Genomic DNA, 72,089 nt, shown 5'->3' with positions numbered 1-72,089 from the left:
TTTTTGTTTTTGAGGTCACTCTCTTTTTAATGAGCTTTCATTGGGTATCCAGATTTCTAAGGGACCTTCTTCCAGTTCCCACCACTTCCACTGGATGTCAACAGTCTTTAGAAATTGGTTGAGATTTTTCCTTTGTGTAATGAAGAAGTAACACTGTTCAGAACGAGGCTAGAGTGAAGAGGACTCTTTGTCAGAGGCGCGTGACCTGAAAGCTAGCTACAGTTTGTTTTCCTCCTGTATTGAACACAGATCATCCCGTCTTCAATTGTATCGATAATTTATGGTATGAAATACCTAAAGTTGTATTACGAAAGTAGTTTGAATTTTTTTGGCTAGGTTTACAGTTAACCTTTGAGATATTTTGTAGTCACCGGTGGAACCGGTGTTTTTCTGGATCAAACGCGCCAAATAAATTGACATTTTGGATATATAACGACGGAATTAATCGAACAAAAGGACCATTTGTGATGTTTATGGGACATATTGGAGTGCCAACAAAAGAAGCTTGTCAAAGGTAAGGCATGAATTATATCTTTATTTCTACGTTTTGTGTTGTGCCTGGAGGGTTGAAATATGCTCGTCAGTGTTTCTTTACTATGGTGCTATCCTCAGATAATAGCATTGTTTGCTTTCGCCGAAAGGCCTTTTTGAAATCTGACATGTTGGCTGGATTCACAACAAGTGTAGCTTTAATTTGCTATCTTGCATGTGTGATTTCATGAAAGTTTGATTTTTATAGTAATTTATTTGAATTTGGCGCTCTGCATTTTCACTGGCTTTTGGCCAGGTCCACATATTCCAGAGAAGATAACAAACCTTCTTAGCATCTAATGTTCAGTACCTCTTGTTCTCCTGCTTTCTTTTCTCCAAACCACGTCACTTCACCAAGCTGACAGGTGTGAATATTGAGATATACTTTACATAACTCTAGAGGTGTGTTCAAGCCATTAGCCATTAGCCTAGTGTAACATACTGTTATTTCCCTGAAGCATGAATATAGTCAAGTGTTTCAGTCTCTCCAAATTGGAACATTGTTAAAGTGTGTCCACGTCAGCCTTTTACGACTATTACACAACATTACTGCCATAAAATCCAGCTTTTAAAAATTCAAGTGTAGAGAGAGAGAGAGAGAGAGAGAGAGAGATGCAGGTGGGGGACATTAAGGGCTCAATTCAATTCGTTTTGCTGAGGTTCAGCACTATATTTAAAGATAAATTCCGTCTGAGCCGACATATGTAGTATTTATCGTCAATCAGCCTCTGCGAACTCGGGAACATTCCCTTCAAAATTATATCACGCTATAGCGCTGAACTTGAGCAATACATATTGAATCAATACCCTTAGAAAGATAGAGAGGGAAGGAGAGAGAAGAACAAACATTTTCAGCAAAAGAGAGGGAGAAGGAGAGAGAGAGAGGAGGACATCTAAACAGAAGAGATAGCGAGAGAGAGAGAGAGAGAAAGGTAGGAATATTTACAGAAATGAGAGAAGAAGGGAGAAGAGAACAATTTATATAGAAAAGGAGAGAGGGGTAAACCTGAGAGTGCATCAGGGCCAGGAGAGATAAATGTCTGTCTCGTTAGGCTGATTGGGAGAGTGAGAGTCCATTTGCTTGGAGTGCTGGATCTGACGTTAGTAATGCACCCTGGAGCGGCCCACAGACATCACACATGGGGATGGAGGCAGGAGACTAATGGACACTATGCATCTATTCCAAACGTGTTTTGTTTGTGTAACATTATAGAAAATTACATACTATTTACTGTTTGTAAAGGTAATGGGGAAGGTAATGGGAAAAAAGGTTCATACTTAAGACTATGTTTAATTTTTGACATCATGCTGTAGATATTGAAATCCTTATGTGGATTACACCTGCATCTACTCTGGAAGATTTGACAGGTGTAAGAGTATGGCAAATATAAACCTAATGATAAGATACCATGCGCTCTGACAGAACATATTTATTCTTTAAACTTTATGTTGGAGAAACAAATCAACACCTTAAACCTATTAAGGATCGGCCCCTTTTTTCCAATTTTCGCATAAAATGACATACACAAATATATCAGCCTGCAGCTCAGGCCTTGAATCAAGGATACGCATTGTCTTGGTACAATTTGAAAGGAAACGCATTGCAGTTTGTGTAAATGTGAAATAAATGTAGGAGAATTTAACACATTAGATATGGTAAAAGATAATACAAAGAACAAAAACTTTGTTGTTGTTGTACAATCATCTGTCTCAGCCTCCAGTATTTATGCTGCAGTAGTTTGTGTCGGGGGGCTAGGGTCAGTTTGTTATATCTGGAGTACTTGTCCTGTCCTATCCGTTGTCCTGTGTGAATTTAAGTATGCCCTCTCTAACTCTCTCTTTCTCTCTTTCTTTCTCTCTCTCGGAGGACCTGAGCCCTAGGACCATGCCTCAGGACTACCTGACATGATGACTCCTTGCTGTCTCCAGTCCACCTGGCCGTGCTGCTGCTCCAGTTTCAACTGTTCTGCCTGTGATTATTATTATTTGACCATGCTGGTCATTTATGAACATTTGAACATCGTGGCCATGTTCTGTTATAATCTCCACCCGGCACAGCCAGAAGAGGACTGGCCACCCCACATAGCCTGGTTACTCTCTAGGTTTCTTCCTAGGTTTTGGCCTTTCTAGGGAGTTTTTCCTAGCCACCGTGCTTCTACAACTGCATTGCTTGCTGTTTGGGGTTTTAGGCTGGGTTTCTGTACAGCACATCGAGATATCAGCTGATGTACGAAAGGCTATATAAATACATTTGATTTGATTTGATTTGAAGAGAGGCCAAAATGTATTATTCCAGCCCAGGTGCAATTTAAATATTGGCCACTAGATGGCAGCAGTGTATGTGCAACTTTTTAATCTGATCCAATGAACCAAAATGTTGTCTTAAGACTGCCCAAATGTGCCTAATTAGTTTATTAATAACTTTTCATGTTCAAAACTGTGCACTCTCCTCAAACAATAGCATGGTATTATTTCACTGTAATAGCTACTGTAAATTGGACAGTGCAGTTATATTAACAATAATTTGAGCTTTCTGACAATATCAGATATGTCTATGTCCTGGAAAATGTTCTTGTTACTTACAACCTCATGCTAATCACATTAGCCCTTCTTTAGCTCAACCATCCCGTAGGGGACCCACCAATCCTGAAGAAGTGTTAACATACTCTCCTCAAATAACAAAACACAATTTCAAACACCTGCTGAAAGACAAGTGTTGACAAGTTGCATCCCAATATCATCTCTTGAACTCTCTTGGAAATTGCTTTCACTGTGACAGGACCAGTGTCTTTGATATAAAACTGGAGCAATACATTTCTAACAGTTATCTGAGTAAAGAAGTCTGAGGGAAAAAGTATGTTACTATGGCAATACATTCTAAAAAGGTAAAAAAAAAAATCTCATTTTTTAGTTTTGTTATACCTTTGTTTCCTATAATGTACCTATCTGAAAGTCCTGTTTCATTCAACATTGAGCTTTTCCCCAGTCATGGTTGAGAAAGAGTAAGAGAACATAGTAGAAAGAGAAAATCAACACATATTTCCAACATTGACCAAAATGGGTTCCATTGAGGATTGAGAAACAGGTTTTTGAAGACTCCCATTATCAGAGTAATGTGTGGATGAGCAAGTGGAATCTCATGCATTTATGCACACACACACAAACATTTCCAAAAGTGCTCTCCCGCACACTCACACAAACTGACAAAAATGTATCCAGCCACACTGACACGGGTAAACACATTTGATACAATGGTTGTGATACAACTGATATTTTGGTGATGCAACAGAGTTTGTCTTCACAAATATTTTTTACACAATCATTGTGCGTTGTCTGTTTTGTCAAATGAGTTGTACATCAGTTGTACAAATTGAGTGTGTACTGGGCCACTGCCTCACTTTAAATGCCCTCCACCTGAGGGGTTACCACATCAAAGGGTGCTTTGAGACCTGACCCTGATGTTAGCATGAAAGGCTGGCCTCTATAGAGCTTTATTTAGTGTTGACCACACGCAAAAGCTTTCAAAGGCCTGGCCTGACTTCACACAGTCCTATAAACTGCCCCAAGAGAGACCCTGTTTTATGGTGTCCGCAGCATCCAGAGAAGTTACATCAAATGAGGAAATACTGTTCAGTGCTGGTGGAATTCAAATTCCCATGAACACGCACACACCCGCACACACAGACACAGACGGAGCCACACACAGACAAACACACACAAAATACACAGTGTACGTTTAATGACAGACCGCCTATCTGAGTTGCCCAAGCATTTATTGCTTTTTCTTTTAAATATAATTTTACATGAAACACAAATAAACACAGAAACCTGAAAACATTACAAAGTGGGGACACTAACCAGAAACATGAAAACATTACAAAGTGGGAACACTAACATTTTACACATAATAATTTACACCAAAAGCTGGCCTGGCATGGACAAATAAGATTGACACAGAAAACAAATGCAGTATAACGCTGTCAAAAATGAATGACATAGTCAATTGTCCAGATTTGACGGTTGCAGGTTACTACACAGACACAGACAGTAATTCTGTCTGAAAAGGACTTCAAAAGTCAACCAAGTAAGAACTGAACCATGTACAAAAGCATCTTATTTTTCCACATCTGTTAGATGTCAGTCAAACTGCATAAATGTGAAGAATGAGCCAATTGTAAACTGGGGATTATTAGGTGACCGTGACGGTTTGAGGGCCAGATTGGGAATTTAGCCAGGACCCCAGTGTTAACACCCCTACTCTTACGATAAGTGCCATGGGATCTTTAATGACCTCAGAGAGTCAGGACACCCGTTTTAACGTCCCATCCGAAAGACGGCACTCTACACAGGGCAGTGTGTAGAGATATTATTATTATTTTTTAATTCTGAGTGATTAAGGTCAAGGTTTGGGAAAGGGTTAAAACACAAAATAAATGCCTAACACTAGGATTTAATGCGTGATGCTTGGAGACATAGCGCAATGTTTTAGATTATCCTCATCGACATCGTTGTGATCCGACCAAATGTACAGGCACTCGCGTTGCCCCTAGTCAATGGTCGGACATTGCCATGAAAATATACTGAACAAAAATATACACACAATATCCAACAATTTCAACAATTTTACTGAGTTACAGTTCACATAAGGAAATCAGTCAATTGAAATAAATGCATTAGGCCCTAATCTATGGATTTCACATGACTGGGCAGGGGCACAGTCATGTTTCAGCTAATGAAACATGGGACCAACATGTTACATGCTGAGTTTGTTTTTTTCCTAGTATAATTTGGCTTGCTTTAACATACCTTCACCATTCCAAAAACGGGTTGACAGTGTGTAATCCACTAGACCCATCAGAGAGCAAGATGGATGATTCAAAACACCCCAAATACAGTCATCTGCCCTTACACCTATCTCAATAACGTCTATCTCAATAACTAAAAATCCTAAAAAATATGGGAAGATGGTGTGAATATTGTCTTTGAAAAATGACTCTATAACACTCATTTGATATAATGTAAAAATGACTTCCAAGATTAAGCACATAGACTTTTATACATAGAATGAACCATTTAATGCACATGATGTGGCAGCATCCTTCGAAAATATGCTATTGGCTTACTATTATTTGGCAGAAATTATACATCAAATCACATTTAGATTTCCATTTAAGAAGTATTCAATCAATTGCACTTAATTCGATTTCAGATAACACTTTCAGAAGTGTGTTTACGTGGGTGGCCGTCGCGCACAGTGAGCGGCCATCCTATCGCCTCTGACCACCGAACATGAGCCATCATTTTCCGTTCATTTCCAGACGATTCTACATATTTCACCCAGGAGGTGATCAACTGCGCACGTCCGACATTTGTGTTGGTCTGTCTTGTCCCTTTGGTTTCCATAGCAGCATGTCCTGGATGAAGAATAGAGTTGTCACTTGATGTATAAATTGTCAGTCTGGCCTTGTGTGCAGGATGACTTTTCAGTCAGGTTTTCCATCAGAATTGAACATGGTCACACCACGACAGACCGTTTCTATATCTTCTCCCTCCGTCCGAGACACACTGGCATTTCTGTGCAAAACTAAGCCACCTCTGAATGAACTATCAGGAAAGCCACTATCATTCAATACCGCCTTAAATCAAGTTCTCATTTAGACTGCATTACATGCATTACTCTGTCAATGCGAATATCAAGAAGGAACAGAGCAAAGAAAAACAGCAATAGATCCTAAACTAAATAAGAAGCATGCATCATCTGACTAAGAACAGTGATAGACAAATACAACAAGGCAGTTTAGTCATGTATTGTAAATGAATGAAGTCCCCTAGGTAATTTAGTTGGTGCCACATGTGGTGCCTCGAAATGTACAAGACAATTATTGAAAAACTAGGCGAAACCAAGGTAGGTTTGTCCATGGCGCCTGCATTTTTCTCATTTTAACACCTATATAAGCAGAGAGACATGGAGTTTATCCTGAATAAATGTTCTCACAGGAACAAGTGACATGTTCACCTTGGCTAGGTCCATTTAAATGTTACATTTCCATTAAGGGTGCCATGTTGATTTTAGAATTTCTAGAATCAGCCGCAGACATTTTAACACCAAGGTCTTATTCTTGCTCCAATTTTCGATTACCAGGAGCCATTTCCCTCAATTACATTGGAGAATTGTGTTCGCGTTTTTATATCTTGGAGGATAAGAACATATTATCATCAAAATGCTGTTTGTAGTTATTGTTGGCTTTGCCGTCTTAGCTCCAACCATATCTACCAATAAAACATTGTTCTTACAAAGGCAGAGGAAGGTTTGTAATTCGAGAAAAAAAATAAACAAAATAGAGAAATATAAAGGTTTTCAAAAGAAAGACAGATTTGTAGACATAACGTTGTTGTGAATGGTTGTTCCTCTTCTGTATGGTCCTCATATGTACAGCCTTCGTGAAGCTGACACGACAAGTGAGAGGCACAATGCTATATTTGCTATTCATATTGTGCGTAGGGATGAAGTTAAGTTTAACACAAATTATACAGAACTATTCAAATGGATATTGGCTTTGTGTAACCGGAACAGAGGATCATGACAAAATGAACAGATTGTGGATAAACAAGGTAAAAATTTAGGCAAGGGAGAGCAGAAAACGAGAGCGAGAGACAGCCAAGTGATGAATTCCCAGTAACACTTTACTTGGAGCCTGCCGTTATAATGCATGATAATGCATTGTAGGGCTCATAATACTTATAAAGCATTACCAAGATTTAAGAGACACCTACGACTGAGCAAAGTCTATTACAAGGTATGTGCGAGTGTATGCATGTGCCCATTGGTGTCAAATAATCCCCCAAGGTCTCCGTGACATCCCGTTAACGAACGTGGACCATAAGCATATCACAGCAGTGTCTCTATTTGCCGTTCATATATTCAGCGCCTCTCTGCTGAGAGAGAAAAGGTCCGGTGGTGGGGGGTAAGGTTAGGACACGGAAAGAGTCCTATTTTAATTTCCTAAAGGTAGAAAAAGTAAGGAAACAGCAGGGGCATTGAAATTGTATGATTGTATAATCCTGCATTGGATTTAGCGCTGATACTGTGTGTGTGTGTGTGTGTGTGTGTGTGTGTGTGTGTGTGTGTGTGTGTGGAAATAAATAAGCATGCCATTGTGTGTTGCCTTCTGTAGACAGTTTCTGTGCATTTCTGATTTCATGGGGTTTCTGCACATTTTGGGTTCCATCAGTTCATTGCTGCATTTGACTGTGTTATGATTATTCTAAGCAGTTCTGCTGAGACGGAGGCTCTCCTAATATGGACGCCGTAAAACAGCATAACTCAAATGGTGTCAGTTCTTTGCCACATTGTGGATTGTTGGAATGCACAGTGTATTACCACACATTAAAAGGAGGATTTAGTCTTTACCATGGCACAGTCAATAATACAGCGAGAGATCAGTACACAGCTATTTGTAAACCATTTTAAGATGAGGAAGCAATGAGATACGCATTGATACGCTCTCCAAAATACAGCTGTTCATCTATAACCCTAAAATGGAAGTTTAGTGCATGTTTAAAGCTGAGCGTGATCAATTTGGCTCTGCCACGGCTGGTGGGTGCGGACATCGCACAAAAGGCATGCAGAAAAAGTACACGGCAGAGAAACTCAAGCATTAAGGGTGACTTGGACTAAAACAACTATTCTGTACCCTTCACGCCCTGATCTGTTTCACCTGTCCTTGTGATTGTCTCCACCCCCTCCAGGTGTCACTTATTTTCCCTGGTGTATTTATCCCTGTGTTGTTCAAGTCAACCAGCGTGTTTTTCCCATGCTCCTGCTTTTCTATTCTTTTTTCTAGTCCTCCCGGGTTTTGACCTTTGCCTGTTTTGCTGGACTCCATTCCCGCCTGCCTGACCATTCTGCCTGCCCTGAGCTGGAGCCTGCCTGCCGTTCTGTACCTCTGGAACTCTGAACTGGTTTTGACCTTTTGCCTGTCCACGACCATTCTCTTCTTGCCAACCCCTTTTGGATTGTTAATAAACATCTTGGACTCTAACCATCTGCCTCCTGTGTCTGCATCTGGGTCTCGCCTTGTTCCCTAATAGTACCATTTGTAGCCAGAACACCATTGAGCTACAGGCCAATCACATAATGCATGGATGGATCTGAAATATTGTAATGCGCAAACAGGTACATTGCTACATATTTTTAGCAGTAGTTTACCTCCTGACCAAAAAATAACAAGGCAAATACTTGCTACAGCAGGTACAACATGGTTTTTCATATGTTCAACGTGATGATGGTAGATATACTCTGTACACTGTGTACGCTGTGGTACCTTCCCTCAATAAAAAGCTTCAACAGCATTTCAGAGGAGGTAATAACTGTCTGTGGGAAACAGCCATACACTACATTTTACACAAGATTTACACGTTTGAAATTGTAACATGTTCCATGTATTTGAAAGGACCTGATAACCTCTTTCCAATACATTTTAAGATTATTTAGGGAGAAAAAAACTGCACTCCAAACAAGCGTTTTACAATTCGGGGCCCCCCGAGTGGCGCAACCGGGGTTGTCCAGGTTAGGGGAGGGTTTGGCCAAGGGGCCTTTACATGGCTCATCACGCCCTCATGATTCCTTGTGGTGGGCTGGGCGCCTGCAGGCTAACTTCAGTCGTCAGTTGAACAGTGTTTCCTCCGACACATTGATGCAGCTACCTTCCAGGTTAAGCAGGTGGGTGTTAAGGAGCGTGCTTAGGCGGGTCATGTTTTGGAGCATGTATGACTCGACCTTCGCCTTTCCCGAGCCCGTTGGGGAGTTGCAGCGATGAGACAAGATCGTAATTGGGAGAAAAAGGGGGTAAAATACAAAACAATGTTTTTTTTACAATTCAATTTGTGTAATTATTGTATTTCCAACTAGTTTTTAACATGTACTGTACATTTCCAGTAGGCTGTACAATTCCGGGAGGCTTGGCCTGGCTACCCATCCACATCTCCGGCCAAATGCCACACCCACTAAAGTTTCTTCTCAACGAAGAGTCTGGATTTTGCCTTCTTAAATGCGAACACATTCAATCCGTTCTGGTTGGCCCCAAAAACCGATGGGTTGGGCCTACACATATATTCACGTCAGCACAAACAACTTCATGGGTCGTAGGTTCAGCGATCGAGCAGCTAAATTAAATTCAGGATGAGTCATCAGGCAACTTCAACACTGAAAGTATATAATATTGAGGATAACTTCCTATTATTGAGTCACAACTCCTTTTGCCCTCAGAACATCCTCAAGTCTTCGGGGCATCTACAAAGTGTTGAAAGCATTCCACAGGGATGCTGGCCCATTTTGACTCCAATGTTTCCCACAGTTGTGTCAAGTTGCCTAGATGTCCTTTGGGTGGTGGACCATTCTTGATACACATGGGTAACTGTTGAGCGTGAAATACCCAGCAGCGTTGCAGTTCTTGACACACTCAATTAAAAGGCACTTAAATCTTTTGTCTCGCCCATTCACATTCTGAATGGCACACATACGCAATGTTTTTTGTACTCAGTGTATGCGGCCTTAGGCTATCTTTTCCTCATTGTGTGATACAGTAACACGAAAACATTTACATTACATATACAGCACTACATAAGATATCAACATTCCATTTTGTATTTGAAATACCTTATATGTTCAGGTAATCAGTCCTATAAATAAACCACACATACAGTGGGTATCATAAGTATTCACCCTGGGATTTTTTTTCACATTTTGTGGCATTAATTGTCATTTGTTTGTCTTTCATCTACACAAAATACTCCATAATGTCAAAGTGAAAAGATGCATCTACAGATGCGTACAAATTAATAAAACAAAATAACATACATTTTCACCCCCTTTCTTTAGGCAAACCTAAATAAGTTCAGCAGTAAAATATATGGACTAACTCTGTATGAAATAATAGGTGTTGGCATTTTTTAATGACTACCCATTCCTCTGGCTCCCATACATACAACATATGTAAGGGCACTTAGTCAAGTACTGAATTTAGCACAGATTCAACTACAAAGACCAGGGAGCTTTTTTAAAGCCTCATAAAGAAGGGCAGTGATGGGTAACAAAAACAAATCTGACATTTAAGCGTTAAGCTTATTATCAAGTTCTCTCAAAGAGTGTAGTGTATAAAGTCAGAACATCTGTTGTCTCTGCCACTGCCTGTCACCAAAGGAGTACCCCAAGGCTCGATCCTAGGCCCCACGCTCTTCTCAATTTACATCAACAACATAGCTCAGGCAGTAGGAAGCTCTCTCATCCATTTATATGCAGATGATACAGTCTTATTCTCAGCTGGCCCCTCCTCGGATTTTGTGTTAAACGGTCTACAACAAAGCTTTCTTAGTGTCCAACAAGCTTTCTCTGCCCTTAACCTTGTTCTGAACACCACTAAAACAAAGGTAATGTGGTTTGGTAAGAAGAATGCCCCTCTCCCCACAGGTATGATTACTACCTCTGAGGGTTTAGAGCTTGAGGAAGTCACCTCATACAAGTACTGTCATGTATTGTCATGTTGTGTCTTGTTTCTGTCCTTTCCCTTCACCCTGTCTCCCTCTGCTGGTCGTTATTAGGTTACCTTTTCTCCCCCTCTTTCCCCCAGCTGTTCCTTGTCTCCTCCTAACTACCTCGTCACCCCTTTTCCCACCTGTTCCCTTTTTCCCTCTGATTAGTCCTCTATATCTCTCTCTGTTTTTGTTTCTGTCTTTGTCGGATTCTTGTTTGTGTTATTCATGCCTGAACCAGACTATCGTCATGTTTGCTGCAACCTTGTCCTGTCCTGTCGGAATCTGCCGGTCCATCTGAGCCTACGTTTGTTTTGTTATTAAAGAAGCTCTGTTTACGTTAATTCGCTTTTGGGTCCTCATTCACGCACCTAACAGAAGAATCCGACCAAGAATGGACCCAGCGACTTCGGATCCTCTCCACTCAGCCGTCGAGATCCAGGGAGCGATGCTAGGCAGACACGAGCAGGAATTGTCTGCTGCTCGACATGCCGTTGAGACCCTGGCCACCCAAGTCTCCAACCTCACAGAACAGGTTCACCATCTCCGCCTCGATCCACCGGCCACTTCCAGGGCTTTCGAATCTCCGGAGCCCAGAATCAATAACCCGCCGTGTTACTCTGGGGAGCCCACTGAATGCCGCTCGTTCCTCACCCAGTGTGATATTGTGTTTTCTCTCCAGCCCAACACTTACTCCAGGAGCACTGCTCGTGTCGCCTACGTCATATCTCTCCTTACTGGACGGGCTCGTGAGTGGGGCACGGCAATCTGGGAGGCAAGGGCTGAGTGTACTAACCAGTATCAGGACTTTAAGGAGGAGATGATACGGGTTTTTGATCGATCTGTTTTTGGGGAGGAGGCTTCCAGGGTCCTGTCTTCCCTATGTCAAGGTAATCGATCCATAACAGACTACTCTATTGAGTTTCGCACTCTTGCTGCCTCCAGTGGCTGGAACGAGCCGGCTTTGCTCGCTCGTTTTCTGGAGGGTCTCCGCGCAGAGGTAAAGGATGAGATTCTCTCCCGGGAGGTTCCTTCCAGCGTGGATTCCTTGATTGAACTCGCTATTCGCATTGAGCGACGGGTTGATCTTCGTCACCGAGCTCGTGGAAAGGAGCTCGCGTTCTCCGTTGCCCCCCTCTCCGCATCACTACCATCTTCCTCTGCCGGCTCGGGAGCTGAGCCTATGCAGCTGGGAGGTATCCGCATCTCGACTAAGGAGAGGGAACGGAGAATCACCAACCGCCTCTGTCTCTATTGCGGTTCTGCTGGTCATTTTGTCACTTCATGTCCAGTAAAAGCCAGAGCTCATCAGTAAGCGGAGGGCTACTGGTGAGCGCTACTACTCCTGTCTCTCCTTCAAGATCCTGCACTACCTTGTCGGTCCATCTACGCTGGACCGGTTCGTCAGCTTCCTGCAGTGCCTTAATAGACTCTGGGGCGGAGGGCTGTTTTATGGACGAGACCTGGGCTCGGGAACATGACATTCCTCTCAGACAGTTAAGGGAGTCCACGGCCTTGTTCGCCCTGGATGGTAGTCCTCTCCCCAGGATTCAGCGTGAGACGCTACCTTTAACCCTCACTGTTTCTGGTAATCATAGCGAAACCATTTCTTTTTTAATTTTTCGTTCACCTTTTACACCTGTTGTTTTGGGCCATCCCTGGCTAGTTTGTCATAATCCTTCTATTAATTGGTCTAGTAATTCTATCCTCTCCTGGAACGTCTCTTGTCATGTGAAATGTTTAATGTCTGCTATCCCTCCTGTTTCCTCTATCTCTTCTTCCTTTCGGCCTCGCTAACGCTCCAGCTGTCTTTCAGGCATTAGTCAATGATGTCCTGAGAGACATGCTGAACATCTTTGTTTTCGTTTACCTTGACGATATCCTGATTTTTTCACCGTCACTCCAGATTCATGTTCAGCACGTTCGACGTGTCCTCCAGCGCCTTTTAGAGAATTGTCTTTTTGTGAAGGCTGAGAAGTGCACTTTTCATGCCCCCTCCGTCACATTTCTCGGTTCTGTTATTTCCGCTGAAGGCATTAAGATGGATCCCGCTAAGGTCCAAGCTGTCATTGATTGGCCCGTCCCTAAGTCACGCGTCGAGCTGCAGCGCTTTCTCGGCTTCGCGAACTTCTATCGTCGTTTCATCCGTAATTTCGGTCAGGTGGCAGCTCCTCTCACAGCCCTTACTTCTGTCAAGACGTGCTTTAAGTGGTCCGTTTCCGCCCAGGGAGCTTTTGATCTCCTCAAGAATCGTTTTACATCCGCACCTATCCTTGTTACACCTGACGTCTCTAGTCAGTTCGTTGTCGAGGTTGACGCGTCAGAGGTGGGCGTGGGAGCCATTCTTTCTCAGCGCTCCCTCTCTGACGACAAGGTCCACCCTTGCGCGTATTTTTCTCATCGCCTGTCGCCGTCGGAACGTAACTATGATGTGGGAAACCGCGAACTGCTCGCCATCCGCTTAGCCCTAGGCGAATGGCGACAGTGGTTGGAGGGGGCGACCGTTCCTTTTGTCGTTTGGACCGACCATAGGAACCTTGAGTACATCCGTTCTGCCAAACGACTTAATGCGCGTCAGGCGCGCTGGGCGCTGTTTTTCGCTCGTTTCGAGTTCGTGATTTCTTATCGTCCGGGCTCTAAGAACACCAAGCCTGATGCTTTATCTCGTCTCTTCAGTTCTTCAGTAGCCTCCACTGACCCCGAGGGGATTCTCCCTGAGGGGCGTGTTGTCGGGTTGACTGTCTGGGGAATTGAGAGGCAGGTAAAGCAAGCTCTCACTCACACTCCGTCGCCGCGCGCTTGTCCTAGGAACCTTCTTTTCGTTCCCGTTCCTACTCGTCTGGCCGTTCTTCAGTGGGCTCACTCTGCCAAGTTAGCCGGCCACCCTGGCGTTCGGGGTACGCTTGCTTCCATTCGCCAGCGTTTTTGGTGGCCCACCCGGGAGCATGACACGCGTCGTTTCGTGGCTGCTTGTTCGGTCTGCGCGCAGACTAAGTCCGGTAACTCCCCTCCTGCCGGCCGTCTCAGGCCGCTTCCCATTCCCTCTCGACCGTGGTCTCACATCGCCTTAGATTTTGTCACCGGACTGCCTTCGTCAGCGGGGAAGACTGTTATTCTTACGGTTGTCGACAGGTTCTCTAAGGCGGCTCATTTTATTCCCCTTGCTAAGCTTCCTTCTGCTAAAGAGACGGCACAAATCATCATCGAGAATGTTTTCAGAATTCATGGCCTTCCGTCAGACGTCGTTTCGGACAGAGGTCCGCAATTCACGTCTCAATTTTGGAGGGAGTTTTGCCGTTTGATTGGGGCTTCCGTCAGTCTCTCTTCCGGCTTTCACCCCCAGTCTAACGGTCAAGCAGAACGGGCCAATCAGACTATTGGTCGCATCTTACGCAGTCTTTCTTTTCGCAACCCTGCGTCTTGGTCAGAACAGCTCCCCTGGGCAGAATACGCCCACAACTCGCTTCCTTCGTCTGCGACCGGGCTATCTCCTTTTCAGAGTAGCCTCGGGTACCAGCCTCCGCTGTTCTCATCTCAGTTCGCCGAGTCCAGCGTCCCCTCCGCTCAGGCTTTTGTCCAACGTTGCGAGCGCACCTGGAAGAGGGTCAGGTCTGCACTTTGCCGTTATAGGGCGCAGACTGTGAGGGCTGCTAATAAGCGTAGAACTAAGAGTCCTAGATATTGTCGCGGTCAGAGAGTTTGGCTCTCCACTCAGAACCTTCCCCTTAAGACCGCTTCTCGCAAGTTGACCCCGCGGTTCATTGGTCCGTTCCGTATTTCTCAGATCATTAATCCTGTCGCAGTTCGACTTCTTCTTCCGCGATATCTTCGTCGCGTCCACCCGGTCTTCCATGTCTCCTGTGTCAAGCCCGTTCTTCGCGCCCCCGCTCGTCTCCCCCCCCCCCCCCCCATCCTTGTCGAGGGCGCACCCATCTACAGGGTCCGTAGGATTTTGGACATGCGTCCTCGGGGCCGTGGTCATCAGTACCTAGTAGATTGGGAGGGGTACGGTCCTGAGGAGAGGAGTTGGGTTCCCTCTCGGGACGTGCTGGACCGTGCGCTGATCGATGATTTCCTCCGTTGCCGCCAGGTTTCCTCCTCGAGTGCGCCAGGAGGCGCTCGGTGAGTGGGGGGGTACTGTCATGTATTGTCATGTTGTGTCTTGTTTCTGTCCTTTCCCTTCACCCTGTCTCCCTCTGCTGGTCGTTATTAGGTTACCTTTTCTCCCCCTCTTTCCCCCAGCTGTTCCTTGTCTCCTCCTAACTACCTCGTCACCCCTTTTCCCACCTGTTCCCTTTTTCCCTCTGATTAGTCCTCTATATCTCTCTCTGTTTTTGTTTCTGTCTTTGTCGGATTCTTGTTTGTGTTATTCATGCCTGAACCAGACTATCGTCATGTTTGCTGCAACCTTGTCCTGTCCTGTCGGAATCTGCCGGTCCATCTGAGCCTACGTTTGTTTTGTTATTAAAGAAGCTCTGTTTACGTTAATTCGCTTTTGGGTCCTCATTCACGCACCTAACAAGTACTTGGGAGTACGGCTAGATGGTACATTGTCCTTCTCTCACCCGTTCTGCCGGTCACATTCTGTTAAAGTCCCCAAAGCACACACATCCCTGGTTCGCTCATCTTTTCAGTTCGCTGCAGCTTGCGACTGGAACGAGCTGCAACAAACAGTTTTATCTCAATCTCTTCATTGAAAGACTCATTCATGGAAACTTACTGAGAGTTGTGGCTCCTTTGCGTGATTTTTTGTTCTCTCTACCTTCTTGACCTTTGTTGTCTGTGCCCAATAATGTTTGTATCATGTTTTGTGCTGCTGCATGTTGTGTTGCTACCATGTTGTGTTGCTACAATGCTCTGTTGCCATGCGTTGCTGCCATACTATGTTGTTGTCTTAGGTATCTCTGTATATAGTGTTGTGTTGTCTCTCTTGTCGTGACATGCATTTTGTCCTATTTTTCATTTTTTCATTTTAATTCCCTTTCTCCATAGGAGGCCTTTTGCCTTTTGGTAGGCCGTCATTGTAAATAAGAATTTGTTCTTGCCTGGTTAAATAAATAAAATAAAACAAAAAAGTGAATAATTATGCTGTTGATGATGTATTAAACCACGCAGAAATATCAAAGGTACAGTCGTCCTTCTGAACTGTTGCATAACAGGAAGAAAACTGCTCAAGGATGTCACCATGGGGACATTGGTGATTTTAAAACAGCTACAGAGTTAAATGGCTGTTATGGGAGATAACTGAGGATGGATCAACAACATTGTAGTGACTCCACAATAATGACCTAAATGACAGCGTGAAAAGAAGAATGCAACATATACAGAATAAAACATCCATATGTATGCAACAAGGCACTAAAGTAATACTGCAAAGAAACACGGCAAAGGAATACACTTTTTGGCCTAAATGCAAAGCCTTATGTTTGGGGTACATCTAACACAACACATCGTTGACGAACTGACGCCTTATTTTCAATGATGGTGTTGGCTGCATTATGGTATACGTACGCTTGATATTGGCAAAGATGAAAATAAATGGATGGAGCTGAGCACAGGCAAAATCCAAGAGGAAAACCTTCTTAAGTCTGCTTTACACCAGATACTGGGAGAGGAATTCACCTTTCAGCGGGACAATAACCTACAACACAAGGCCAAATCTACACTGGAGTTGCTTGCCATGATGACAGTGAATGTCCCTGAGTGGCCAAGTTACAGTTTTGACTTAAATCTGCGTGAAAATGTATGGCAAAACTTTAAATTGCTGTCTAGTCATGATCCCCAAAACCTTGACAGAGCTTGAAGAATTCTGAAAAGAATAATGGGCAAATATTGTACAATCCCGGTGTACAAAGCACTTAGAGACTTACCCAAGATTACTCATAGCTGTAATCGCTGCCAAAGGTGTTTGTAACATGTGTTGACTCAGGGGGCTGAATACTTTATTTACTTTCATTAATCTTTAAAAAATGTTCTGTGAGAGTGTTTTGTGTAGATCGTTGGCAAAGAGGTCAATTAAATCAATTTTAATCCCAGTATGTATCACAATAAAATCTGAAGAAATCCAAGGGGGTTGAATATTTATGATGCCCACTGTAGACCACAGACACTTGACAGTCAATAAAGTATTCCACAAAGAGCATAAACACCTGCAGCTAATCAGATAGGAGCAAACAAGCAAAGAAACGCCCAAGCATTCTGTCGGTTGCCATCCTTAAGTCACAACTACCTGTGTACCCAATGCTACAGCCCCCTGTGTTCCCCCTATACAGGGTCCATATTAGGAAGAAGTCCTGCTGAGACTGAGGCTGTCCTAATGTGGACACTGTACCCCTAGCCCCCTTCACAAATAATCAGTAGGTCCCCGCGGTGCTCACTGTGGTATAGCTGATCTTGGACATGGACGAAGGACCAATAGTCCCTGTCACTGTCATCTCATCATCCCTGCCGCCCCGCCTCCCCCGGCGGCGCCGACAGCAGGGCAGACGGCAGTGGGCAAAGGTGGTGAGCAACGCCTTGCGGAAGCGTGTATTCATAAAACAATAGATAACAGGGTTAACGCACGCCGATGTGTAGCTCAACAGGTGGATGAACGAGATGGGTGCACCTGAGAGGAGCCGGTGGGCTGAGCTGATGTGGAAAGCCTTCCACGTGTTGGCCGTGTACAGGGGCATCCAGCAGAGGAAGAAGAGGACGGCAGTGACAATGAGCATGCGGATCACACGCTTCTTGGCCAAGAGTTTAGCCTCCGAGCTATTGCTTCGAGGGTGCTCAGTGGACACTCTGGGTTTGGGAGGGGCCGGAGTAGGGGGGGTGAGGGTAGACAGCTCCATGGACGGTGGCTTCTTCGGCATCTGGATGTAGCAGCCATCATCGTCTGTGTCGTTGTTGCTGGTGGTCACGGTGGTGTTTACTCCGTTCTTTAGTGCTGTGGAATGTACATGGAAGTCTGTAAGTGGGTCTAAATTGGGTGTAAGTGTGTAGGTGAGTGTATGTGTGTAGGTTGAAGAAAGAGTACATGACTAATAATAGCATAAGCAAAGAGTTGATGACATAAGCCTGCATTGTGGGGAACATGCATCCACAAACAAATAGGCCTTATGAAAAAAAAGTTACTGTATGAATGCAAAACCCTTACCCTGGCCCCAGCCTTATTATTTCCCGTTTTAAAAAACCCTAAACCTAGTCCTTGCTCTCATTGCTTCTATCCAGCACAACCCTATTTCAAAACCCCAATCCCTAACCCAAAACCTTAACTTCACTTGGGTAACTTTCAATTTGTAAGAAACAAATGAGATGTTCAATCAAATCCACAACAGGATGATACATGTGGTGTAGGAGTCTCACCACTGCTCTCTCTGTTTTGGTCCAGCTCAAACTTCATCCCCCGGCACAGCTCTCTGGAGATGAGTCCATAGGCAACGATCATTACCACCCCAGGGATGAAGAACAAGATTAAAAGCAACAGCATGTACCTGAGGAGAAAGGAGAGAGTGAAAATGAGAGAAAGAGGGAAGAAAGAGAGAGAAAGGGGGAGGAAAAGAGGGACAGGAAGCCAGACAGGAAGAGAAAAAAGTGACTTAAAATTGCATAATATTTCTATGGTGGTCATTAACATTTTACCAATTATCTTTACATCATCCGGATGCTATCAACTTGGCCGTATACAAAAAAAAGTACAAATCCACTATTGTTCCTTCTACACACTTTGAGAAATAGTAGAGAGGAAGCCCTTATTTTGTGTTGTGTGAAATTCTAATGGGTGCGTGGGTGTTTTCCTCTGAACATCCTCCATGGATGGTTCCTTTTTCATCTCCCATCAGCCTTTGCAGCAGGTTAGGCTCTCATTCATTCATTAATGCAGCCTCTGATACTCAAAGCTTTTCATCAGTACTCTGTTTGATAGTGGGTCACATATCAGGGGTGGGGGGACAAAAGGTGACAGGAAGCAGGGACATACAGAGAGGAAGTAAATAGAGGTTAGAGGTTTCGGTTCATCTTTTTGTTTAGTCTTTGATCCTGATTCTCTATCGTCAGAGAGGAACATGGAAGGGAGCGAGGAACAGGTGCTACACTAATATTTCTGTTTCACATTATTTGAGGATTCTTCATGGCTGGCATCATTTGTAAGCATAATCATAATTACACACTCTGATTTAATAGCCAATTTGGGGAGTAGCCCGTAATGGACCCACAGTCCCTGTGGCTGTCAGTCCAACACCTTAGCCATTACACCAAGATGCTCAGCCTCAAATAGGTCACCAAAGTACAAAAGTAATAAGTACAAGTTGTGTTTCAATAGCATCTTTTCTGAAGTATATTGTAGTAACTAAAAATGATAGGTATTATATTTTGTGTGCTTGTCGATGACATCTACTGTGTTAAATATCAATACACATTATAATATAAATCTGATTACAATTATTTTACCTGCCACTGTAAAGAGAGTGACCCCTTCCCTTTTTCCACATGTTGTTAGGGTTACGGCCTTATTTTTAAATGGATTAAAAACAAAAAATCCTCATCAATCTACACACAATACTCTATAATATATATAAAAAAATAATATTCAGAGACTCAAAATTGAGCTCAGATGCATCCTGTTTCCATTCATCATCCTTAAGATGTTTCTGCAACTTGAGTGGAGTCCACTTGTGGTAAATTAAATTGACTGGACATGATTTGGAAAGGCACACACCTGTCTATATAAGGTCCCACAGTTGACAGTTTATGTTAGAGCAAAAACCAAGTCATGAGATCAAAGGAATTGTCTGTAGAGCCCCGAGACAGGATTGTGTTGAGGCACAGATCTGTGGAAGAATACCAAAACATTTCTGCAGCTTTGAAGATCCCCAAGAGCACAGTGGCCTCAATCATTCTGAAATGGAAGAAGTTCGGCCACCTGGCCGAACTGAATAATCGGGGAGTAGGGCCTTGGTCAGGGAGGTGACCAAGAAACCGATGGTCACTCTGACAGATCTCCAGAGTTCCTTTGTGGAGATGGGAGAACCTTCCAGAAGGACAACCATCTCTGCAGCACTCCACCAATGAGGCTTTATGGTAGAGTGGCTAGATGGAAGCCACTCCTCAGTAAAAGGCACATGACAGCCCACTTGGAGTTTGCCAAAAGGCACCTAAAGGACTCTCAGACCATCAGAAACAAGATTCTCTGGCTAATGAAACCAAGATTGAAGTCTTTGGCCTGAATGCCACATCTGAAGTAAACCTGGCACCATACCCACGCTGAAGCATGGGGGTGGCAGCATCATGCTGTGGGGATGTTTTTCAGTGGCAGGGATTGGGAGTCTAGTCAGGATCGAGGGAAAGATGTGACGGTTCACCTTCCAACAGGACAGGGACCCTAAGCACACAGCCAAGACAATGCAGAAGTGGCTTCGGGACAAGTCTTGGAATGTCCTTGAGTGGCACAACCAGAGCCCGGACTTGAACCCGATCGATCGAACATCCCTGGAGCGACCTGAAAATAGCTGCATAGCGACTCTCCCCATCCAACATCAGAGCTTGAGAGGATCTCCAGCGAAGAATGGGAGAAACTCCTCATACAGGTGTGCCAAGCATCATTCCCCAAAAGACGAGGCTGAAATCGCTGCCAAAGGTGCTTCAACAAAATACTGAGAAATGGGTCTGAAAACTTATGTAAATGGAATTATGGTTTTTATTTATTTATAGATTTGAAAAAAATGAGGGTTTTGCATTCATACAGTGCTTTGTTAATATGGGGTTTTGTGTAGATTGATGAGGGGAAGAAACATTATTTAATAGATTTTAGAATAAGGTTGTAATGTAACAAAATGTGGAAAAGGTCAAGAGGTCGGAATACTTTCCGAATACACTGTATATCCTCAAAGGACTCTTGCGGTTGTAGTGTAAAATAAAAATAAGTATAGTCTGGGGGTGGGGTGGGAGGTTCTGACAGGCCACAATCAGTGAACAACTAAACTCAGCAAAAAAGAAATGTCCTCTCACTGTCAACTGCGTTTATTTTCAGCAAACTTAACATGTGTAAATATTTGTATGAACATAACGAGATTAAACAACTGAGACATAAACTGAACAAGTTCCACAGACATGCGACTAACAGAAAGGGAATAATGTGTCCCTGAACAAAGGGAGAGTCAAAATCAAAAGTAACAGTCAGTATCTGGTGTGGCCTCCAGCTGCATTAAGTACTGCAGTGCATCTCCTCCTCATGGACTGCACCAGATTTGCCAGTTCTTGCTGTGAGATGTTACCCCACTCTTCCACCAAGGCACCTGCAAGTTCCCAGACATTTCTGGGGGAAATAGCCCTAGCCCTCACCCTCCGATCCAACAGGTCCCAGATGTGCTCAATGGGATTGAGATTCGGGCTCTTCGCTGGCCATGGCAGAACACTGACATTCCTGTCTTGCAGGAAATCATGCACAAAACGAGCAGTATGGCTGGTGGCATTGTCATGCTTGAGGGTCATGTCAGGATGAGCCTGCAGGAAGGGTACCTTCTAAAACTGCTTCCCTAGCCCTGAGTCAATGCGAACTAATCTGTCGTAAAATAGAATTGCTTTGCAATAATGTTGCTGTGGTGCTCCTAAATGTCCGGCTATGACAATTCTGTTCAGTCTTGCAGGGGTAAAAGGGAAGACTTTACTTTTGGGCAAATGTAATGTCAGTGGAAATATATTGAAAATAGCATAAAATGCCTCATTGCTTCCCTGATCAGAAAATCTTTATTTTGAAACAAATATATTCAATATAAGCAATCAAACATAAAAACAAACCAAACAAACCCAAGATACTTTTTTGTACAAGGGACTGGCAATCTATGTTCCATTGATGCCTGCTTACTTTGAAACTACCACACGAGAACTGACAATTAGTGTCAGGAACTTATCTAAGGGACCAGTCAGAAGCCTGTTCTGACCACTGCACTAGAGGTCTCCAGTCAGAAACTCACTCACCACGTCTGTTCTACCCCACCGCTTGGCCAATCCAGGCGACACATGTGTCCCGTAGTTCGGTCGGGTTTGGGGAAGGACTTGAGGTGGCTGAACAATGGGTAGGGCACCATCATGACCAACGACAACACCCAGATGGCAGCGATGACCCGGTAGGCGTGGGAACGAGTCTGCCATGCCCGCGACTTTAGCGGGTTGCAGATGGCACTGTACCTCTCGGTCGCAATGGCGACCAGGCTGAAGGTGGAGATGCTGACGGAGAGCGCTATGGGAATGCAGGGAAGGCGAAGGGGTCAATAAGAGAGAGATTAAAATGACAGTATCAACAGTGATCAGACCTGGGTTCAAATAGTACTTGTTTTATTTTCTTTCTGTCTGGAGTGCCAGTTTATACGTTTATCTCCATTGAGCAAGGCAAGTTCAATTAAGCAGAAAACATATTTGAATGAAAACAAATACAATATTACCAGGTGATACACACCTTCTCTATATTTGAGCAGGCTTGACACATCAGAGAGATGCAAGTATGCCACCAAAAAAGTGAAGACAAATGGTGAAACCTCTTTAGCTTATCATTAAGTAAAGACATGACGTACATTACATTCCAGACAAATAGCCTCACACTGATGGAATCACACCATTGTCGTTCTGTCCTGCTCAGTGTTAGACCTCTGAAGTGCATTATATATTGGTTTCAAACTTGAGTGAAAATCCTTTCGTGAAAATCTTCAACCCAAACTGTGTTTGCCTACATAAATATGTATGAAGCTGCACTGAGGGAGTGGCTCAATCGGTCTGCAGTCAGACAAGGAGTCAGCAGTGAAGATGAATAGCATTAATAAAGGCATACTGTACCTGCACTAAACCGGCAGCCATTACCCAGCACCTGAGACTCGCTCCAATATATTCCACCCACTAATCCTCCCTCCTTAGAAACATCCACAACTTTAATACCAGACCCACCATTAGCACTCTGTCGTGACGTGACTATCATTAATGTGACGACATCTATTTTATCAAATCAATTAACTATGTTTAATTATTACGTCATTAAATGAATCATGTAACAATTAACTCAATTGTAACTTGGGGCACTACGGAAAAAGTTTGTTTAATGAGTTATCGTTTCCCAAATTAACTCAAGAATTTGTCAGGATATACCATTATCATACCAGTCATCCATTAATTATTACCTCATCAGTCTCATTCTAAATGTTGTTGACTGCAAATCTGCACGAACTCTAGTCTAAATTATCATTCAGCGATACACAATTTGGCTTCATTATGTATTTACTAACTAACTAACTAATCATACAGAATTACATAAACACACACAGGATAGATTACAGGTTGATTAGTAACATAATGCAATGAAAAGTCCCTAGTGGACTAACCCAGTATGACGGCTTGTTACATAATGAAAGGGAGGGGCAAGATAAAGAGAGCAGAGTAGGCTGGTGCATACATGTGGAAGCTATGCTCATGAGAATGAATACTTTGCACATGAACGACCGCTCATTCGAAAAACAATTGCAATGTATATATTTACGATTGTATGTCTCGGAAATGTACTGGTCTGATGTAAATTTTGTTAGGAGTCCTTAGTAAGCACTCAAAGGAGTGCCATCCTTTTGGCATAATGTCTGTGCTCACGTCAGCGTGATTACTGACTGGGTAAAACTTTACATTAGAAACAATGATGTAATTTAGAAGGCTAAAATCAAAATGTAATCTTCTCACAAATAGTTTTATATTGAATCATATATGTTTTACAACATTTAGATGTAACTCTGACATATACATTGTGAAAGCTCTTAAAGTTACAGTGTTTCCGTTATAACGTCTTTAATGATGATCACAGAATAATTCATTATCTGACATGATTATTGTTTGGATCTCCACTGACCTTCCCAAAAGTTTGGATTTCAAAACTAATGTTCCATTGTCAAATCTTTTGATGCTAAAGTTTTTAACAAGAGTCTTTCTCTACACACAAATCATTTTGGACTTCTACATACTGCAGGTCCAGAGAGAGAAAGTTTACAACTGGTCGTTAAAGTCATATAACCGGCCCCACTCCCCCTCTTCCTCTCTGGTGGGAGAGAGGGGGGGGGCGCTATCTTTGATTCTCACCCAGGAGCGAGAGTCATGACAACTCATACTCTATTTCACAATCACAGAAATTCTTTGTTTTCGCACTACACTTCTCTGATCAGCAGAAGGCTGCATCCACAGAGGCATTCATTTCATAGGCTATTATAGTTTTTTTTCCATGCACAGTCAGACAGACAGACACACACACACACAATAACACACACAGAAAGACAATTTGACCCTCTTGAGGTTTGGAAACCCCAGCTTTATAGTGAGCACTTGGCAGTATATTTTTCTAAGCACTATATGCAACGTGCGCTCCATGCAAAGATAATAGAATTCTACTCTATCCCTTTGAAGTGAAGATTGTAAAGCTATGTGCTCTGTGCTCAAATGACATTTTAAGTCAGCATACAGTACAATAGTATCGCTTTAATCTCTTACAGGAAATTCATTTACACGTCTGAATTTTTTATTTAACCTTTATTTAACTAGTTAATAAGACCATTTTTTTATTTACAATGATGGCCTACCAAAAGGCAAAATACCTCCTGCAAAACACACATCATGTCAAGAGAGACATAACAACACTTCCTAAAGAGAGACATAAGACAACAACACAGCATGGCAGCAACACATGACAAGATAGCATGATAGCAACACAACATGGCAGCAGCACAAACATGGTACAAACATTGTTGGTCACAGACAACAGCACAAAGTGCAAAAAGGTAGAGACAACAATACATTGTGTGCTAAGCAGCCACAATGTCAGTAAGTGTGTCCATGATTTAGTCTTTGAATGTAGAGATCGAGATAAAACTATCCAGTTTGAGTGGTTTTTGCCGCTCCAGTCCAGTTTGCAGTTCCTGTTGTTCCTGCAGCAAACTGATCACATTCAAGGAGACACACAGAATTGCCTTCAATAAGTCAACTAAATTCAATTAGCTACAGGTAGAAGTTTGACTTAAACTTTAGAGGAAAGGTCTTCTTTTGTTCTATTTCCACCCATGTTTAAGCATCTGCAGGATCTGTATCATCACTTTGTTAGAGACCTGGGTTCAAATAGTAAGCTGTGCTTAAATTGTACTTTCTTGGCACATCGGAACCAATGGAATACTCCCAAAAATGCAAACCCGCGAATCTGGCACTCTAGGCAAGCCCAAGAAAATTATCTAAGTAACACTTTATATTAAGTTGCCCTTACTACTATGTAATTAACACAGTAATAACTGAGTTAACAACATAGTAGATACATATGCTTTAGTCTGTACAGGAGTCATAAAAGTCATAAAAGATGGCGCCGACAGACAGGGTAGTTGCTTCTAGTCCTTAGGAAACTGTGTAGTATTTCGTTTTTTAATGTATTATTTCTTACATTGTTTGCCCAGAAAATCTTAAGTGTTATTACATACAGCCGGGAAGAACTATTGGATATCAGAGCGACGTAAACTTGCCAGTGCTATGACCAGGAATACGAATTTCCCAGAGCGGATCCTTTGTTCATACCACCCAAGGCATTCGAACTGATTCCAGAGTCTCACCAAAACGACGTCGCTGCAGGAGGCACACACACCACCCACCGCTTCTGAGTATTTTACTCGCTAATGTCCAGTCTCTAGATAACAAGGTAGATGAAAATAGGGATAGGGTTGCTTTCCAGAGAGACATCCGGGATTGTAACATACTCTGTTTCATGGAAACAAGGCTCTATGGGGACATGCTGTCGGAGTCAGTAAAGCCACTGGGATTCTTTGTGCGTCACGTTGACAGGAATAAACATCTCTCAGGGAAGAAGAAGGGCGGGGGTGTATGTTTCATGATTAACGACTCATGGTGTAATTGTAACAACATACAGGAACTCAAGTCCTTCTGTTCACCGGACCTAGAATTCCTCACATACAAATGCCGTCCGTATTATCTCCCAAGATAATTCTTGTCCTTTATTGTCACTGCGGTGTAAATCGTCTCCAAGCCAACACCACGATAGCCCTCAAGAAACTCCATTGGACTATGTGCAAACTGGAAACCATATATCCGGAGGCTGTATTTATTGTAGATGGGGATTTTCACAAAGCAAATTTGAGAACAAAGCTACCTAAATTCTATCAGCATATCAATTGTAGTACCTGGGCTGGCAAAAACACTGGATCACTGCTACTCTAACTTCCGCGATGCATCCCCCGCCCTTTGTTCGGCAAATCCGACCACAACTCCATATTGCGTCTTCCCTCCTATAGGCAGAAATTCAAACAGGATGTACCCGTGACAAGGACCATTCAACGCTGGCCTGACCAATCAGAATCCACGCTTCAAGATTGTTTTGATCACGCGGAATGGCACATGTTCCAGGTACCCTCAGAGAATAATATAGATTTATACGCTGATTCAGTGAGTGAGTTTGTAAGGAAGTACATAGAAGATTTTGTACCGTGGATAGATGGCGGCATTCGCTCAAAACTGAAAACGCGAAACACAGCATTTAACCATGGAAAGATGACTGGGAATATGGCTGAAAACAAACAGTGTATTTATTCCCTTCGCAAGGCAATCAAACAAGCGAAACGTCAGTACAGGGACAAAGTGGAGTCACAATTCAACGGACCAGACATGAGACATATGTGGTAGGGTCTACAGGCAATCACGGAATACAAAAAGAAAACCAGCCACGTCACAGAGACCGACGTCTTGCATCCAGACATACTAAACACCTTCTTTGCCTGCTTTGAGGATAATACAGTGCCATTGACGAGGCCCGCTACAAAGGACTACAGGCTTCCCCTCTACTTCTCCATGACCGAAGTGAGTAAGACATTTAAACGTGTTAACCCTCGCAAGGCTGCCGGGCCAGACGACATCCCAAGCTGTGTCCTCAGAGCATGCGCAGACCAGCTGGCTGGTATGTTTATGGACATATTCACAGTCTCCCTATCCCAGTCTGCTGTCTCCACATGCTTCAAGAGTGCCACCATTGTTCCTGTACCCAATAAGGCAACGGTAACTCAACTGAATGACTATCGCCCCGTAGCACTCACTTCTGTCATCACTGTACACTGCCCTAAACCATCTGGACAAGAGGAATACCTATGTAAGAATGCTGTTCATTGACTACAGCTCAGCATTCAACACCATAGTACCCTCCAAGCTCATCATTAAGCTTGAGGCCCTGGGTCTCAACCCGCCCAGTGCGATTGGGTCCTAGACTTCCTGATGGGCCGCCCCCAGGAGTTGAAGGTAGGAAACAACATCTCCACTTCGCTGATCCTCAACACTGAGGGCCCACAAGGGTGCATGCTCAGTCCCCTCCTGTACTTCCTGTTTGCTGATGACTGCATGGCCATGCACGCCTCCAACTCGATCATTATGTTGGCAGACGACACTATAGTAGTAACAACCTCCCACTCAACGTCAACAAAACAATGGAGATGATCGTGGACTTCAGGAAACAGCAGCGGGAGCACCCCACTATCCACATTGACGGGACCGCAGTGTAGCAGGTGGAATGGTCCACCCACACAGACAGTGTGGTGAAGAATTTGCAAATGCGCTTCTTCAACCCAAGAGGCTTACAAAATTTGGCTTGTCAACTATAGCCCTCACAAACTTCTACAGATGCACAAATGAGAGCATGCTGTCGGGCTGTATCACCGCCTGGTACGACAACTGCACCACCCACAACAGCAGGGCTCTCCAGAGGGTGGTGCGGTCTAAACAAGGCATCACCGGGGGAAAACTGCCTGCCCTCCAGGACACCTACAGCACCCAATGTCACAGGAAGGCCAAAAAGATCATCTAGGACAACAACCACCCGAGCCACTGGCTGTTTACCCCGCTGCCATCCAGAAGGTGAGGTCAGTGCAGTTGTATCAAAGCTGGGACCGAGAGACTGAAAAATAGCTTCTATCTCAGGCAATCAAACTGTAGATTAAACAGCTGTCACTATAACAGAGAGGCTGCTGCCTACATACAGACTTGAAATCATTTGACACTCTAGTCACTTTATTAATGCCACTTTAATAATGATGTTAACATAGTATCTTGCACTTCACATTCCAGATGTATATACTGTATTGTATACCATCTATTGCATCTTGTCTATGCCGGTCGGTCATGGCCCATCCATGCATGTATATGTACATATTCAATTCCATCAATTTACTTTGATTTTTATGTATTAGGTAGTTGTTGTGGAATTGTTAGATTACTTTTTAGATATCGCTGGACTGTCGGAACTAGAAGCACAACAATCACGCTACACTCACAATAACATCTGCTAACCATGTGTGTGACCAATAATATATGAATTGACTTGATTTGATTACCAGTCAAAAGTTTTGACACACCTACTCATTACAGGGTTTGTTTATTTGGACTATTTTCTACGTTGTAGAATAGAAGACATCAAAACTATGAAATAACACGTATGGAATAATGTAGTAACCAAAAAAGTGTTAAACAAATCACAATATATGTTATTTCACAATAGTCACCTTTTACCTAGATGACAGCTTTGCACACTCTTGGCATTCTCTCAACCAGTCTCATGAGTTAGTCACCTGGAATGCATTTCTATTAACAGATGTGCATTGTGCATTTATTTCCTTCTTAATGCGTTCGAAACCAATCAGTTGTGTTGTGACGAAGATAGCCCCATTTGGTAAAAGACCATGTCCATAATATGGCAAGAACAGCTCAAATAAGCAAAGAGAAACGACAGTCCATGATTACTTTAAGACATGATGGTTAGTCAATTTGAAAGTGCAGTCCCAAAAACCATCAAGAGCTAAAATGAAACTGGCTCTCATGAGGACCGCCACAAGAAAGGAAGACCCAGAATTACCTCTGCTGCAGAGGACAAGTTCATTAGCTGTACCTCACATTGCAGCCCAAATAAATGCTTCACAGAGTTCAAGTAACAGACACATCTCAACATCAACTGTTCAGTGGAGACTGCATGAATCAGGCCTTCGTGGTCGAATTGCTGCAAAACTGAAGTACACCAATAATAAGAAGAGACCTGCTTTGGCCAATAAACACAATCAATGGACATTAGACTGGTGGAAATCTGTCCTTTGGTCTGATGAGTCCAAATTTGAGATTTTTGGTTCCAACCGCCGTGTCTTTGTGAGACGCATAGTAGTTGAACGGATGATCTCCGCATGTGTGGCACACACCGTGAAGCATGGAGAAGGAGGTGTAATGGTGCTTTGCTGGTGACACTGTCAGTGATTTATTTAGAATTCAAGGCACATTTAAACCAACATAGCTACCTCAGCGATATGCCATCCCAGCTGGTTTACACTTAGTGGGACCATCATTTATTTTTCAACAGGGCAATGACCCAAAACACCTCCAGGTTGTGTAAGGGCTATTATACCAAGAAGGTGAGTGATGGAGTAATGGATCAGATGACCTGGCTTCCACAATCACCTGACCTCAACCCAATTGAGTTGGTTTGGGATGAGTTGGACCGCAGAGTGAAAGAAAAGCAGCCAACAAGTTCTCAGCTAATGTGGGAACTCCTTCAAGACTGTCGGAAAAGCATTCCAGGTGAATCTGGTTGAGAGAATGCCAAGTGTTTAAAGTTGTCTTCATGGCAAAGGGTGGCTACTTTGAAGTATCTAAAATGTCAAATATATTTCGATTTGTTTAACACTTTTTTGGTTACTACATGATTCCATACATGTTATTTCATAGTTTTGATATATTCACTATTATTCTACAATGTAGAAATGAAGAAAGACCCTTGAATGAGTACGTATGTCCAAACGTTTGACTGGTACTGTAATTAGATTGAATAGGGTTGTTGCGGAATCAGTTATTACACAGTTGGAACAAGGAATGCGTAATTACACATTAATTTGCTAAAGGTTATTCCACCAGTGAAACTACTGATAACACATTGTCTTGTTTCACTATGTAAGTAATGTTTTGTAATTACACATTTGAAATTTACCAGTGAATTACCACGTTAATAACTAAAACCAAATATTACTGTGTCATAACTAAAAGGTGCCACTACTATAGAATCCACATGTAATACCAGGGTTGATAAATATGCTAGAACCTGGTAACAACAATTGTAACAAGGCACATCCTGTCATTAACTACCGGCCATTTTCAATTCTCATTCTCAAAGGCTATGCCAAATCAAGTGTGATTTAAGAACAATTTAGTTGCATATGATCTACTTGTAACTACCCAGGAGCAAGCAACTTAATTTAAAGTGAAACCCAGTCGGGTATAACCTTTATATGTAAAATGTAAAACCTTTGGAGACAATAGGCTAACCAGGAGAAATTAGGAGACAGAAGAACATTAGGCTTAACCATTTTAGTAAAATGTTCTTATAATGTAACAATCTTTAACAATCAACTCTGTAATTACAATGTTGTTACAAGGATATACATGTATTTAAAATGATCTTACACAGGAGCAAGCAATTAAGGGGTATTTTAAATTACTTTGCAGTTACAATGTAGCAACCTTTGCAGACAAAAGGCTAACCAAGAGAAATAAGGAGACGGGAGAATATTTTTCAGTTGAACTTTTATTTGATGGATTTGAAAAAGATTCATATTCAAACCATTCAAATTAAATTTTCCATTCCAGACTCAAAACAATAAGGATGTTACAATGTACTAACACAGGGTGGTGCTAAAGCTAGCTAGCATTTCCCCATCATTCACTAATGCAGCTGCTAGCAAAGCACTGCCGCAATCTCAGCACATTTTCCAACTCGGTCAATCAACATTACAAAATAAAATGTATGAAACATTTAGTTAACAATAGTAGTTCACTATTTTGAGAATTTCATTGCACTTTTGCACATTACAAACTTTATAAAGACTAAAGATAAAGAGAGCGAAATAGTATTTGTGACTAGACGGAATACAGCTACAGCTGTGGGTGCAGTGCACGATGACACAGCCACCAGAAGTACGGTGTTTCCTTCAACTCATTGGTGCGGCTGGCTTCCGGGTTAATTGGGCATTGTGTCAAGAAGCGGCGCGGCTTGGTTGGGTTGTGTTTCGGGGGACGCACGGCTCACAACCTTCGCCTCACCCAAGTCCGTACGGGAGTTGCAACGATGAGACAAGGCTGTAACTACCAATTAGATACTACGAAATTGGGGGGGAAACGGGGGGGGGGGGGGGAATGCTGAGCAATTGGGGGAGAAGGGCACTCTGACAGTGCTCCAGAGTTACTCTGTGGAGATGGCAGAACCTTCCAGAAGGACAACCATCTCTGCAGCACTCCACCAATCCAGGCTTTATGGTAGATTGCCCAGACGGAAGCCCTTCCTCAGAAAAAAGGCACGACAGCCAGCTTGGAGTTTGCTAAAAGGTACCTAAAGGACTCAGACCATGAGAAACAAGATTCTCTGGTCTGATGAAACCAAGATTGAACTCTTTGGCCTGAATGCCTAGCGTCACATCTGGAGGAAACCTGGCACCATACCTACGGTGAAGTGTGGAGGTGGCAGCATCATGCTGTGGGAATGTTTTTCAGTGGCAGGGATTGGGAGACTAGTCAGGATTGAGGGAAATATGACTAGAGCAAAGTACAGAGAGATCCTTGATAAAAACCTGCTCCAAAGCGCTCAGGACCTCAGACTGGGATGAAGGTTCACCTTCCAACGGGACAATGCAGGAGTGGCTTCGGGACAAATCTCTGAATGTCCTTGAGTGGCCCAACCAGAGCCCGGACATGAACCAGATTTAATATCTCTGGAGAGACCTGAAAATGTTTAGCGACGTTCCCTATTCAACCTGACAGAGTGTGAGAGGATCTGCAGAGAAGAATGGGGAAAACTCCCCAAATACAGGTGTGCCACACTTGTAGCGTCAAACCAATAAGACCAAAGGATGTAATCGCTGCCAAAGGTGCTTCAACAAAGTACTGAGTAAAGGGTCTGAATACTTATGTAAATGTCACTCACCACCTGGATTCGGTCTAACGTAGCAACAATTTTATTTTTTAAACATTTCATGAAGGTAGACACTCAGAGCTACAAAATGGTATATTATATACTGCATTTGAGGAACAATGGGAAAGTAATTCTGCTTTGAAAGTTTATAAACCTGTAAACTCACTTTTGAGAAAATGGCATTTTAGTATTTCGATGAGAGAGCTCTTCTTTGTCTATACCCATTCAGCATCGATCACACCCTCTTAAGCTTTAGCGCTACCCATCTCATTTCATTCTCGGAGCGTTGAGAGCGCACATGTGACATTCTGGACAATGATTTGTTTATCCCTGGATAACATGAAAACATCCCTTCTGGCAACAATTTCATTATGCTTTTTTGATTTCAAAACTCGATCTTCCAGAAAGTGGAGAGCAACACTTATGCAGCTACATAAAAAAAATGTGTTCGACAAGATTACCAACACAGACTGAGCTCAAATAGACAGAAGCCTTCTATCCGCAGACCAATCCGAACTCATTTCTCAGCATGTCCAGCAACATTTGCAAAAATGTATAAAACCTGTTTTTGTTTTGCCATTATGGGTTATTGTGTGTAGATTGATGATGGGGAAAAAATATTTTTAAATGTAACAAAATGTGGAAAAAGTCAAGGGTCTGAAAACATTCCGAATGCAATGTATGTTAAAATGCATGAGTTCACGCAACATTAAGTTCGACAAACAAAGACAACAAAGAAATGTACAGTAAACTGATAAATGCAACTGAATAAATCAAAAGTTATTTATCACATGTGTAGCGTTGTTTCCACTTCGAGAATGAGAATGGTATAAATGCATATTATATTCAATGAATTACCAACATTTCCATATCCAAACATTCTAAATTTATGGGGAAATTAAGGGAAATGTGTTGGGATTAACACTGATGAATATATATTTCAAGGTGCGTTGATAAACATTGACAAACATTTAACACAATGAAACAAACAGCACGCACTAATTGTCCGGAGTCAGTGCGGAAAAGTAGTGCGTCTTCGCCACACACCCCTCCCGACTCCAACGCCATCATTAAGTTTGCACCATCATCAGTGCGCCTATAGTGCGTCTTCGCAACACACCCTTCCCGTCTTCAACACCATCATTAAGTATGCACCATCATCAGTGCGCCTATAGTGCGTCTTTGCCACACACCACTCCTGACTCCAACACCATCATTAAGTTTGCCGATGACACGACAGTGGTAGGCCTGATCACCGACAACAGTGAGACAGCCTATAGGGAGGAGACCAGACACCTGGCAGTGTGGTGTCAGGACAACAACCTCTCACTCAACATGATCAAGACAAAGGAGATGATTGTGGACTACAGGAAAAGGAGGACCGAGCATGCCCCCATTCTTATCGACGGGGCTGTAGTGGACCATGTTGAGACCATGGTGTCCACATCACCAACCAATTAGAATGGTCCAAACACGTCAAGACAGTCGTGAAGAGGGCACGACAAAGCCTATTCCCCCTCAGGAGACTGAAAAGATTTGGCATGGGTCCTCAAAAAGCTACACCATTGAGAGCATCCTGGTTGCATCACTGCCTGGAATGGCAACTGCTCAGCCTCCGACCACAAGGCACTACAGGGGGCAGTGCATACGGCCCAGTACATCACAGGGGACAAGCTTCCTGCCTTCCAGGACTTCTTTACCAGGCAGTGTCAGAGGAAGGCCCTAAAAATTGCCAAAGACTCCAGCCACACTAGTCATACAATGTTCTCTCTACAACCAGAGTGCCAAGTTTTAGGTCCAAAATGCTTTTTAACAGCTTCTACCCCCCCGCTATTCTGTTTATTACACATGCGAGGTCACAATACCTCTACCTACATGTACAACACCAGTCAAAACTTTGACACACCTACTCATTACAGGGTGTCTTTATTTGGACATTTTTTTTACATTGTATAATAATAGAGAATACATCAAACTATGAAATAACATGTATGGAATCATGTAGTAACCAAAAACCTCTACCTACATGAACAATACCGGTCAAAAGTTTGGACACACCTACTTCAAGGGTTTTTCTTTATTTTTACATTGTGGAATAGTGAATACATCAAAAATATGAAATAACACATATGGAATCGTGTAGCAACCAAAAAATGTTAAAGAAATCTATTTTTTTTAAAGATTTTTCAAAGTAGCCACCCTTTGCCATGATGACAGCTTTGCACACTCTTGACATTCTCTCGACCAGCTTTATGAGGAATGCTTCTCCGACAGGCTTGAAGGAAACCCACATATGCTGAGTATTTGTTGGCTGCTTTTACTTCACTCTGCTATCCAACTCATCCCAAACCATCTCAGTTGGGTTGATGTCGGGTGATTGTGGAGGCCAGGTCATCTGATGCAGCACACCATCACTTTCCTTGGTCAAATAGCTCTTACACAGCCTGGAGGTGTGTTTTGGGTCATTGTCCTGTTGAAAAACTAATGATAGCCCCACTAAGCGCAAACCAGATGGGATGGCATATCGCTGCAGAATGCTGTGGTAGCCATGTTGGTTAAGTGTGCCTTGAATTCTAAATAAATTACAGATAATGTAACCAGAAAATCACCCCCACACCATCACATCTCCTCCTCCATGCTTCACAGTGGGAACTACACATGCGGAGATCGTCCGTTCAACTACTCTGCGTCTCACAAAGGCACAGTGATTTGGACTCATCAGACCATCAGATTTAGACTCATCAGACCGAAGGACAGTTTTCCACCAGTCTAATCCGCATTGATTGTGTTTCTTGGCCAAATCAAATCTCTTCTTCTTATTGGTGTGCTTTAGAAGTGGTTTCTTTGCAGTAATTTGACCATGAAGGACTGAATCACAATCTCCCCTAAACAATTGATGTGTCTGTTACTTGAACTCTGTGAAGCATTTATTTGGGCTGCAATCTGTGGTGCAGTTAACTCTAATGAACTTATCCTCTGCAGCAGAGGTAACTCTAGGTCTTCCTTCCTGTGGCATTCCTCATGAAAGCAAGTTTCATCATGGTGCCCGATTTTTATTGCGTTCTTGAAAGTTTCTGTATTGACTGACCATCATGTCTTAAAGTAATGATGGTCCTTCATCTTTGGATATTTGAGCTGTTCTTGCCATAATAGGGATATCTTCTGTATACCACCCCACATGTGGTGAAATTATGATTAAATTTAATCAAGGTCAGAATAGGGCATATCTGTAGACACAACTCAGCTAGACCTTCATTTATTCGATCTCCACCCCGAACAAATAATGGGTGAATAGCATGCTATTCTCATGCTTGAGTCAGAATACGCATAGAGAGAACTGCATAAAAGGGGAAATACGTTCCATTTATGCACGGTTAAATTGGGTCGGAATTGGCCCCAATGAAAACTATAGATAATGCAGGTTTCTTATTGGAACATTACTTACTCAAATAAATCAATAATGGGCACTATATTTAGTGGTGGAGGTAGGCTTATTCAATAGTCTCCATTAATTAAAGCACTACCTTAAACATTGACCATAGTGGTCAACACCATGTCCACCAAGATTCAATATCAGAATAATATGATTTGTCCAAGTCCCAATGCAATAGAATCAAACAATAAAATTGTTGAACCGATTAAGGACTAGAGTATGAATCATGCATGACCGCCGACTGGGCACCTAATCAGGGAGGACGGGATATATTCACCTGGGTGAAACTAAGGATATAGGCAAGTGATTATTCTAATAATCCTAAAATAAAACAAAGCACGAAGACAGACACTAGTTATAAGGATTACTGTTCATGTATTGTTTTGTCCGGAAACATTAAAACACTCAAACAACTCTTTCTTGCAGAAAACACTATAGTTATCAGAAAAAGAATGCTCAATAAACATAATTAAAAACGCCAACTTCAAGCATGCCTTGATCTTAATGTTTATATCCACGTCCACTACTGTTTCAATTTTTTAAATATATATTATGCCCCAAAAAACAGAGGTTGCCATTCCAATGTAATAGAATTGAAATGGCCTATGAATTATAGGGGATAGGGAGGAGAGTACTTTCATGCACACAGCAGCTTTTTAGGCGGCGGGAGATCACAGCAGCAATTTAGGAGGCGGCCCACCAGAATCTAAGCAAGGGTGTACACTTATTACTATGAAATCATTAACGGGGCACCACTTGCTCGAAGTCAGCAAGAAACTATTAAATAGTTACAAATTATAACTATGGCTAATGTATTATTCTGAAGGCAATTAAGTTCTTAAAATGAAAAGGCAATGCATTCTTCGAGACGGATATTTTATAAAACAAAGAAGATTTATTTAGAAATAACCAGGGTAATTCTCAATTCTGAACTAATATGACAGGCTACAGAATCAGAGTCACAGGGAATGGGGATTAGAGGGTCTAAAATCAAACAGTTATTCTTGATCATTTCAGAATGAAACAAGGCAGCAATATTGTAACGGCATTCTTCCTCCTCATCTGAGGAGGAGTAGCGAGAAGGATCGGAGGACCAATGCGCAGCGTGGTGAGTGTCCATAACGTTTATTTTAAGACATAAATGGAACACTATGAAATACAAAACAATAACTGTGAAAATGAATGAAACGGTACCGTGTGGCAACAAAAACTCACACGGAAACAAACATCCACAACTCAAAAGTGAAACCCAGGATACCTAAGTATGATTCTCAATCAGAGACAACTAACGACACCTGCCTCTGATTGAGAACCATACTAGGCTGAACTCAAAACCCCAACATAGAAAAACACACAGACTGCCCACCCCAACTCACACCCTGACCATACTAAATAAAGACAAAACAAAGGAAATAAAGGTCAAAACGTGACAGATATATAGGAGAAATATATACTGAATAAAAATATAAACGGAACATGCAAAAATTTAGACAATTTTACTCAGTTACAGTTCATATGTGGAAATCAGTCAGTTTAAATAAATAAATTAGGCCCTAATCTATAGATTTAACATGACTGGGAATATAGATATGCATCTGTTGGTTACCGATACCTTAAAATAAATTGCCTCACAATGGGCCTCAGAATCTCGTTGCGGTATTTTTGTGCATCCAAATTGCCAGTTGATAAAGTGCAATCGTGTTCACTGTCCGTAGTTTATGCCTGCCCATGACATAACCCGACCACCACCATTGGGCACTCTGTTCACAATCAGCAAACCGCTTGCCCACACAACCCCATACACATGGCCTGCCGGTTGTCACCCTGCCACATGTGACCGATGGGCTCAATTTGGTCTTATATAGCAACATTCGAAATGGTGTTTTTTACATAGGATAAAAGTAGAGACTCAGAGCTACAAAATTGTATATCATACTCTACAGTTGAGGAACAATGGGAAAGGAATTCTGCTTTGGAAGTTGATAAACTTGTAACCTCACTTTTGAGAAAATGGCCTTTGAATGTTTTGGTACCTACTGGAAAGCACTTCTTTGTCTTCACCCATTCAGCATTGTCCACACCCTCTTAAGCTTTAGTTACACCCATCTCTGTAAGGGTTGATCCGAGCGTTCTAACAACAACAGTCAAGCACCCAATCAGTTAGATTGGCTAATGTTGGCTAGCTACTTCCAGACACAAATGAGAGAACAGCTCACTCTGACTATTTTACTCACCCTAGCAGAGCTGGTTAGGCAGATTTTATATTATCCAGAGCATTGGTGACTGCAATTGTGCTGCTGGCAACAGTTGAGGGTATTTTGCCAACGTTTACTGACACTGTGCTGCTGTCAATAATTGACATTTTTTTTGCCAACGTTTACTGACGCCATATTCAACGGGTGTTGAGTGTTAATAAATTTGTCTGTTATTCTGTGCTCTGGCACACTCAGACGAGGGTGCTCTGAAATCGGAGTACATAGCCAGAGCGAATTTACCAGCTATGTTTATCGACAGCCGTTATGTCACAGTGACATCATGAACATTCTATTGAAATGGATACTTGCATAGTGGAGTCTTTTGTTATGACATGTAGCTAGCTAGCTAAAAAATTAACCATAATCCCAATTCATGACATTACAACCCTGCATGAATCTGCAGGTAGCTAACCAACCAGGTTCAACGTTTGCTTGCTAACATTAGGCTATACCTAGCCAAACACATGGCTCTGAGATACGAATAATATTACTACACAGCTCATACACGTAATGTTAGCTAGCAAGCTAGCTAACATTAGCTAGCTAGCTAACGTATACAACTTGAAATGAAAACAACTTTCTGACAAAATTAGAAACGTGTAATATCTGAAAATGTAGCTAGCTAGACTATATTACCCGTATACATGGCTGGACACTTCTCCCTCTCTGTCACTGATGCCATGGTTGCCCTTAGTTTGAAGATGTAATCCGGGGACAGGTGTTTTATCCATCTAATTCCACTGATTTCAAAACTCGGTCCTCCAGAAAGTGTAGAGCAACACTTATGCAGTTTTACTATGTGATATATTTTTTAAAGCCGAGTTAGACAGCATTGCCTACACATACTGACCAGCTCAAATACACAGAAGTGTGGCAGACCAATCCGAACTCATCTCTCGACATGTCCAGCCCAGTCATTATCTCAGCCAATCATGGCTAGTGGGAAAGTTGCTCACTTTTTCTGTGGCTAAACCAACTAGGCTCAAAATGTAACAATTGTATTGGTGGATTTAATTTGATTTTCCCATGATGTCAAGCAAAGAGGCACTGAGTTTGAAGGTAGGCTTTGAAATACATCCACAGGTACACATCCAATTGACTCAAATTATGTCAATTAGCCTATCAGAAGCTTTGAAAGCTTTTCTGGAATTTTCCAAGCTGTTTAAAGGCACAGTCAACTTAGTGTATGTACATTTCTGACCCACTGGAATAGTGATACAGTGAATTACAAGTGAAATAATCTGTCTGTAAAGAATTGTTGGAAAAATTGCTTGTGTCATGCACAAAGTAGATGTCCTAACCGACTTGCCAAAACTATAGTTTGTTAATTAACAAAATTAAGACATTTGTGGAGTGGTTGAAAAAGTGGTTGAAAAACTAGTTTTAATGACTCCAACCAAGTGTATGTAAACTTCTGACTTCAACTGTACGCCACTATGTTTGACAGCAGAGAAAACCCCCTAAATTATATTTTTTCAACTTGAAATTTGATGACTTTTCCTAGAGTGACCCCAACATTAGAAAAAGTGAAACATCGCCTTTTTTTCATATTTCCATGAAAGCTGTACACCCCCAGGGTACAACAATTGTCTTAGGGTCATTTTTGACCCGGCGGTAATAAAATAATTTACACACCACAAAAACAACAAAGAAACACACACACATAATGAGAAATTGAGATTGTGTGCTACTGATTGAACTCAGCCAGCAGCTCCTGAAGAGGAAGATCACTATAGTTGGCACAGTTAGAAAGAACAAGCCTGTGCTTCCCCCTGCACTCATCGTAACAAGGCGGAGAGAGGACTTCTCATCAAAGTTTGCCTTCACCCCCACCACCATTTTAGTTTCTTACCTCCCAAAGAGGACCAAGAATGTGGACCTCCTGAGCACACTACACAAATTGGCTGAGATCAGTGACCGTGAGAACAGGAACCCAGCCATCATCCTGGACTACAACCACAACAAAGAAGGTGTGGACAACCTGGACAAGGTGATTGGAACTTACAGCTGCAGGAGGATGACTGCCTGCTAGCCCCTGGTCATCTTCCATAACATCATTGACGTGTCCTTATACAATGCCTTCGTGATATGGAACAAGATCAACCCTACCTGGATGCCTGATAAGTGGAACAAGATGAGGGTGTTCCTGGGGCAGCTGGGAAAGGCCTTTGTAACCCCACACATTCAAAGAAAGGAGCACTTACAGCCTCTGCAGTTCTTGTGAAAGCTTTTCAGGGGCTTAAACTTGTCCTGATCCACCTGAGGCTGCAGCTGGGGCAGGCAAGAAGAGGAGATGCCAATCCTGCCCCCCCAAAGAAGGACTGTAAAACAAATACTATATGCTGCACATGTGATAAATACATCTGCAAAGTCCATGCACACACCCATGCATACTGTCCTACATGTGCTAATTAGAGTTGATTGATTTATGTTCTTCACATTTTTGTTTTGTATGTATTGAATCTTATTTTATTCTTATTTATTGTTTGGCTTATACACCTTGTAGGTGGGGGCAAAGGTTAAATAAATGGGAGAAGACTAGTATTTTGTAGTTGTATTCCTCATTGTACAGTATAAGAATATTACTATCTTGCCAAAATAGTTCAAAACTGTTTGTCACACCCTGACCATAGTTTGCTTTGTATGTTTCTATGTTTTGTTTGGTCAGGGTTTGATCTGAGTGGGCATTCTATTTTGGATGTCTAGTTTGTCTGTTTCTGTGTTTGGGCCTGATATGGTTCTCAATCAGAGGCAGGTGTTAGTCATTGTCTCTGATTGGGAACCATATTTAGGTAGCCTGTTTTGTGTTGGGTTTTGTGGGTGGTTGTTTCCTGTCTTTGTGTTTTATGCACCAGTTAGGACTGTTTCGGTATTGCCACATTTATTATTTTGTGTTATGTTCATGTTGACTTTTATTATTAAAAAAACATGAACTATAACCACGCTGCATTTTGGTCCGCCTCTCCTTCCCAGGAGGAAAGCCGTTACAGAACCACCCACCACAACAGGACCAAGCGGCGTGGTAAAAAGCAGCAACAGCAGGAGAGGCAGCAGCAGCAGCAACAGCAAGAGAGGCAGAATTATTTGGAGAAATGGACTTGGGAGGAGATTCTAGACTGGAAAGGACCCTGGCACAGCAAGGAGATTATCGCCGCCCGAAAGAAGAGCTGGAGGCAGCGAAGGCGGAGAGGCGCTGGTATGAGGAGGCAGCACGGCCCGAGAGTCAGCCCCAAAGATTTATTGGGGGGAGGGGCACACAGGGAGTATGGCGAAGCCAGGTAGGAGACCTGCGCCAACTTCCTGTGCTTACCCGAGAGAGACCGGGCAGGCACCGTGTTATGCTGTGGAGCGCACGGTGTCCCCAGTGCGGGTGCATAGCCCGGTGCGGTACATACCAGCTCCGCGTATCGGCCGGGCTAGAGTGGGCATCGAGCCAGGTGCCATGAAGCCGGCTCTACACATCTGGTCTCCAGTGCGTCTCCTTGGGCTGGCGTACATGGCACCAGCCTTACGCATGGTGTCCCTGGTTCACCTGCACAGCCCAGTGCGGGCTATTCCACCTTGCCGCACTGGCAGGGCGACTGGGAGCATTCAACCAGTTAAGGTTGGGCAGGCTCGGTGCTCAAGAGCTCCAGTGCGCCTGCACAGTCCTGTCTATCCAGTACCACCTCCACACACTAGCCTTCCGGTAGCAGCTCCCCGCACTCGCCCTGAGGTGCGTGTCCTCGGCCCAGTACCACCAGTGCCGGCACCACGCACTAGGCCTACAGTGCGTCTTTCCTGTCCAGCGCTGCCAGAGCCTTCCTCCTTTCCAGCGCAGCCGGAGTCTCCCACCTGTCCGGCACTGCCAGAGCTTCCGCCCCTCAGTCCAGAGGCGCCAGAGCTCCTCTGTCCAGCGCTGCCAGAGCCTTATTCCTCTCCAGCGTTGTCTGAGCTGCCCGTCTGTCCAGAGCTGCTAGAGTGAGCCAGGATCTTCCAGAGCCGCCAGTCAGCCAGGATCTTCCAGAGCCGCCAGTCAGCCAAGATCTTCCAGAGCCGCCAGTCAGCCAAGATCTTCCAGAGCCGCCAGTCAGCCAGGATCTTCCAGAGCCGCCAGTCAGCCAGGATCTTCCAGAGCCGCCAGTCAGCCAGGATCTTCCAGAGCCGCCAGTCAGCCAGGATCTTCCAGAGCCGCCAGTCAGCCAGGATCTTCCAGAGCCGCCAGTCAGCTAGGATCTTCCAGAGCCGTCAGTCAGCCAAGAACTTCCAGAGCCGCCAGTCAGCCAGGATCTTCCAGAGCCGCCAGTCAGCCAGGATCTTCCAGAGCCGCCAGTCAGCCAGGATCTTCCAGAGCCGCCAGTCAGCCAGGATCCGCCAGAGCCGCCAGTCAGCCAGGATCCGCAAGAGCCGCCAGTCAGCCAGGATCCACCAGATCCGCCAGAGCCGTCAGTCAGCCAGGGTCTGCCGGAGTCGTCAGCCAGTACGGAGCTGCCCCTCTGTCCTGAGCTGCCCCTCTGTCCCGAGCTGCCCCTCTGTCCAGTGGGGTCATTTAGAAGGGTCGCCGTTGTTAGGAGGCCACGGAGGCGGACAATGAGGCGGACTAAGACTATGGTGAAGTGGGGGCTACGTCCAGCACCAGAGCCGCCACCGCGGACAGATGCCCACCCAGACCCTCCCCAATAGGTTCAGGTTTTGTCCGCACCTTGGGAGGGGTTGCATAGTTTGCTTTGTATGTTTTGTTTGGTCAGGGTGTCATCTGAGTGGGCATTCTTTGTTGGATGTCTAGTTTGTCTGTTTCTGTGTTTGGGCCTGATATGGTTCTCAATCAGAGGCAGGTGTTAGTTATTGTCTCTGATTGGGAACCATATTTAGGTAGCCTGTTTTGTGTTGGGTTTTGTGGGTGGTTGTTTCCTGTCTTTGTGTTTAATGCACCAGTTAGGACTGTTTCGTTTTGCCACGTTTATTATTTTGTAATATGTTCATGTTGCGTTTTATTATAAAAAAAAACATGAAATATAACCACGCTGCATTTTGGTCCGCCTCTCCTTCCCAGGAGGAAAGCCGTTACACTGTTATTGTTTCCCTTCAATAAAATGCATTCAAAACTGCTTTCTGCACATTTCTGCCACTTTCCTAGACTATACAAGTGCTGTCTCTTTCAAAACAAATCATGTTTACACCTATGCAGTACCTTTAGTAATAATAATAACCCCCTACTTTAGAAAATAAAACAATTATGACAGGTATGTTGGAATAAAAACGAGTGGTGTCCACTGATTAAATGCTGTCTTTCTGCATTGTGAGGAGGGTAAACCCAGATATTCAAAAGGTTTGAGATGAATGACATGTTTCTTCATACAAAATAGATTTGGGGTTAAAAATTAAATTAAGCTGATTTATTTTAGGGGTTTAGTGAAGGCGGGTCATCTTTTATCCTTAGGACAAGGGGAGTATACAGAATGCTAAGACTACACAAGGGTTAATTAAATGTTGGCTGACAAATTTGTTGGTTACGCTATCCTTATGAACTGCATAGCATATCAATGCATCGAACTTGCTAGTATATAAACTATTCACATCGTTTTTAGCATAGCTAAATGGTATAGTCGTTGTGCATTCTCATTGGACATTGTTAGATAGGGTGCTTTGTAAATTCGCTCTGGCTATTTGTTTGGATTTCAGAACACTTGTCTGAATTTACCAGAGTGCAGAATAACTGATGAATTTATGAGCGGTCAACTCCCGCTGAATTTGGCCGTTGACAGTAAACGTTAGGGAAAATAACGTCATTAAATTATTGACAGCAGCACAGCGCAGTTAGTCACCAACGCTTTGAATAACATGGAAAAAGTCTAACCAGCTCTACTGAGGTGAATAGAATTGTCAGAGCGAGGATGTATTTTCTTGTTAATGTCTGGAAGTAGCTAGCAAGCTAGCCTGTTTGGGATATGGGGCGGTATTTTCACGTCCAGATGAAAAGCGTGCCCAAAATCAACTGCCTGCTACTCAGGCCCAGAAGCTAGGATATGCATACATAATTTCTAAAACTGTTACAATAACGTCTGTGAGTATAACAGAACTTATTTGGCGTGCGAAACCCCGAGGACAAACTATCCATGTTTTCTATGGGAATCCACATTTCTGAGGCTTTTGGTTGCAGTTCCTAGGGCTTCCACTAGATGTCAACAGTCTTTAGAAATTGGTTGATGTTTTTCTTTTGAGTAATAAAGAAGTATGGCTATTCAGAACAAGGGTCGAGTCTAGTGTACTGTTGTGTTTGGGGCGTGCGACCAAGCGCTCGCTCCACTTTCATTTTATCCGCTATTGAACATGGTTTATTCGGTCTTAAATTTGATCGATTATTTACGGTACAAAATACCTAAAGTTGTATTAGAAAAGTTGTTTGAAATGTTTGGACCAAGATTACAGGTAACTTATTAGATAATGTGTAGTCATGTTGGGCGAGTTGGAACCGGTGTTTTTCTGAATCAAACGCGCCAAATACATTTTGGGGATATAACGACGGAATTAATCGAACAAAAGACCATTTGTGATGTTTATGGGACATATTGGAGTGCCAACAGAAGAAGATCTTCAAAGGTAAGGCATGAATTATGTCGTTATTTCTGAGTTTTGTGTTGCGCCTGGCGGGTTGAAATATGATTGTCATGTGTTTGTTTGATGGGGTGCTGTCCTCAGATAATAGCATGGTTTGCTTTCGCCGTAAAGCCGTTTTGAATCTGACACGGTGACACGGTAACAAGAAGTTAAGCTTTAATTTGGTGTATTGCACTTGTGATTGTATGAAAGATATATATTTTGAATCATTAAAAAAAAAAAATTGCGCTCTGCAATTTCACTGGATGTTGTTGAAACGTTCTGCTAGCGGAACACTCAGCCGTAGCAGGCTAGCCAACTTTAGCCAGTTAGCTTGGGTGCTTGACTGCCTTTGTGAGGTCAGAGAGCTTGATTCAACCCTGCTCCTTGGCAGATTTTGGGGTTGAATAATCCTAATGGGAATCATCAGTGGATTAAGTAACATATTCAAATTGGCATGGTATGAACGAGAGCACAAATTATGTTTACAAATAGTCTCACTTTGTATCAAGCCACTTTTGAAACAATCACTAAATTGTGTAAATGTGAGTGTTCTGTGTTGATACAATATGTAGTGAATTGGTTATTGGCGTAAAAAGACGGAAGACACTCATATGCTAAACATCGCCATGTTAGTCAAATGTTTGATAGAGCAGGGTCACAAGGCATCATAAGGGAAAGTACAACCAGCGAAACAGGAGATAACAGTTAAAGTGGCATCCCTGTGATGAGAAGTTATTATGTTAGTTTTTGATTATAATTTGTGTCGTTGTTATGTGCCAGATGTTAAGACTACAAATCATTCTAATTGGGTTATTTGCAGGATTTATTTGTTATTTCAATAGAGTTACTGACTGAAAACTGGCTTTCTGATAGTGATTCAACTATTGCAGATATTGTAATGTCTGCTTCCAACTTACACTCTAAAACACGTAGATCCCCTGAACGCAGCTCACTTTCCAGCCTAATTTCCAGCTCACACTCTCAAACACATAGATCCCTGAACGCAGCTCACTCTCCAGATCCCAATCACCTGTATTCTGACCACCTGTTCACACACCTGTATGTCATTATCAAACACTATTTAGTTCAGTTCTTTGCACCCCATCATTGGTATTGTTTTTTTTGTGACACACTTCTAGTCAGAGCTCTTTTTTTCCTGTAATTAATCCTACTATGTATGATAGCTTTGGCCTGCCTAACTAACGACGCCTTTTGCCTATTCCCTGCCTGTACTTTTGCCTATCGGATTTCCTGTTATCAACCCACTGCCTGATCTCCTGGCTGACGTTACTAGCCTTTTCCCTGCCTGTGCTGTAGCCTTTTTGGACCACCTGTGTATAACCTTCTGCCTGCACCTGGACCCAGCTACTTGCCTCCTCCTGTGGTCCTTTACAATAAACACCTGCTGCGCCCTGCACTTGAAACCAGCTCTCTGTCTCCCACTATTACAGATAATGCAGCCAGTTTTTGTTTGAAGATGTGAACTGAATGTTTTCACAGCTTGCTTAGTTGAAATTTAAAGGCAAATGTATTCAACATAAATAGCGAGGCGATTGAGAGGTAATACATTTTTGTGTGGCCTAAATGGTCTGCTGTAATATTCTACTGAGAATGGACTCGATATTTGAATCACTGAATCATGAACTACACTACCGTTCAAAAGTCTGGGGTCACTTAGAAATGTCTTTGTTGTTGAAAGAAAATCATTTTTTTTCCATTATTAAAATAACATCAAATTGATCAGAAATACAGTGTAGACATTGTTAATGTCGTAAATTACTAGCATACAAGGCGCTGACAGAGATGGTCGCCTAGCTTTGCGTTCTTAGGAAACAATTAAGTTTTTAAATTGTTTATATGTTTTATTTCTTATATTGTTACCCCAAGAAATCTTAAGTATTTTTACATAGAGCCGGGAAGAACTATTGGATATAAGAGCAACGTCAACTTACCAACATTACGACAAGGAATGCGAAGCAGATCCTCTGTTCGGACCACCATCCAGGACAATGGATCTGATCCCAGTAGGTGACCCAAAACAACAGCGCCACAGAAGGGGCAGACGGAGCGGTCTTCTGGTCAGGCTCCATAGACAGGCACATCGCTCACCGCTCCAGAGTATACTCGCCAATGTCCAGTCTCTTTACAACAAGGTAGATGAAAGGGTTACCTTCCAGAGAGACATAAGAGATTGTAAAATTCTCTGTTTCAAAGAAACATGGCTCACTCAGGAAATGTTAGAGTCGGTACAGCCATCCTATTTCTTCACGCATTGCGCCGACAGAAACAAACATCTCTCTGGTATGAAGAATGGTGGGGGTGTATGCCTTATGATTAACGACTCGTGGTGTAATCATAACAACATACAGAAACTCAAGTCCTTTTGTTCAGCTGACATATAATTCCTTACAATCAAATGCCGACTGCATTATCTACCAAGATAATTATTTTCTATTATAATCACAGCCGTGTATGTCCCTCCCAAGCAGATACCTCGATGGCCCTGAAAGAACTTCACTGGACTCTATGTAAACTGGAAACCATATATCCTGAATATGCATTTATTGTAGCTGGGGATTGTAACAAAGCTAATCTGAAAACAAGGCTCCCTAAATTTTATCAGCATATCGAATGCACAACTCGAGCTGGCAGCATTCTGGATCATTGCTACTCTAACTTCCGCAATGCATACAAAGCCCTCCCCCACCCTCCTTCAGGCAAATCTGACCACGACTCCATTTTGTTGCTCTCAGCCCATAGACAGAAACTACAACAGGAAACACCCGAGTTCAGGTCTGTACAACGCTGGTCCGACCAATCGGATTCCACGTTTCAAGATTGCTTCGATCACGTGGACTGGGATATGTTTCGGATAGCCTCAGAAAACAACATTGATGGATATGCTGACTCTGTGAGCAAGTTTATTAGCAAGTGCATCAGTGATGTTGTACCCACGGTGACTATTAAAACCTTCCCTAACCAGAAACCGTGGATTGATGGCAGCATTCGCGCAAAACTGAAAGCGCGAACCACTGCTTTTAATCGTGGCAAAGCGACCGGAAATATGACCGAATACAAACAGTGTAGCTATTCCCTCCGCAAGTCAATCAAACAAGCTAAGCGTCAGTATAAAGACAAAGTAGAGTGACAATTCAACGGCTCAAACACGAGAGGTATGTAGCAGGGTCTACAGGCAATCACGGATTACAAAAAGAAAACCAGCCCACTCGCAGATATTGAGATCTTGCTCGCAGAAAAATTAAACAACTCTTTGCTCGCTTTGAGGACAATAAAGTGCCACTGACATGGCCCGCAACCAAAACCTGTGCGCTCTCCTTCACCGTGGCCAACGTGAGTGAAACATTTAAATGTGTTAACCCTCGCAGGGCTGCCGGCCCAGACGGCATCCCTAGCCGCGTCCTCAGAGCATATGCAGACCAGCTGGTTGGTATGTTTATGGACATATTCAATCAATCCCTATCCCAGTCTGCTGTGTCCAAATGCTTCAAGAGGGCCAATATTGTTCCTGTCCCCAAGAAAGCTAAGGTAACTGAGCTAAACAAATATCGCCCCATAGCACTCACTTCTGTCATCATGAAGTGCTTTGAGATACTAGTCAAGGATCATATCACCCCCACCCTACCTGATACCCTGGACCCACTCCAATTTGCCCACCACCCCAATAGCTCCACAGAAGACGCAATCGCAACCACACTGCACACTGACCTATCCCATCTGGACAAGAGAAATAACTATGTAAGAATGCTGTTCATTGACTACAGCTCAGCATTTAACACCATAGTACCCTCCAAACTCGTCATTAAGCTCGAGACCCTGGATCTCAATCCCACACTGTGCAACTGGGTCCTGGACTTTCTGACGGGCCGCCCCTAGGTGGACAGGATAGGAAACAACATCTCCACCCCGCTGATCCTCAACACGGGGGCCTCCTGTACTCACTCTTCACCCATGACTGCGTGGTGCACGCCTCGAACTCAGTCACCAAGTTTGCAGACGACAATACAGTGGTAGGTTTAATTACCAACGACGAGGGCCTACAGGGAGAAGGTGGGGGCCCTCAGAGAGTGGTGTCAAGAAAATAACAAAGGAGATCATCGTGGACATCAGGAAAAATCAGAGGGGGCACCCTATCCACATCAATGGGACAGTAGTGGAGAATGTAGAAAGATTTACTTTCCTTGGCGTACACATCACGGACAAACTGAAATGATCCACCCACACAGACAGCGTGTGAAGAAGGTGCAACAGTGCCTCTTCAACCTCAGGAGGCTGAAGATATTTGGCTTGTCACTGAAAACACTAAGAAACTTTTACAGATGCACAATCGAGAGCATCCTGTCAGGCTGTATCATCGCCTGGTACGGCATCTGCTCCCACCACAACCGTAAGGTTCTCCAGAGGATAACGCATCACTGGGGGCAAACTACCTGCCCTCCAGGACAACTACATCACCCGATGTCACAGGAAGTCCAAAAAGTTCATCAAGGACAACAACCACCCAAGCCACTGCCTCTTCACCCCGCTGTCATCCAGAAGTCGAGGTTAGTACAGGTGCATCAAAGCTGGGACCGAGAGACTGAAAAACAGCTTCTATCTCAAGGCCATCAGACTGTTAAACAGCCATCACTAACATTGAGTGTATGCTACCAACATACTGACACAAATCTTTAGCCACTTTAATAATTGGATGTCATAAATGTATCACTACTCACTTTAAACAATTTCTCTTTATATCATGATTACATTTAACCTACATTACTCATCTCATATGTATATAATGTACTCTATACCATCTACTGCATCTTGCCGATGCCGCACAGCCATCGCTCATCCACATATGTATATATACATATTCTTATTCATCCCTTTACATTTGTGTGTATAAGGTAGTTGTTGTGAAATTGTTAGATTACTTGTTAGATATTACCGCACTGTCGGAACTAGAAGCACAAGTATTTTGCTACACTCGCATTAACATCTGCTAACCATGTGTTTGTGACCAATACAATTTGATTTGATTTCACTATTGTAGCTGGAAACTGCTGATTTTTTTAATGGAATATCTACATAGGCATACAGAGGTCCACTATCAGCAACCATCACTTTGTGTTCCAATGGTATGTTGTGTTAGCTAATCCAAGTTTATCATTTTAAAAGGCTAATTTATCATTAGAAAACCCTTTTGCGATTATGTTAGCACAGCTGAAAACTGTTGTGCTGATTTAAAGAAGCAATAAAACTGGCCTTCGTCAGACTAATTGAGTATCTGGAGTTTCAGCATTTGTGGGTTCAATTACAGGCTCAAAGTGGCCAGAAACAAATACTTTCTTCTGAAACTCATTAGTCTGGAAAATGAAGGCCATTCAATGCGAGAAATTGCCAAGGAACTGAAGATCTTGTGCAATGCTGTGTACTACTCCCTTCACAGAACAGAGCAAACTTGTTCTAACCAGAACGGAAAGCAGAGTGGGAGGCCCCGGTGCACAACTGAGCAAGAGGACAAGTACATTTGAGTGTCTAGTTTGAGAAATAGACGCCTCACAAGTCCTCAACAGGCAGCTTCATTAAATAGTACCCGCAAAACACCAGTCTCAACGTCAACAGTGAAGAGGCGACTCCGGGATGCTGGGCTTCTAGACAAAGTTGCAAAGAAAAAGCCATATCTCAGACTGGCCAGTAAAATTAAAAGATTAAGATGGGCAAAAGGACACAGACACTGGACAGAGGAACTCTGCCTAGAAGGCCAGCATCCCGGAGTTGCCTCTTCACTGTTGACATTGAGACTGTTGTTTTGCGGGTACTATTTAATGAAGCTGCCATTTGAGGACTTCTGAGGTGTCTGTTTCTACCATTCTGACCAATGGGGCTGTGCTCAGTATCAACATAATGACTTGTTTCATACTGATGAAAAATGTACTCTGAGGGGGGGGGGGGGGGGTAGGGGAAGAGAAAGGGCAGGTCTTCAAGATTGGAGATGGAGATGAGGAAGGTGAATCTGAGGAAGAGGACGATGAGGAAGATTTATTTTAAGACTCCTCCTCAATGGGTCCAGAGTTGACAGCCAGTCAGGCAGAGGGGTCAAAGTATACGATGAGGGAACTGTAACGGTTCCCAAAAGAGACTAAGGGGAAAAAAAAGTTAATCTTGAGGCTTTTTATGCGATCCGGTAAAGTTTGTAAGATCAGTCCAAACGTATGAAAAACGAAGGGCATGGTGTCCTCTCTCCCAGGAAATGGTTTATGTTGTGGAAGTGGATAAAGGTCTACCTTCAGATGCTGTTAAGATGAATAATTTATTTTTGGCACTGAGGATTTTTGAGCTTTGCCATTGATCTCTTTCTTTGCTGGCTTTTCTCCCACTTCTTATGGAGACTCTTTGGGTAGGCTCGCTTAATATAAATGGCGCCAGAGATGTGGGAAAGGGAGTGTTTTGGGTGAATATGTAGAACAAAAAAAAGTCAAGGTTTTGTTTCTGCAGGAGACTCATAGTGATTTGGTGAATGAAGTCAATTGGGGGCTCTAGTGGAAAGGGGCAAGTGTACTGAGCCATGGGACAAATATTATTGCAGGGGTTGCAGTCCTTTTTGTACCTGGTCTGCCTGTAAAAATGTGCTCCTCAAATGAGGTGTATAGGGGAAGACTGCTTGTAGAAGAGCAGAAATTAACAACAGGGGTTTTGTCTTTATAAATGTGTTTGCGCCTAACACAGGGAGAGAGAGGGGACTTCTATTTGGGTGTCTTAGACAGGAACTCTCACAGGTAGCGCCTGAGGAGACACTGGTGGTCGGTGGGGACCTGCACATTGGATTTTACGAAAGATAGAAATGGGGAGGAGCCTCATTCAGGATCAGTGGGTATGTTAAGGGACATCATTAAGCAGTTTGACCTAGTGGATGTTTGGCAAACTAGACATCCCAACACAAGACAGTATGGGTGAAGGTTTTTGGAGCAAGGGTGAGTGCAGCCCGGCTTGATCGATTTTACATGTCCAGGAATAAGAGCAATAGGCTGTTGGGCACTACCATTCTCCTGGTGGGTTTTTCGGATCATCACATAACCATGACTCAGCTGTCTTTTTCACCAGGGCCTCGGCAGGCATCCTATTGGAAGTTTAATGTAAAGCCCTTACAATATGTCACTTTTTGCTCAGGTTTCCAGAATTTTTGGGAATGGTGGGGGCAGCGAAGAGAGGAGTATGAGTCTGAGTCAATGGTGGGATCCGGCTTTTCTGTTAACAGTATACAGCTTTTGCATCCTCAGAGGCTAGGAGAATTTTAGAGGAACTCGAACGTAGTATTAGTGAGATGGAGATTGAGTTGGTGGGGCATGGCAATATAAGCTTCCAGGATAATTTAGCTGAATTAAGTAGGGACCTAGGCAGTTTTTTTCAGGTTAAAGCAAAGGGAGCACTTGTAAGAGTTAGGTTATCCATGCTCAAGGAGATGGATGCTCCCTGCTCCTTCTTCTTTGGTTTGGAAAGACAGAGTGGTGAAGCCAAGGGTATGCATTGTCTACAGCTTTCAGATGGGTGGGTAACCTCTGTGGTGGGGGAGATACGGGAGCGGACTGTAGAGTTTTATACTGAGTTGTATGGGGCAGAACTGTGTGATCCTATATGTGCTCAGGTTTTGTGTGCAGAACTCCCTAAGCTCTCTCTGGCACCGAGGGATGAAATGGACATTCCCCTGTCGTCCCATGAACTGGCAGAGGCCATAACCCAGATGTCCCCCGGCCCTGCACTGGGAGTTTTATAAAAAATTCGGAGGAATAATTGGACTGGATTTCTTTTGCATGTTGCGTGAGTGCATTGGGGTGGGAGAATTGCCAATGAGCTGCCGTGGGGCGGCGTTGACTCTCCTGCCCAAAAAAAGGGACCTAAATACAGTGCCTGTGGCACTGCTCTGTTCAGACTACAAGATACAGTGGTTGCTCCACTAAACAGTTTGCGATTATGCTGCGGGAATTTGTGGTTTAGTATGGTACCCTGCTTCACTACTTCATTGCTCCAGACCAGTGAAAGGGGGAGTTAGAGCTCTGATTATGCTTTTGGGTCCCAAGGCACTACTGTGTCGCTGTAGTACTGTAGCCTACTCCCGACCAGTCTCGTTGTACAGCGTCTTAGTGGTGCCGCGGTCTAAGACACTTAGACTACAGATGCTGGTTCATACCCGTGCCAGCCTCGACTGGGAGATCAATGAGATTACTGTAGGTTTTTGGTTTCTCTCCCTCCAAAAACAGAAATAAATTATTCTAAATAACAAACTTGATTTATTTACAAGAATGGCCTTCTTCCTCACTCATTTTAATTTATTTGAAAATGAAATCTTCTCCAAAATATTGTTTTTATTAAACAAATTGATTATTAGAATTACAAAAAAGCCCCTTGGATATTCTCACTGATATATTATTAACCCTGTTATTAGCAGGACAATATATATTGGTCATATTGGTCATGGCTCCTGAGTGGTGCACAATGGGATTGGCTTGCAGTTCTCCAGCTGTATCCACTGAAATATCGGTGAGCACGCGAGGTTCAAGGCACGAGGGCAGGGGGCACCGGATGGGCCGTAGAGCCGCACACAGAAGATGGACCTAGCCCATGGGGAAGGCAGGAGGAGGAAGTGGTGAGGGGGAGAAGGGGTGAGGGGGAGGGGGGGTGGACCCCCACCCCACCCCACCCCAATGGGTTGCACAGAGCAACACTTTAAGGGGCATTGCACTAACAAATGGCACTGACTAGGAAAACGTTCCCGCTGTTATTAGTGCCCGTCTGCACGTTGAAACTAAAACAATGTAACTAATAATGGCGCAAAAAACTCCCCTTAGTTATGAATTCGGAGGGCAGGTATTATTAAATATTAAAGCATTTGACCTCTCACTAAAGGCGTCACTCAAAAGTTATACTTATATCCGAACTAGATTTAACGAAAAATGACATGCAAAGCACACATTTGTAAATCCCAAACTCTAAAAGTAATTGGAAAGGTAGATACAAATGATTTGTGACATTGTGGTTACAATGAAGAATGTAAACAAGATGCTGTGTTTTTATTTACAGTAGTGATGGACAGATGGTGGCATTTTGAAAAAAGGGTTTTCAAACACTTGTAGCGAGATTAGCAGGACAATAGACAGTTATAGCCTGGCTACTGTAGGTGTGAAAGTCACGCCTGCCCAGTACTCCTCACCCCGCCCTAAACTCCACCCTTAGCACAGTTACCGTACAAAAACAAGCTGTTTATCTAAAAAAAAACATGACATTGCGACCAAAGAGAACAGACAAAATGGACATCGTTTTCATGGTTCATTATGGGCTATTATAATATTGACCATGGTGTTCAGGTCAGGATAACCAAAACACTTCTTTATTAATGCAACCGCTGTGTCAGATTTCAAAAAGGCTTTACGGCGAAAGCACACTGCGATTATGTTAGGTCAGCGCCTAGATACAGAAACCCATACAGCCATTTTCCAACCAAGGAGAGTGTCACAAAAGTCAGAAATAACATTAAAAATAATCACTTACCTTTGATGATCTTCATCTGGTGGCACTCCCAGGTCTCCATGTTAGACAACAAATGTTTGTTTTGTTCGATAATGTTCATCTCGATGTCCAAATACCTACGTTTTGTTGGTGCGTTTAGTTCAGAAATCCAAAGGCACAATGCGAGCTCTCAACACTAAGACAAAAAGTCAAAAAAGTACAATAAAAGATAATAGAAACATGTCAAACGATGTTTAAAATCAATCCTCAGGTTGTTTTTGTCATAAATAATAAATACTATTTCAACCGGACAAAAGCTTTGTCAATGGAAAAAGTAACCAAGAAATGCGCGCTCCCAATCACATGCTTGGTTCATGTCTGGAAATTTCCACTGTCCTCTCATTGAACGTGGTGCATCTAAAAAGCCTGAAACAATGCCTAAAGACTGGTCACATGTTGAGGAAGCCATAGAGATCGTGAACCGGGTCCTAAGTCTTTGTATGGTGGATAGGCTTTCAATGGAAAAACAGCCTTTCAAAATAATAGTATTTCCTGGTTGGATTTTCCTCGGGTTTTCATGTGCCATATCAGTTCTGTTATACTGAGACATTATTTTAACAGTTTTGGAAACTTTAGAGTGTTTTCTATCCAAATCTACATGTATATCCAGCTTATGGGCCTGAGTAGCAGGCAGTTTAATTTGGGCACGCTTTTCATCTGGAGGTCAAAATACTGCCCCCTGCCCAAGACAGGTTTTAAACAATATTTATATTTTTGAGACTGTGGGAATGGTCCGTGGGTATTAAGAACAATCTTGTCAAAGTTGTTTATTTTGTGACATCAGGAAGGACGGTATAGCACAGAAGAACGGTAGCTTTGGAAGTGAAAATTTCTATTAGTTTTCTACCTTGAATGTTTAAAACTTGTTATGGCTGCAATCCCACTACGGGATAAGTGTCATCAACAATCGTTGAATAGCATAGTGCTACATTCAATAAATATTACTATAAATATGTATATTCATGAAATCACAAGTGCAATATAGGAAAACACATTTTTGCCTTTTGTTAATCCACCTGTCGTGTCAGATTTTGAAATGATTCAGTGAAAGCAATACAAGCGTTTGTGTAAATTTATCGATCGCATGATAAAACATCAAGTACACTTAGCATCAGGTAGCTTGGTCGCGAAAATCAGAAAAGCAATCAAATTAATCGTTTACCTTTGATTATCTTCGGATGTTTTCACTCACGAGACTCCCAGTTACACAACAAATGTTCCTTTTGTTCCATAAAAATTATTTTTATATCCAAAATACCTACGTTTGTTTGCCGCGTTATGTTCAAATCCACAGGAAAGAGCGGTCATGACAACGCAGACGAAAATTCCAAATAGTTTCCATAATGTCCACAGAAACATGTCAAACGTTTTTTATAATCAATCCTCACGTTGTTTTAAAAATATATAATCGATAATATATCAACCGCAAATGTCTTTCACAATAGGAGAGGGAAAAGTAATACCTATCCAAAGTATGTTGCGCGAGCAAAACTCATGTGACCACTTGACGCGATGTTATCGTTCTGGCTCATTTTTCAAAATAAAAGCCTGAAACTATGTCTGAAGACTGTTGACACCTTGAGGAAGTGATAGGAAAATGAATCTGGTTCATATCCCTTTAAATCCAGCAAAGGGAGGCTATGGAACATGGAGTTTTAAAAATAGAAGCTACTTCCTGTTTTGATTTTCCTCAGGGTTTCGCCTGCAATATCAGTTCTGTTATACACACAGACAATATTTTGACAGTTTTGGAAACTTTAGAGTGTTTTCTATCCAATACTAATAATAATATGCATATAATAGCAACTGAGACTGAGGAGCTGGCCGTTTACAATGGGCACCTTTTCATCCAAGCTACTCAATACTGCCCCTGCAGCCATAAAAAGTTAAAATATACGATTGAATATTAAACTATTTGTGAGAAGAGGTAATGTCATGTTGGCCTTCTAAACAAGATACTTTTAACTAGTCAGTGGCCACACCCTCGTGAGCCATTACGTCGGCGTGAAGAACCGCCTCTTTCTCAGAAGTGTATAAAACCCACTCCTGACGAAACTTACATTAGACCAGTCTGCATGCTGCTGCGGCTACATGGCTGACAAATGGTTTAAAACTACAAGTCCAGAAAACCAGACCGCGTGTTGTGTTGGCTACACGGCTAGAAATTGTTAAACTCTTTGACTATCAATCACTACAGAATAAGAGCAATCCTAAACATAGAATTACTGGTCTGCAGCTAGAAATGACATAAACCTAGGATGAGAATACTGACATCTGCCGAAACATCTATTCTAAGAACATGACGTATCCATTATGAACACAACCCAAGAATTTCTGTTGATTGACTCTTCAGCAGACGGACCAGTGATTTCATCAGAGAGAGACAACAAGACAAACAAACGTGTATATATATATATATGTACATTGCAATTTCTTTGAGAATGAGCGATCGTTCATGTGCAAAGGATTAGCATTTCAATTAATATAATTATCAACTGTGCGTAGTGAATCCATTTAGTCTTTCCTGCTCTTTTATCTGTCCCCACCCCTTTCCATTGTCTACCAAGCCATCATACCGGTTTAGCCCACTAGGGACGTATCAATATATTGTGTAGTAACCAATATCTACTGTTTGTTTGTTACGTATGTACGTATGTTACGTATATTAGTTAGTTAGTAAATAAATAATTAAACCAATTTGTATATTGCTGATTTAGGCTAGAGTTCGTGCAGATATTCAAGAGTTTGCGACATTCAGTAATGGGAACTTATGAGGTAATAATAATTCATTATTAGAAGACTGTAATTGATCAGATATTAAAATATCTGAAGATTTATATTCGGGACATTATAACTCTGTAATTCTCAACATTGTCCGTGGTGCTCCGACTTCCTAGTTAATGAATGTTTACATTATTAGTTTAATCACATAATAAACCTAGAGTACTGATTGGATATAAACACATCTTCACATTTAATGATAGTCCAGACATGACAACATGTAATTAGATAATTGGTGAAATTTGTGCAGTTCGACTGCTTTGCAGACTGTCTGGAGATGGCCACAATCTTACCCATGAAGTAGGTGACCATTTTACACATGGCGGCTCCGAAGATGAAGTCCTCCAGCAGGTTTGGGATGAGCGTGAAGGGCATGCAGAAGACAGCCAACATCAGGTCACTTACTGCCAGCGACAGCAAGAAGGAGTTAGTGACCGTGCGCATGCGCTTATTGACCGTCAGGACCACAATGATCAGAAGGTTGCCAAAGACGCTGAGCAGGAAGATGAGCGAGTAGAGCAGGATGCGCACCGAGTCCATCTCTGAGAGAGAGAGAGGCAGATGACAATGATCACATATTAAAACATCAGTAAAAGTCGGAAGTTTACATACACTTATGGCGGAGTCATTAAAAAGTATTTTTCAACCACTCCACAAATTTATTGTTAACAAACTATAGTTTTGGCAAGTCGGATAGGGCATCTACTTTGTGCATGACAAGTCATTTTTCCAACAACTGTTTAGAGATAGATTATTTCACTTATAAGTCGCTGTATCACCATTCCAGTGGGTCAGAAGTTTACAAACACTAAGTTGACAGTGCCTTCAAATAGCTTGGAAAATTCCAGAAAATTATTCAATGGATTTAGAAGCTTCTGTCGATGTATTTCAAAGCCTACCTTCAAACTGAGTGCCTCTTTGCTTGACATAATGAGAAAATCAAAAGAAATCAGCAAAGACCTCAGAAAAAAAATTATAGACCTCCACAAGTCTGGTTCATCCTTGGGAGCAATTTCCAAATGCCTGAAAGTACCACGTTCATCTGTACAAACAATAGTACGCAAGTATAAACACCATGGGAGCACGCAGCCACATACTGCTCAGGAAGGTTCTGTCTCCTAGAGATGAATGTACTTTGGTGCGAAAAGTGCAAATCAATCCCAGAACAACAGCAAAGGACCAAGATGCTGGAGAAAACAGGTACAAAAGTATCTACATCCACAGTAAAACGAGTGCTATATCGACATAACCTGAAAGGTTGCTCATCAAGGAAGAAGCCACTGTTCCAAAACCGCCATAAATTAGCCAGACTGCGGTTTGCAACTGCACATGCGGACAAAGATAGTACTTTTCTGAGAAATATCCTCTGGTCTGATGAAACAAAAATTGAACTGTTTGGCCATAATGACCATTGTTATGTTTGGAGGAAAAAGCGGGAGGCTTGCAAGCCGAAGAACACCATGCCAACCGTGAAGCACGGGGGTGACAGCATCATGTTATGGGGGTGCTTTGCTGCAGGAGGGACTGGTGCAGTTCACAAAATAGATGGCATAACGAGGCAGGAAAATTATTGGATTTATTGAAACAACATCAAGACATCAGTCAGGAAGTTAAAGCTTGGTCGCAAATGGGTCTTCCAAAAGGACTATGACCCCAAGCATACTTCCAAGGTTGTGGCAAAATGGCTTAAGGACAACAAAGTCAACGTATTGGAGTGGCCATCACAAAGCCCTGACATTAATCCTATAGAAAATTTGTGGGCAGAACTGAAAAAGCGTGTGCGTGCAAAGTGGCCTACAAACTTGACTCAGTTACACCAGCTCTGTCAGGAGGAATGGGCCAAAATTCACCCAACTTATTGTGGGAACCTTGTGGAAGGTTACTCGAAACGTTTGACCTAAGTTGAACAATTTAAAGGCAATGCTACCAAATACTATTTGAGTGTATGTAAACTTCTGACCCACTGGGAATGTCATAAAATAAATAAAAGCTGAAATAAATCATTCTTTCTAGTATCATTCTGACATTTCACATTCTTAAAATAGAATGGTGATCCTAACTGACCTAAGACAGGGAATTTGTACTAGGATTAAATGTCAGGTTTGATTGAGTTTAAATGTATTTGGCTAAGGTGTATGTAAACTTCCGACTTAAACTGTACAGTCGTTTTATTTATATTAGTTCAACAATTTTTTATGTACATTTCGTTTAGTTTCAGTTCGTTTTCAGATGTATTTGACTAGTTTAATGAATAGATTGTCAGAGTCGTGTGTATAGGTGGCAAGGAAGTCAGGCGCAGGAGAGTCAAAAATTGAGTTTAAAATGGAATAATTTAATAAATGTCCAAGTAACATGCTCCATAACACTAACAAGTACAGACATAAACAAACATGGGTACGAGGACCCGTCGCGCACCTATACAACAAATACAACACTGACATAAAACAATCTCTGACAAAGACATGAGGGGAAACAGAGGGTTAAATACACAACAGGTAATGAATGGAATAGAAACCAGGTGTGTGGGAAGACAAGACAAAACCAATGGAAAATGAAAAATGGATCAATGATGGCTAGAAGACCGGTGAAGTTGACCGCCGAGCACCGCCCCAACAAGGAGAGGCAACAACTTTGGCAGAAGTCGTGACATAGATTTATATAAAAATGTATTGGATTTACAGTATATAGCACTTTTCTACCAACTGAGGTACTCAAAGCGCTTTTCATAATAAGGGGGAAACTCACCTCATCCACCACCAATGTGCAGCACCCACCTGGGTGATGTACGGCAACCATTTTTTTGCCAGAACGCTCACCACACATCAGCAATCAGGTGGAGATGTGAGGAGTGATATATGCCATGTAGGAATGAGGGGGGTGATTAGATGGCCATGACGAAATAGGACAAGATTGGGAATTTAGCCATGACACTAGGATTAACTCTTGCACTCTTACGATAAGTGCCATCAGATTTTTTATTACCACAGAGAGTCAGGACATCTGTTTAACATCCCATCCGAAAGATGGCACCTTACGCAGGGCAATATCTCCTTGCATCTACATGTCAACTGCATTAACTTTACAAGAATCCTGTAATCAAAGTTAATGAGGTTTTGACTGCAGTGGACTGCAAGCTTCTGCAGTTGCCCTTCACCAACTTCATCCTGCAGTTTTTGTCTGCATTGTGGGAGGCTCTATTGTCAACAAATCATTAGGGTGTTTTTGTTAGACTAATGCGAACGTGACCAAAGACATGACTGAAACAGGATTTATATGTACAACAGTGGATATACAAATAAATGTGATATTTGAGGCTCTTTCTCTCTAAGTGATTGTACAATATACACATATTATATTATGAATTTAGTTTGTGAGTGTGTGATATGTTTACTTCACATTATAAAGAAAATGTTTCATAAACAATAGCAACACTGCCATGTTAATCTGAGCCTTACTGTTAGAAAACCACATTTGGGTCCGACTTTCGGCTGTCACTTCATTCCTAGACGTTCATCTACAGTCTACAGCTTTATCCTTACCACTCAAACGCTCCCAATATCTGCAGTGCTGCTTGTGGCAATGTCATTGCGCTGAGTATACCTTAGAATCAGGGTTTCCCAAACTAGGGGTCGCAACCCCAAATGGGGTTGCTTGATTTGAAAATTGGGTCACGAGTGAAAATTTGCGCCTGGTAGATCCAGGGTTATGCCAGAAACCTCTGGTTGCTGCACGATGCGGTTGTAATAGCCTAATAAACTGTATGCTTTCCCAAGTCGTAGTGGGAGGACTACACACCATATCATCACGACTTAAAGTTTACTTCGATATGGTTATTATATCAATATTTACGCACAAAGGCGTTTCTACAGCCAATTTGTGCATAATTAATTTTACAGACACCAAACAAATCCCGCCATGTCGAACAAACAAATGATCTGTCAGCATTTATAAAATTGTACCGAAACCTAATGTTTCCATCACAGCTGTCCTGATTTTATACCGTATTAAATTACCTGCATTAAAACTGTGGATGTTAACGTGGTTAGTGATGTTATTTTCTACACAGGATCAATCATACGTTATTGTATGATTGTAATACCTTTCTGATGCATTTCATTCACTTCAAACCATACTGTCAAAAATACTGTCAGCCTGATTTTTACATGGTGGGGGTCGCATTTATAAAAAAAACACTGAACATAATTCATGATGGCCTTTATTTTATGTATGAAACGGGCTTGTTAAAAGTACTCTAAAAGTACTCTTTACTCATAGAAGTAAAGTTGCCTGGACGATTATTTTGTGTTGCCACACCGACAGAACCTTTCCAGTTGAAAAAAGATTTCTCTAGGAACACCTCTGAAAAGGGTATTTAAGGAACCCCTGTGTAAACGTTTTGTGACGGGAGGAGTTCAATTTTTAACTGTTTTAATATAGGAGGTGGCAGCCTATCGGATTAGAGGTGTGGCTTTCAGATAGTTATGTTTGGTCCACTGTTAGCGTAAATGTCATTCCTGTTAAGTTTGTACACTGCAACAAAAAAAATCCTTGAAAATGTATAGAATTTTATATTCTAATATAATAGTAACATTGCTGATTACATTCAGTATTAAAGTGGTAACTAATCCAACTATGGGATTTGCATAGGCTTCTGAGCTACTCATAAACCTCTGTTAGCCTCATTGATGCTACAAAACTGTCAGTGTTAAACCTTGATGACAATACAGCAGAAAAGTTTAACAGAAATGACATCTACTATCAAAAAGATATATTAAAGCCACGCCCCTAATAAGCCAAGCCTCCATTCCATGGTTCCTCCAGGAAGGTGCAAATATGAAGCATTGAACAGCCATTGTTCCTTGAGGAACTCTAGGGTTTCCTTGATAATCTCAAGGGTTCCTTGAGTCAGTCCTTATTCTTAGAGTGTAGACTCTGCGATATTACTTTGCCATGAGCAGCACCACAGATATTGAGATGAGCAAGATGCAAGACTTCGCTCTCACACAGTATCTCCACAAATGCATGGGTTCGCTTCACACCATTACAGCATGATAGCCACAGGACCAAAACAGTGGAGTGAAGTGAAGTTTAACCTCGCGGTTTAAATATTTTATTTCAGTTTGATGTTTTTTTCAGGATTAGTTTTTGTTTTAGTTTCAGTTTATTGTAACCTTGGATGGAAGGGACAGTTACTGTCAGGCTATAAATTGCTCTGTCTCCAAGACAGCCGAGTCAGCAAAAAATATTTTAGCCATGGAGTCTGCAGATAAAGTCTACATTATAAGAAAAGTATGTCAGGACTGTGTGTGTGTGTGTGTGTGTGTGTGTGTGTGTGTGTGTGTGTGTGTGTGTGTGTGCTTGTCTGCGTGCATGTGTGTGCATGCGTGCATATGCTTGTATGTAAGGGGGGCTTGTGTCGTATCTATGAGTGCAGTTCTATCTATACCTTTTCCCCATAATTTTGGTCCATACCTCTCCTATTTTGAGGAAAGGTATCTCCACAGGTTTTCATTTTTTTTTTCTATATTTGATTAATTACACAACTTTGTCTGGTGATAGTTAAGTTGAAAATATATGAACTTTAATAGTGATGCTCTGTGGAAAATGCAATTTCAGCATATTGAGCCATAAATGTGATGCACCAGTGGAGTGTGAAATATATAGAATTATATAGACTTTGATTTAATTTCCTCCTCTACTATAGTAAAAACTTATGAGAGAACAGCGAATAGCCTGGAACCACAAGGTCTGTTTCAGTCTGATAATAGACGCCTAGTCTACTAAGTATGCACCAGACACAGCCAGCCGTGCGGAGTTTCTCAGCTATTGTAATGTTCAGTGGTGCATGACAAGCAGCGGCAAAAACTGATTTGTTCTTATTGTCACTCAAAGAGAGTCGAGCATATAACAAATGCTTCTTTTTTTATTCTTGTAGATCATAATAAGCTTGAATATGAATTAAAGATGCCTCATTTAAATTAAATATGACCACATATAAAACTGAAGGATACCATATTTAATTTAACAATATAATTTGAATGTGTTGCGATCGATGTGGTTGGGGTATCAATAGAAATCACTCCAGCCAGCTGACCGAAAACAGTTTGTGATTCTCCAAAGTAACCACCCTTTGCCTTGATGACAGCTTTGCACACTCTTGGCATTCTCTCAACCAGCTTCATGAGGTAGTCACCAGGAATGCATTTCAATTAGCAGGTGTGCCTTGTTAATATTTAATTTGTGGAATTTCTCTCCTTAATTCGTCTTCTGTATAGAAGTCCATATTTTGGCAAGCTTAACATTTCCAAAACTTCAAGTGCAGTCGCAAAATCCATCAAGCGCTTTGATGAAACTGACTCTGAGGACCACCACAGGAATGGAAGACCCTGAGTTACCTCTGCTGCAGAGGATACATTCATTGGAGTTACCAGCCTCAGAAATTGCAGTCCAAATAAATGCCTCACAGAGTTCATTTAAGACACATCTCAATATCAACTGATCAGAGGAGAATGCGTAAATCAGGCCTTAATGTTCAAATATCAAATTTGATATTTTTGTTTCCAACCGTCATGTCTTTGTGACGCAGAGTAGGTGAACAGACTATCTCCGCATGTGTAGTTCCCACCGTGAAGCATGGAGGAGGTGTGGGTGTGCTTTGCTGGTGACACTGTCAGTGATTTATTTAGAATTCAAGGCACACTTAACCAGCATTGCTACAACAGCATTCTGAGCGATACACCATCCCATCTGGTTTGCGCTTCGCGGGACTATCATTTTGTTTTTCAACAGGACAATGACCCAGCAAACCTCCAGGCTGTGTAAGGGCTATTTGACCAGGAAGGGGACTGGAGTGCTGCATCAGATGACCTGGCCTCCACAATCACCCAACCTCAACCCAATTGAGATGAGTCAGACCACAGAGTTAATGAAAAGCAGACAACAAGTGCTCAGCATATGTGGGAACTCCAAGACTGTTCAAAAAGCATTCCAGGTGAAGCTGGTTGAGGGAATGCCAAGCTGTCATCAAGGCAAAGGGTGGCTACTTTTAAGAATTTCAAATGTAACATTTGATTTGGGTTACTACATGATTCCATACGTGTTATTTCATGAGGTAAATTCATGAGGTAGTCATCTGAAATGCATTTAAAATAAACAGGTGTGCTTTGTTCAAAGTTAATTTGTGGAATTTCTTTCCTTCTTAATGCGTTTTAGCCAGTTGTGACAGGCAGGAGTGGTATACAGAAGATAGTTATATTTGGTAAAAGTCCATATTATGGTAAGAACAGCTCAAATAAGCAAAAAGACAATAACAGTCCATCATTACTTTAAGACATGAAGGTCAGTCAATGCGGAAAATGTCCAAGAACTTCAAGTGCGGTTGCAAAAACCATCAAGCGCTATGATGAAAGGGCTCTCATGAGGACCGCCACAGGAAACGAGGACCGAGAGTTATCTCCGCTGAAGAGGATAAGTTCATTAGAGTTACCAGCCTCAGAAATTGCAGCCCAAATAAATGCTTCACAGAGTTCAAGTAATAGACACATCTCAACATCAATTGTTCAGAGTAGAGTCTGTGAATCAGGCCTTCATGGTCGAATTACTGCAAAGAAACAACTACTACAGGACACCAATAAGAAGAAGAGACTTGCTTGGGCCAAGAAACACGACCAATGGACATTAGATCAGCGGAAATCCAAATTTGAGATTTTTGGTTCCGACCGCTGTGTCTTTGTGAGACACAGAGTAGGTGAACAGATGATCTCTGCATGTGTGATTTCCACCTTGAAGCATGGAGGAGGAGGTGTGATGGTGTAGTGATGCTTTGCTGTTGACACCGTCTCTGATTTTTTTTAAAAATTCAAGGCACACTTAACCAGCATGGCTACCACAGCATTCTGCAGCGATACGCCATCCCATCTGGTTTGCGCTTAGAGGGACTATAATTTGATTCTCAACAGGACAATTACCCAACACACCTCCAAGCTGAGTAAGGGCTCTTTGACCAAGAGTGATGGAGTGCTACATCAGATGACCTGGCCTCCACAATCACCCGACCTCAACCCTACTGGGATGGTTTGGGATGAGTTGGACGGCTGAGTGAAGGAAAAGCAGTCACCAAGAGCTTAGAGTATGTGGGAACTTCAAGACTGTTGGAAAAGCATTCCAGGGGAAGCTGGTTGAGAGAATGCCAAGAGTGTGCAATGCTGTCTTCAAGGCAAAGGGTGGCTACTTTGAATAATCTCCAAAATATTTGTATATAACACTTTTGGTTACTACATGATTCCATATGTGTTATTTAATAGTTTTGATTATTCACTATCATTCTACATCAAGAAAAACCCTTGAATGTGTAGGTGTGTTCAAACCTTTTGGCTGGTACTGTATATTAACTTTTTTTTGTGCCTAGATAAAGAACCATTACCTTATGTGAACACTGAATGAGTGGTCCCCAATTTTATTTTCAACACTTTCCCTAGATGCCACTAGTCTTGTTCAACTAAACATTTCATCCGTTTTATCCGAAGTGTCCCCACTTGCATCACCGAACAACTAGCTTTTGTGTGGCATTGACTAGTAAGACGCTTCAGGAAGGTGTCACCTATGCCAGCAAGGCAGATTTTGCACCAGGAACGGGCCGAATCGGGAGGAAGTTGTACTCTCTAAGCAAGCAGCATGACGTCCTTTACATGTGCAATGTCATTTTGTTCCAAAATTTGATTTATTTGTTGTTTTTTAAAAGGCAATTACTCAAAAATGACAAACTAAAATTAATTTTAACACACAAACCTTCAGGGGTCATTTTGCAACAAAAAAATTCTGCCCACTCATTTCCCTTTAAAATGTGTTTGCCTTAGGATTGCCAGCATGCACATATCTAAATCTTACCAAACCTGACTTTCTTTCTGTCAGAAAATATACATTTCCATTAAGGTGGGCGTTTTCCCCCAAGTTACCCTATTGTTCAATGTGGTGTGAACAACCTGCTGCTGTGACAAACAATGCCAAATATTGAAAATTATTTTCTTCACCACCCATCATATAATTTAATGGAGGAATTCATCTCATGTAATTAATTTAATGATAGGAGATGATTCAAGAACCTCAAAACAACAGAGATAGTTATAGAGAATCTTTAGGAATCTTCCAGTATTACCTTTTTGTCGTGCGGATGGGGGTTTTGTGATGACAGACGCATTGGTACAGGTAGTATTGGTAACTTCCTTGCTCATATTTCCAGATGCGTTCATGGATGATTTGCTCTGCAGGCGTGGCAGACAGTCCAGGAATGTTGACAAGGAAGTGTCATTCGAAGTTTGTAATGCCATGTTTTTTTTCTCTGTTCTTCAAACTATTAAAATTAATCAAATGACTTTTCATCCTTATCAGTTGTATCTCTATGAAAGAACTATAAAGTTGCAAAGTGCATCACAAAAATGCCCATGGTAGCATATCTGGTCCACAGGATTATTTCCAATTTACTCTCCTGTCGTTTTGACATAGAAACGTTCTGTAGGCGAGCTGTCATATATGTCAATCCACTGACAGTCTGCGGAAAGATGCAGATCCATGAGTAGAGTCACCGAGAGCACACTGGCATTACTGTTGCGTGGAGACCTGAGAGATGTTCTGGCATATAGAGAGAGGGTGTGTGTTTTTATACTGAAGGATATCTCTCTCTCTGTCGCTCTCTCTCTCCTCTCTTTGCGTGTCACTATATAAACACGCGTTGGAGAGGGGTGTTTGGGATGAGGGGCCATGCAGTTACTTAACTGCAGAACAGAAGCATATACTGTAGCTTGATGCTGCCTCCCAGTGGAAGTTACAACTCTTTAGCCCAGTGGTCGCCAACATTTTCTGAGCCAAGATCACTTTTTGAGTCCAAAGCAAGCCGAGATCTACCATTCAGATTTTTTTAAAGCATATTGCCTATACTTAAATTGCCTATGCTTAAATACTTATTTTCCATCATAATTTGCAAATAAATTAATAAAAAATCCTACAATGTGATTTTCTGGATTTTTTTTTCTCATTTTGTCTGTCAGTTGAAGTGTACCTATGATGAAAATTACAGGCCTCTCTCATCTTTTTAAGTGGGAGAACTTGCACAATTGGTGGCTGACTAAATACTTTTTTGCCCCACTGTATTTGATAAAACTCTGTATTTAACAAGTCTACCAAGGTCTTCGTTTTGTCCTCACACAACATTTTTCATTAAACTTTTCCACCCCGGACGCTTTATCTGGACATAGATCTGTGGGATCTCCTCCGGCCGAAGAAAAAAGCTAAGTAACATTATGCCGCTGTACTCTTAATATACAGGAGAACTGTTGCCTTATGGTGAGGATAGCCGAGTTGCAAGCTTGGTTTAAGACAAATCGTTAGGCAAGGGCAATTTAAGTTTTGGAAAGGATGATAAAGTGTCTGTCACAAATAAATACAGGTATTGGTGTTAAAACCCCTCCACAGTCCCCACAGATGAACAAATTTCTCATGGCTTCTGGAAAGAAATGCTGCAGGCATGCTTAACTGGTGACTATCATTCAGCCAATAAAAACTTTCAACTGGTTTTCTCCTCTAAGCATCAGAGCCTGATCTTCTCGGTTCTCTCCTCCACCAGTTTTGGGTCTGAGCTGCTGAAACAGCCTACCATTAGCTTGGGCAAATTAAAAACACAAGTCATTGGCGACTCCATTACCTGTAAAATTGCTTAAAAATAATCATCCAGTGATCATACATTGTTTACCAGGGGGCGGGGCTACCGACGTAAAGGTTAATCTAAAGATGTTACTGGCTGAGGCTAAAACTGCCGTGTGTAGATGGTACAAGGATATTGTTATCCACGGCGGCAACAACAATGCTAGGATGAAACAGTCAGAGGTCATCAAGTGGAACTGAGGGTTGATGGACTCCATTCAAGCTGGAGGAGTGCTCTCATCTTATCTATCAACATAGACAGGACTCCTCAAGCTCCACAATGAGATATGATGCAAGCCAGGCAGCAGGCTGTTAGCCAGCCTGCCAGGAAAGTGGAGTCTGAGCTAGCACAGTCAGTGTAGTCATATCAGCTTTCCCCATTGAGACCGTTTTTGTTCTTCGATCTAGGTCGGGCAAACCTTAAGAAGGCGGTGTTCGCCTTAGCAATCTCACTGGAATAAAGATCTCCATTCCTGTCATTATTGAAAGAGATTTTGATAATATCTCACATCTCAAAAGAAGAGCACTTAATGTTAGATCCCTCACTTCCGAGGCAGTCATAGTCAATGAACTAATCACTGATCATAGCCTGATGAATTTACTGTGTTAAATTTAGCCTCTTTTCCTGGTTTACTAGTAACCATATCTCCCTCGCATCCCGCAAAGGTGGAGGTGTTGCAACATTTAGGACAGCAAATTTCAGTACGAAAAAATGACTGCGTTTTTGTCTTTTGAGCATCTAGTCATAACATCTACAGTGCCTTGCGAAAGTATTCGGCCCCTTTGAACTTTGCGACCTTTTGCCACATTTCAGGCTTTAAACATAAAGATATAAAACTGTATTTTTTTGTGAAGAATCATCAACAAGTGGGACACAATCATGAAGTGGAACGACATTTATTGGATATTTCAAACTTTTTTAACAAATCAAAAACTGAAAAATTGGGCGTGCAAAATTATTCAGCCCCTTTACTTTCAGTGCAGCAAACTCTCTCCAGAAGTTCAGTGAGGATCTCTGAATGATCCAATGTTGACCTAAATGACTAATGATGATAAATACAATCCACCTGTGTGTAATCAAGTCTCCGTATAAATGCACCTGCACTGTGATAGTCTCAGAGGTCCGTTAAAAGCGCAGAGAGCATCATGAAGAACAAGGAACACACCAGGCTGGTCCGAGATACTGTTGTGAAGAAGTTTAAAGCCGGATTTGGATACAAAAAGATTTCCCAAGCTTTAAACATCCCAAGGAGCACTGTGCAAGCGATAATATTGACATGGAAGGAGTATCAGACCACTGCAAATCTACCAAGACCTGGCCGTCCCTCTAAACTTTCAGCTCATACAAGGAGAAGACTGATCAGAGATGCAGCCAAGAGGCCCATGATCACTCTGGATGAACTGCAGAGATCTACAGCTGAGGTGGGAGACTCTGTCCATAGGACAACAATCAGTCGTATATTGCACAAATCTGGCCTTTATGGAAGAGTGGCAAGAAGAAAGCCATTTCTTAAAGATATCCATAAAAAGTGTTGTTTAAAGTTTGCCACAAGCCACCTGGGAGACCGCTGTACTCTTAATATACAGGAGAACTGTTGCCTTATGGTGAGGATAGCCGATCGTTAGGCAAGGGCAATTTAAGCCAAACATGTGGAAGAAGGTGCTCTGGTCAGATGAAACCAAAATTGAACTTTTTGGCAACAATGCAAAACGTTATGTTTGGCGTAAAAGCAACACACCATCCCCACTGTCAAACATGGTGGTGGCAGCATCATGGTTTGGGCCTGCTTTTCTTCAGCAGGGACAGGGAAGATGGTTAAAATTGATGGGAAGATGGATGGAGCCAAATACAGGACCATTCTGGAAGAAAACCTGATGGAGTCTGCAAAAGACCTGAGACCGTGACGGAGATTTGTCTTCCAACAAGACAATGATCCAAAACATAAAGCAAAATCTACAATGGAATGGTTCAAAAATAAACATATCCAGGTGTTAGAATGGCCAAGTCAAAGTCCAGACCTGAATCCAATCGAGAATCTGTGGAAAGAACTGAAAACTGCTGTTCACAAATGCTCTCCATCCAACCTCACTGAGCTCGAGCTGTTTTGCAAGGAGGAATGGGAAAACATTTCAGTCTCTCGATGTGCAAAACTGATAGAGACATACCCCAAGCGACTTACAGCTGTAATCGCAGCAAAAGGTGGCGCTACAAAATATTAACTTAAGGGGGCTGAATAATTTTGCACGCCCAATTTTTCAGTTTTTGATTTGTTAAAAAAGTTTTAAATATCCAATAAATGTCGTTCCACTTCATGATTGTGTCCCACTTGTTGTTGATTCTTCACAAAAAAATACAGTTTTATATCTTTATGTTTGAAGCCTGAAATGTGGCAAAAGGTTGCAAAGTTCAAAGGGGCCGAATACTTTCGCAAGGCACTGTATAGAGCCTGCTCAATCACTTTTTATAGCTACTGTTTACAGGCCTCCTGGGCCAAAAGGCTTTTGGAGCCATTATCGACTGAGTTTTGTCCAACCTGTCTCCGGACCTACTTATTGCCACAATTATATCCTGGATCTCAGACAACCCAAAGTTTCCTAGACTCCCTCCACCTACCCAAGGACATACATAAGTACAAACATAAGTTAAGTACAAACATAAGTTAAATTAGCTCCCTGGTATACAGAAAATACCAGAACCCTGAAGCAAGCTTCCAGAAAATTGGAACGAAAATGAATTTCCACCATACTGGAAGTCTTCTGACTAGTTTGGAAAGACAGTTCCGTACAATATCGAAGAGCCCTTACTGCTGCTCAATCAGCCTACTTTTCCAACCTGATTGAGGAGAATTAAAAACAATCAAAAATGTTGTTTTTATACTGTCACAAATTTAACCTCTCTGGGATATGTGGAACGGTAGAGTCCCACCTCGCCAACAGCCAGTGAAAGTGCAGGGCGCCAAATTCAAAACAACAAAAATCTCATAATTAAAATTCCTCAAGCATACAAGTATTTTACACCATTTTAAAGATAACATTTTCGTTAATCCAGCCACAGTGTCTGATTTCAAAAATGCTTTACTGCGAAAGCACCACAAACTATTATGTTAGGTTACCACCAAAACACAGCCATTTTTCCAGCCAAAGAGAGGAGTCACAAAAAGCACAAATGTAGGTAAAATGAATTACTAACCTTTGATGATCTTCATCAGTTGACACTCAAAGGACTTCATGTTACACAATACATGTATGTTTTGTTCGATAAAGTGCATATTTATATCAAAAATCACATTTTATATTGGTGCGTTATGTTCAGTAGTTCTAAAACATGCGGTGATTGTGTAGAGAGCCACATCTATTTACAGAAATACTCATTATAAATGTTGATGAAAATACAACTGTTATACATGGAATTAGAGATATACTTCTCCTTATTGCAACCGCTGTGTCAGATTTCAAAATAACTTTATGGAAAAAGCATAATCTGAGTACAGCGTTCAGACAACAAAGATGCCAAAAATATATCCGCCATATTGGGTGGTCGACATTAGTCAGAAATAGCAGTATAAATATTCACTTACCTTTGATGATCTTCATCAGAATGCACTCCCAGGAATCGCAGTTCCACAATAAATGTTTCTTTCGTTCAATAATGTCCATCATTTATGTCCAAATAGCTTCTTTTGTTAGGGCGTTTGGTAAACAAATCAAAAACCGCGTTTAGGTCCAGCCGAATGTTGGACAAAAGTTCAAAAAGTTCAGTTACAGCCTGTAGAAACTTGTCAAACTAAGTATAGAATCAATCTTTGGGATGTTTTTATCATAAATCTTCAATAATGTTCCAACCGGAGAATTCCTATGTCTGTAGAAAAGCAATGGAAACTAACTCTCTCGTGACCCACTTCACAGTAGAATCCTCAAACAAAGTTCTAAAGACTGCTGACATCTGGTGGAAGCCTTAGGAAGTGCAACATAACCAATATCCCACTGTATCTACAATAGGGGCTGAGTTAAAAAAACTACATGCCTCAGATTTCCCACTTCCTGGTTGGATTTTTCTCAGGTTTTCTCCTGCCATATGAGTTCTGTTATATATAGAAACGTCAGAGTGTTTTATATCAAATACTACTAATAATTTGCATATACAGAGTAGCAGGCAGTTTACTCTGGGCACCTTATTCATCCAAGCTCCTCAATACTGCCCACCTGTCACCAAGACGTTAACAAAAAAATTGACATTCTCCAAGTGAGGATGGCTTTCACTTTAGCAGTGATGAATTCATGAACTACTTCGACAAAAAGATAATGATCATTAGAAATAAAATGATGGACTCCTCTTTGACTATTTGTATTTCTCCAAAATGCAGTTGTCCTGAGTCTGCACAGAAATGCCAGGACCTAGGATCAATAGAGACACTCAAGTGTTTTAACCCTGTACCTCTAAACCTTCCAACTGCCTACTAGACCCTATTCCAACAAAATTACTGAAAGAGCTATTTCCTGTGCTCACTAAAATTGGCAGTAATAAATGTATGTGAATGTAAAAAAAAAATATTGGCCTATATCGAATCTCCCATTCCTCTCAATTAAAAAAAAAAAGCCGTTGTGTAGCAACTCACTGTCTTCCCGAAGACAAATAATGTATGCGAAACACTCCAGTCTGGTGTTAGACACCATCAAAATACTGAGACTGCATTGGTGAAGGTGCTAAATTACCTTTTAATGGCGTCAGACCAAGGCTCTGCGT

General features: G+C 42.2%; 1 protein-coding gene across 1 annotated transcript; it reads right to left on the bottom strand.

Annotated features, from left to right (window-relative positions):
- Positions 1–16,042: 16,042 nt before the first annotated feature.
- Positions 16,043–66,286, bottom strand: LOC110527593 (cholecystokinin receptor-like). The gene is made up of 5 exons (XM_021608978.3): positions 65,805–66,286; positions 56,944–57,192; positions 22,018–22,279; positions 18,409–18,536; positions 16,043–17,989 (listed from the first exon to the last, which is right to left on the bottom strand). The coding sequence occupies exons 1-5, from the start codon at positions 65,974–65,976 to the stop codon at positions 17,415–17,417; spliced, it is 1,386 nt and encodes a 461-aa protein (XP_021464653.3). The 5' UTR covers positions 65,977–66,286; the 3' UTR covers positions 16,043–17,414.
- Between the last annotated feature and the right edge of the window lie 5,803 nt (positions 66,287–72,089).

The sequence above is a fragment of the Oncorhynchus mykiss genome, chromosome 7 (assembly GCF_057628025.1).
Source record: "Oncorhynchus mykiss isolate SJ-2025 chromosome 7, ASM5762802v1, whole genome shotgun sequence".
Lineage (NCBI taxonomy): Eukaryota > Metazoa > Chordata > Actinopteri > Salmoniformes > Salmonidae > Oncorhynchus > Oncorhynchus mykiss.
The sequence above is the reverse complement of the archived record's forward strand: the minus strand, read 5'-3'. Positions and strand labels throughout refer to the sequence as shown.

Excerpts from the sequence above, each read along its gene's own strand:
- LOC110527593 (XM_021608978.3), bottom strand. The coding sequence starts at position 65,976 with ATGGCATTACAAACTTCGAATGACACTTCCTTGTCAACATTCCTGGAC. Across the intron at positions 22,280-56,943 it reads AATGGTCACCTACTTCATGG|CGCTCTCCGTCAGCATCTCC; the intron begins GTAAGATTGTGG and ends GCATTCCCATAG. Across the intron at positions 17,990-18,408 it reads CCAAAACAGAGAGAGCAGTG|CACTAAAGAACGGAGTAAAC; the intron begins GTGAGACTCCTA and ends TACATTCCACAG.